The following is a 72089-nucleotide window of genomic DNA, read 5'->3' as shown; positions in this document are numbered from 1 at the left end:
AGAAGTTTTAGCGAGGCCCATAATTAGGAGGAAAAGAATAGGCGCTGATGTGTGCTGACATGCCCTCCCCCCCTCCCCTCCATTTGCCACAAGTTTTCTATGCATATATTTGATTACATTTAGCCTGAATACATGATGAACCGGCTCAGTGATGAAGTGTCTCACTAATGCACATGGGTGAAGTTTTGGCACAGCATAAGTGGTGCACACAAGAACACAGTTGGATTTTAGAATGCTACTAGTAAAAAAGGCCCGTTTCTGACACAAATGAAACACAAGGTTTTCCTTGGAGTGTGTATGTTTGGGAGAGTGTATGTGAGAGTGACTGTTTGAGAGTCAGAGTGAAAGTGTGAGTGTGTGAGAGAGAGAGTGAGTCTGGGTGTGAGTGTGTTTGTGAGAGAGTGTGTGTGTGAGAATGAGAGTGTGTGCAAGTGTGTATGTGAGACACAGTGTGAGAGAGAGTGTGTGTATGAGACCAAGCGAGTGTGTGAGTGACTGTGTGGCACATAGAGAGTGAATGTGATACAGTGTGAGACAGAGTGTGTGAGAGTGAGAGTCAGAAAGACATTGTATATGAGAGAGAGAGTGTGAGCCGTGCCCTCCCAATCCATGGCCATCTGTCCCCTGCCCCCTCCATTCATCCTTTTCCAGCAATTCCCCTCTCTCCCTGAGCTTTGCCCTCCCAATCCATGGCCATCCATGTTTCTCTGTCACCTGCCCCCTCCATTCATTCCTATCCAGCATTTCCCCTCTCTGCCTGAGGCCTGTCCTGCAATCCATATCCATCCATGCCCATCTGTCCCCTCCATTCATCCCTATTCAGCAATTCCCCTCTCCCTGAGTCCTGCTCTTCCAATCCATGCCCATCCATGCTCCTCTGTCACCTGGCCCCTCCATTTTTCCCTATCCAGCATTTCCCCTCTCTGCCTGAGGCCTGCCCTGCAATCCATATCCATCCATGCCCATCTGTCCCCTCCATTCATCCCTATCCAGCAATTCCCCTCTCCCTGAGTCCTGCTCTTCCAATCCATGCCCATCCATGCTCCTCTGTCACCTGGCCCCTCCATTTTTCCCTATCCAGCATTTCCCCTCTCTGCCTGAGGCCTGCCCTGCAATCCATATCCATCCATGCCCATCTGTCCCCTCCATTCATCCCTATCCAGCAATTCCCCTCTCCCTGAGTCCTGCCCTTCCAATCCATGCCCATCCATGCTCCTCTGTCACCTGGCCCCTCCATTTTTTCCCTATCCAGCATTTCCCCTCTCTGCCTGAGGCCTGCCCTGCAATCCATATCCATCCATGCCCATCTGTCCCTTCCATTCATCCCTATCCAGCAATTCCCCTCTCCCTGAGTCCTGCCCTTCCAATCCATGCCCATCCATGCTCCTGTCACCTGGCCCCTCCATTTTTCCCTATCCAGCATTTCCCCTCTCTGCCTGAGGCCTGTCCTGCAATCCATATCCATCCATGCCCATCTGTCCCCTCCATTCATCCCTATCCAGCAATTTCCCTCTCCCTGAGTCCTGCCCTTCCAATCCATGCTCATCTGTCACCTGGCCCCTCCATTTTTCCCTATCCAGCAATTGCCCTCTCTACCTGAGGCCTGCCCTGCAATCCATATCCATCCATGCCCATCTGTCCCCTCTATTCATCCCTATCCAGCAAATTCCCTCTCTCCCTTAGTCCTGCCCTCCCAATCCATGCCCATCCATGCTCCTCTGTCCCCTGCCCCCTCCATTCATCCATTTCCAGTAATTCCCCTCTCTCCCTGAGCCCTGCCCTCCCAATCCATGCCCATCCATGCTCCTCTGTCCCCTGCCGCCTCCATTCATCCTTTTCCAGCAAGTCCCCTCTCTCCCTTCCATGCCCCCCCCTCGCATCCATGCTCCTCTCTCTCCCATGTCCCAGCCTGGCCCGCCCTCTTCTCCCCCCCCCTTCGCATCCATGCCCCTCCCCCTTCGCATCCATGCATCCCCCCCCCGTTCGCATCCATGCCCCCCCCCCCCCCCGTTCGCATCCATGCATCCCTTTTTTTTTTTCTTCTTCGTTTTAACTTTACCTCCGTGGCGGTTCGTGCAGCGAAGCGTCAGGGAAGGAGGCGGCGCTCCCGACGTCTAGCTTTCAAAACAAGGCGGAACACAGCGAAGGGAAAGCTAGACGTCGGGAGCGCCGCCTCCTTCCCTGACGCTTCGCTTCCGGATTTGTTTGGTTTCAGGCGAGGGCGGGGCAGAGACGGCTGGCTGGCTTGAAGGCTTCACACCACGAATCCACGAACCCTTCAGCCTGGGAGTGACGTCAGATGGCTTCAAGGCTTCAAGGCTTCAGGGCTTCAGGCTTCATAGAACGTTGTCCTCAGAACGTTGAGGGTGCGTTTTATTATATTAGATGATTTACGTATATTCTTACAAAATGTAGGCATGTTCGTTTACACCAGCTATAGGGCTGGAATGGAAGAGTAGCATAGTGGTTAGAGCACTGGGTTAAGAACCACAGAAGCTCAGTTCAAATCCCTCTACTTCTTTTTGTGACCTTGGGCAAGTCATTTAACTCTCCATTGCATTAGGCACAAAGTGATTGTGAGCCCTCTGTTGGCAGGGAAATAACTAGCATATCAGAATGTTCATCCTTTTCAATCTGGATTTCACCAGGGCGACCAACTGAAACGGGCCCGGGGCAGGGCTGCCGCCCCCCTTCATGATCACCGATGAGCGCTGTCCCTCCCACAATAATCGTCTGCTGGCACCCCCCCCCCCCCAATCGCTGCCAATACCACAATTCAAACACCTTAGCTGGCGGGGATCACGAGGCCCCGCCAGCAGAAGAGGTCTTCCTCAAGCGCTGACTCTTCACTCTGCTGGTTGCCTGCCCCTGCGGCTGCTTTTTCTCTCAGGGCATGGTCAGTTTCAAAACCAAGCATGCGTGCCTGAAAGGAAAATCAGCTGCTTAGCAAGCAATGGGCAGAGTGAAGAGCAGCGCCAGAGAAAGACCTGCAGTGTCTGCTCCTCCGGCCCGGTGCTGGAGTTTTCTCTCTCCTCTCTCCTTGATTCTCTGGACTTGAGTGCAGCCTTTGATAAAATTAGTCTTTCACTTCTGTTTAGACTGTCGTCTGTTGGTATCTCGGGTTCAGTATTTAAGTGGTTTTCTTCATTTCTTTCTAATCATTCTTTTTCTGTTTCTCTTCCCAATTCTAGATCAGATTCTTTTCCTCTTTGCTGTGGGGTTTCTCAAGGCTCTCTGCTCTCTCCTATTCTCTTTAACTTTTTTAAGTCCTTTGGCTTTTCTGATCCAATCCTTTTCCATTAAATTCTGTATCTATGCAGATGACATTCTTCTGATCATTCACCATGATCCTTGAAATCTTAATATTTCCCCTCTTAAATCCTGTCTAGATGCTGTCAATTCTTGGCACCTTTTGAACCACCTTATTTTAAACCCTTCTAAGTCTGTAGCCCTTTGGGTTACAGGTAGATGTTCTATCCCTTTTGTTACTCCCACTATTCAGAATACACCTTTAGAACTGATTAGTTCTCTCAAGTATCTCAGCGTAACTCTTGATTCTCAACTTCTCTTTCATTCTCACATTTCTGCAGTAGTTAAGACCTGTTTCTATTCTCTTTGGATGAAACCACCTGTGCCACACTTTTGTTTCTTCTCATTTAGACTACTGTAACATTGTTTTTGAGGGACTCCCTAAGGTACTCCTCAGTCGTCTTCAGACTGTCCAAAACATAGCTATTTGTTTGCTCACACATGCTCATAGATCTGATGTTTCTCTTCTCCTAGCTCAACATCATTGTTTCCCTGTCCCAGACCAAGACAGAATTTGTGTTCTGAACTAAACATGATTTAAAACTTGGATCCTTCAGGCAAACGTATTCTTCAGTAACTATATACAAGTGGAGACAACTATTTTCTGACATTATCAATTCTTTATGGCCTCTCTGAGCCTTTAGTTACAGAGTCCTTAGTTGGTGATTCCTCCCCAGATGGAAATTCTGCTCCTGGGGTTATCCTTGACGGTGTTTAAGGACTGTCCTCTGGACCTCGCCTGTTCCTCAAGGCTTGATCTTTCAGCACTTCTCTCTCTCCTTGAAAGGATGTGGTGGTGGGTTGGTCCTCCGTTCTTGATACCACTCTGTTAATGCTCCTCACTTTTTCCCTGTTCAAGTACACTGGTTGGGCTAGACAGAGACTGCATTCCCTTAGTTGTAAGGTGCAATGATCATGGAAGCAAGCGCCAAAGACAAAGAAATTGAAACTGGGTTGGGTATTTATACCATCAGTTTCTCTTCAAGAGGTGTCTCCTCCTTTTCATTGTCGAACACTGGTCAGGAAAGACAGCCCCTTGTTTCAGAACCTATAGGGGTATTTAAATGTCAACGTCCAATACTAGATGTCTCTTCAGTCTTTAAGGGAACAGAACCTTACGGCTCTCTATATTTCCTTTACAGAATACTAGCGTAACAGATAAAATGCACATCTATAATTTATTCAGGAGCATTTATGCCAGCCACAGAGCTGGTGTATGTGATCATGCCTAAATGCTTGAGATGTGTATAACTTATCATACACAATAAGTTACATACTAAGTGTGAATTATGCCCAAACTCTATGTGCATGCCTACCTGTAAAATACATGCTATATAAGATATGTGTACACTTACCACATAGCAATTAGGTGAAATTTTGGTATTTACACAGGCCATTATTCCAAACATTTACATACATAATTTACGTGTGTAAATGTTGGTGCCAGCTTTACATAATTATTCCCTATCTGAGTATTACCAGCAGCAATACCAGTATTAATCTGTTACTGCTGCTGGTATTGACATCTAATAATTTAATACTACTTATCATTTCTATGGTGCTACTGGACATGCATAGTACTGTACATCAGTGATACGTATATATCTGTGTTACCACCTATGATAACACTAATCCCCGCGTCCTGACTCCAATATCACTTACCCACCTGATGCAAGCTATTCTAATGAACGGTTGGGGGCCTAAGCTGACTTTGCTAAAGTACAGTCTTCTAAAATTACATATTTCCTGCTCTGGCTAACAGAGCTTTCCCAAACTGGTACACAAGCATGTTTTTCTTGTACACTTTCTTATCAGCAGGGCTTAGAGCTAGCAGACTCATGAAAAGGCATTTTCTAAAAAATGTCAGTCAGAATTGGGATGCCCCACTTATAATGTCCAAAAATATCCAGCCATCTCAAAGCCATTCTTGAACAGGAAAAAGTCAGAATTTCCTATTCAAAAATAAGTGAGAATGTCCAAAATGAACACTGATTTTCCAAAATAAAATGTCCAAATTATGAATGCCAAAAACCCAGACACAAGGACATCTGTCTGGCAGCATTTGTATGAAAACAACCACATAGATGTCCTCTGCAGAACAGAGGGGCAACCCAGTGGTCAGTACAGTGGACTTTAATCCAGGACACTCAGGTTCATATTCCACTGCAACTGTTCTGCCCCGTGTTCATGGAGGCAGGGTGCATTGTTATGTATATTTCGTATGAGTATTATTTGTATTTAACTGCATTGTCTGTGTACTAGGGTTGCTATCCCTATAGTTTTCAGTATTCTGTGATCGACTCTTTGTGAGTGTTCTCTATTGGCTCTTGATTCTGAGCTAGGGCCAGCCCTCCCTCTCTGACCCTGGGGGCTCTGTGAGAGAGTACCAGTCTTCCTAGCATACCTTTGTGATCAGCAGCTGCTCTAGGGGCTGATACCTCCTTAATCTACTATAATTCCATCAAAATTCTTCACCATTTGCCCAAGGAATTTATTCCCAGTTGATTCCCACACTTCCCCTTTTGCGTACTACAGCTTGTCCTCTCAGCTGGGCTGAGGTTGTGGTCATCTCCTTGCCTCTGAGGTGGCTGGACACAGACTATTTGCAGAAGGCAACAATTCTTCCAAGCAACTGAACTGTTAAGTTGATTTTCTTTGTTTGCTATGATTGCTACATTAAAGAAAAGTTGGATTAAGAAATGAGACTGCTAGTAAAGTTTTTGCTCTCTCCCCCTTCCCTTCCATCCATGTGCATCTCCTTCCTGTCTTCCCTCCCCTCCATCCAGTCCAGAATTTCTCCAGCCCTCCCCTCCATCCATGTCCTGAAACTCTCCTCTCTCCCCTGCCCTCCCCTCCATCCACCCATATCCAGCAACTCTCTTCTCCCCTCCCTTCCATTCACCTATGTCCAGCAACTTTCCTCTCCCCTGCCCTCCCCTCCATCCACCCATGTCCAGCAACTGTTCTCTCCCCTGCCCTCCATCCCCAGCAACCCTCCTCTCTCCTGCCCTCCCCTCCATCCATCCATCCATACCCAGCAACCCTCCTCTCCCCTGCCCCCCTCTATCCATCCATACCCAGCAAGTCTCTTCTCTCCCCTCCAGCCATCCATACCCAGCGATTCTCTTCTCTCCCCTGCCCCCCTCCAGCCATCCATACCCAGCAATTCTCTTCTCTCCCCTGCCCCCCTCCAGCCATCCATACCCAGCGATTCTCTTCTCTCCCCTGCCACCCCTCCAGCCATCCATACCCAGTGATTCTCTTCTCTCCCCTGACCCCCGTCATCCATACCCAGCGATTCTCTTCTCTCCCCTGCCCCCCCTCCAGCCATCCATACCCAGCGATTCTCTTCTCTCCCCTGCCCCCCCTCCAGCCATCCATACCTAGCGATTCTCTTCTCTCCCCTGCCCTCTCCATCCATCCATATCCAGCACCTGTCCTCTCTCCCTTGCCCTCCCCTCCATGTCCAGCAATTTCTCCTCTCTCCCTGGGCCCTGCCTTCCCATCCATATCCATCGATGGCTCTGATGCTCCTCTCTCCCCTGCCCTCCCGCTCCAATGTCCATATGCCCGCCCTCTTCTCCCCCCAACATCCCTCTTTTTCCTCCTGCTGCCCTGGGGGGGGGGGGGGGGCGGTTTAAATCGTTGATTTACACCTGTCAGTGTACCGCTCTCGTGGAAAGAGGAAATGACGTCAGAAGAAGGCGGGACACTGACGGGAACGAAGGGAAGACTAGGGACGGGCTTTCACTGCGGCTGCTGCGACTGAGGTAAATCAACGATTAACCCCCCCCCCCAGAGCGGCGGGAGGTGAGGTAAAATAGGGTTACCAAATGGCTCCAGAAAAAGGAGGACGGATTGAGCCAGCCGGGTTTTACTTCCATTGCTTGGAAAGCAATGGAAGTAAAACCCGGCTGGCTCAATCCGTCCTCCTTTTTCTGGAGCCATATGGTAACCCTAGGTAAACATGGCTTGTGACGCCCTCCTGCCATGCTTACCTCACTTACCGCTGGGTTGCGCTGCCCCTGGGAGCCAGCTCTCCTGCCAGAACCGGCTCGCAAGAGCTTTAAAAAGTTAACTGGCTCTTGCGAGCCACTGCGAGCCGGCTCCAGCACACCGCTTAGACCACAGATAGCCCAAATGAGTATCACAAGGGCTTTCATTGGCTGCAAGGGCTTTTAAGCAAATCTGGGCACTTTTGATTTCTTCTCACCCTAACATTACATGGGTTAATTAGGTGAGAGTGCACAGCATCCTTTCTCTTCCTGAAACTCTGATCAGCATGGATTAGTGTGTGGGGCATACAAATTTGCTCTCCCCCATACTCTCTCACATATACACACACTGTTCAATGATGCTGACTCATTCTTCTGGCCCTTTTGGGCCAGGGAAGGGCTGCTCCTGCCTCCCTTTTACAGCCTGAGTGGGCCACTTTTTCCAGCTCTTGCGGTGGGGGAGCACTACCATGTCCTTCCTTATGACCCTGGGCAAGTTTAACCCTCCATTGCTTCAAGTACAAAACAAGATTGTGAGCCCATAAGGGACAAAGGAAGTACCTGTATATATTTAAACTGCTTTGGCTATACCACAGGAATATCAAATGCATTACCCTTGACCCTTACCCTTCCTCCAGCCTATACAGGCCAGTGCAGTTTCCTTTTTTCAGCTTGAGCAGGCTCATTCAACCAACATTAGAGCAGAAAGATTCCCTCTGGTTTTTTCCAGAGTCTCCAGTTGAACCCCAGAGTTTCCATGAGTAACTTGGGGGATGCCAAAACAGGCTCCTGTACATCTCTTAAAAACGGAAATAAATGTAGATTAGTTTTGACAATTACTGGTGTTACTAGTTGACTGCAAATCACATGACCCTGGAATAAGACTGGACATTTGGCTAGTGGCATGTAAAGTTGTGTCACCTCTCCCATCCCCTCTCCCCCCCCCCCCCCCCCCCCCCCCTCTCTCTATCCCCTTTCCTGACCCAATCAATCTCTATCCCTCACACCTGTTTAGCTGTACTTGTTTTCTCATCCTTCTGGTGCTCGGGCCAATGCCCCTTTCTTCTTCTTTTCCATATAGGCATACCCCAGCATCACCTCCTTGTTCTAGCTCATTGCAACACTATCTACTTCTGCTTCCAACCAATGGAAAGTAATACCAATCTTGTCGTCTTCTTCCAGTCTGTGCAGGCTACTGGATGGATCAAGATCACATGAGAGGTAATTCTATAACTCAATGCCTGGTAGAAGCCTAGTCTATAAAAGGAATGTAGGTGCCTATTTCCCATTATATAATAACAGAATAAATACACACCTATGCATTAGGCATGAACACTTAAGCATCCCGTTATAGCTTGTGTGCGCCTATGTTCCAGTGATATGTGACTATCTTATAGTATTCTTCAATAATGCATATAAGTGCGAGTCCCACCTTTGCTTCGCCCAGATTCCGCCTATGTGAATGCCTACCTGTAAAGTACATGCTATGTAAGATACGTGCGTATTTACAGAATAGCTCTTAAATGGAATTTTGGCATTTATACACGTGTACACACACATGTATATGCCATTGTTCTAATGATTTACATGCATAATCGATGCATAATTCATATAATTATCCTTATGATGCCAGTGCAATGCCGGAGCTTGGTTGGTAGGAGGTAAGGCAGTATCTTTTGGGGGGTTTCTTGGGGAGTGGGGGGGAGTAAGAGGGACTGTCCTAGGAAACCTTTGTTCTTCAGTGGGTCAGTAGAATAACAGAGTGGAGAGACTGTTGAGGCAGCTTTTTCTTCTTGGACAATGAGTGAGGAAATCAAAGAGGTTGTCAGGTCTGACCTTAGCTATTCAACATGGGAGGGGGGCGGAGTAGGGAGGAAGAGGAAAAGCATAGATCACATGTACCGGGTCCAATCCAAGACAGATTGACGCCTGCACCTAAATGTGGCTGGCTAACTCAGCTAGTTAGCGCTTCAAAATAGCACTAGCAGATTAACCTTCTTCTCCCAAGCTAGCTCTGAAACCAGAAGCACCCAGGATTTGAGCACTAAATATACATAGTTAAAGGGCTTTGAAAATTAATCCACAATTCTCTCAAATTATTGCTGAATGAAGCAATCTCTGTGCTCAGAACGTGAATAAATACCAGGCAACAGCATCACTTTTAACAAGCGAAACTACCCTCAGTCATTAACCTTTGAATTTTAGAAAATATGTATAAATATAAATGCATAATTTGAGGATAATTTTATTTGAGCACCCAGGATTTGATTAAAAAGAAAAAAAAAAAACAGTCAAGCACTAGCCCACTGCATCTCTGCTGACTGAAGCTAAGAAGCAAGGTCATGCATAGTTTGAATCATGCTGCTACTGGGTGGATTCAGATTCCAATACACTTAACCAAATTTAGCTTTACATTCCTTAATCCATGTGGTATGTTTTAACTGAAGTAGCTGCAGATATTACATTGTAGAAGTGAAACAGCCAAGGTCAGATTTTAATGACTGTACAGTACACAGCTGTCACTGAAGCAACAGATAACAGCAACACTATTATTAAGCTGCTCTTCACAGTGGGGAGCATTACTGTATAATTTAACCACTTGTGAAGTGGTATTATTGGAAATACCTCCCCCCTCCCCCTCTGTGGTGATGTTGCTAGGCTAAAGAGACTGCACACATGGAATGTTATAAGGTTCCTGCCAAATTATATTTACATATAATGTTTTTCAAAAGTGACTAGACAAACTTCTAAAGTGAGTAATCTGCTTTTTAAATATTTTTATAAAAATGTTTACAGATGAGGAGTCAAGATGGCATTGACAGCAGATGCGGAGGAGAGCGCTCCGTTGGTCCTCTGATTGCTGTTCATGGTACGAGCAGCGCTCTGTTGGTCCTGATTGGTGTTCATGGTACCGGACACTGATGAAGAAGTGGAAGGGCAAAGCACATACCTTTTCCCCCACAGAGGAGGGTGCTGGGGCCCTCCCAGGACAGCAGACTTGATTTGCGGTTCCCACGTTGGAAACAGGTGCTGAAGGGGAATGCTGTGTTAAAGAACTTGTGCATGCTGGGCTTCAGCCCTAAAGCGGGCAGTGGTCCCCCGATACCCAGAAGTGGGCTCGCCCCTGGGTCTGGCGAATTTGACATCTGGCCAGATTGCATTTCTACGCTGAAGTTAGTTAGCGGGATGGACCCAGAGAGATGTGTGGCACCCCAACGATGATCCAGAGCTTGCTAGAGCTTCAGCCCTCCCAGGGGGAGATGTTCTCTCTAGGAGTATTCCGAGCATCAGTGCCTCCTGTTCACAGCCTTTTGGAATCCAGGCAGGAGTACTGGGTAAAGGTTGGAGAGAGGTGCTGGTGGCCGTTGGAAGGCTGGAGAAGTCATTGTCAGATCGTAAGAAGGTGAATTTTCTATAATCTCAGGTGACATCGAGTTCAACGAGGGTTTGAAACATTCTGTTAATGGCAGGTGCGGTTGCACAGGGCCTCACGCTCCTAGGGGCCCCATGGTAGCCTTAGCGTCTCCCTCCTGCTCCCTGCTTCAGCCGTTATTGCCGTCTCCTGTTCTCAATCTAACCGCTTTTGTCAACTCTCTCCTACTCCCTTTTGGCACCCTGCAGCGATGCCTTCTTCAATCTAGGCCGCTGGCAGCATCAGTGAGGTAAACACACTGCCTTCAGCGACCTGGAAGCTTTCTCTCTGCTGCAATTTCCTGTCCTGCATAGGCAGGATGCTGCAACAGAGGGAGACCTTCTGAGGCTGCCAAAGGCAGGGTGCTTACCTCTCTGACACTGCCAGTGACCCAGAAAATTGAAGGAGGCAACGGTGCTGCAAACCGGAACTAAAGGAGCAGGTAGGAGAGAGCTGAATGCGATTAGATTGACTGGAGACGGCTGCTGAAGCCCATGAGGTTGGTCTCCCTTTCCCTCTCCTCCATGCACCCTTCATCCCCTTACCCAAACAAAGCAAGCAAATTTATGAGCTACTCTATCCACGCTGCCATTCTTTATTGTTGGTAGTATTTTTATTGGACCTCACTTATATCTTCAAAGATGCCGGCTTGTGTAGTATATGGATGTACACAGAGAAAGTATTGGTATCATCTAATTAGTTCTAAATCGTAATCATTGTGTCATTTGGAAGGGCTAGTTTAGAGGGACTCACTCTATTCTGATGTTTTCACCTAGTAAAGGGCCACCAAAACAGACATTATGAGTATCAGGTGCTTAACAATCAGACTTTCTATTTATAAGTACAGTTTAGAAAAATCATTAATTAGGTTGAGACCTGCGAGCATGTAACATCTTTTTTTCCTGTGCCTACATCAAAAGAAAAAGATGGAATACTATTTCACAGAGAAGGTATTGAATAATGAAGGAAGGGTTTCCTTTGTGCAGAACTGTCCAGAGTCAGTCTAACAGTCCCGTTTACTAAGCCACGCTTGAAGTGCATTAGTGCTTTTAGCGTGTGCTAAACATTAGCGTGCACTGTGTAGGCGCCCAAAATACTCCTATGGGCGCCTACACAGTTAACGCACTCTAATTTTGTGCATGCACTAAAAACGCTAGCGCACCTTAGTAAACAAAGCCCTAAATGTGCCAACATTGTCCAGTTCAGCACACTATTAGCCGCCAAGTTCATACAACATTATGTTCAGTGGAAAATAAATCTGTTGGCTCAGGCTGCTTGCTATGTGAATATTCAATCACTGTTTCATTATTGCTACTAAGTATTACATATTAAAGGCATTTGTTTTAATTCATTTATCCAGTCCTTACATGCAAATGTTTTTGCTTTTTAAACCCAAAGGTTTCCTATGATAGCATTGTGCTTATTTGAATTAATTTTTCAGTACAAGTTTTGCTTGATTTGTCCTTATTTGAAATAAAAAATGTTAAAACAGATCTTGTCAACAAGGGACGGGGCTAGGTGGGGCAGGGAGCCCCACCAAACTGGTCTGCACAGGGCCCCACAACTGCTAAGACCGGCCCTCATTAATGGCTTTGGGGAACTTGGAACGGTGGGTTGGTGAGCCACAATCCGTCCAGCAAATGCTTATTAGAGATGAACTTGTGATACACAATAAGCTGGAAGCAACTGAGAATCATTTGAGGCATCTGAACCTAAGATTTGTGGATTTTCCCCAAATCTCCTCTATTATTAACTTTAGAGATGGTTAAGACATATTTTCAGGAGATTTTACAGCTTACTCTTGAAACTTTACCTCCTATCAAGAGCTTATTACCTTGGAGGAGAAAGGCTTCCTAAATGGAGATCATCACCCTGGTGAAGTTGGAAATAATCCTGTAGTTAGGACCAGTCCAGCAGGGGATGTAATATTCTCTCATACCGAGGATGTGTCTCCAGGAGCTTCTGTTCAGGAGGGAAGGGTTCGGACGGAGGTTGTAGTTGGTGATTCGATTATTAGGCATGTAGATAGCTGGGTGGCTGGTGGACGTGAGGATCGCCTGGTCATTTGCCTGCCTAGTGCGAAGGTAGTGGATCTCATAGTATACTAGATAGTGCTGGGGAGGAGTAGGCTGCCTTGGTACATGTAGGCACCAATGACATAAGAAAATGCAGGAGGGAGGTTCTGGAAGCCAAATTTAGGCTCCTAGGTAGAAAGCTGAAATCCAGATCCTCCAGGGTAGCATTTTCAGAAATGCTCCCTGTTCCATGTGCAGGGCCCAAGAGACAGAAAGAGCTCCAGAGTCTCAATGCGTGGATGAGATGATGGTGCAGAGAGGAATGTTTTAGATTTGTTAGGAATGGGGCAACATTCTGGGGAAGGGGGAGCCTATTCCAAAAGGATGGGCACCAGGGTGGGGCCAGGCTGCTGGCATCAGCATTTAAAAATGAGATAGAGCAGCTTTTAAACTAGAAACTGGGGAAGGCCGACAGTCACTTAAAAGCGCATGGTTCAGAATAAGGTATCTTTCAAAAACAGGGAAGATAGGGCATTCCGATAGCAAGGTTGCAATAGTAGACTAGCAGCCTTATTTTCGAAAGTGATGGGTGACCAGATTTCGACCCAAATCGGGAGATAGGCGCCCATCTCGGTATAATCGAAAGCCGATTTTGGGCGTCTTCAACTGCACTCCATCGCGGGAACGATCAAAGTTGACGGGGGCGTGTCGGAGGCATGGTGAAGGTGGGACTGGGGTGTGTTTATCGGCTGAGGAGAGATGGGTGCCTTCCGCCGATAATCGAAAAAACAAAGGCGTTTTTAGCGCGAATTTAGGTCACTTGTTTTGGAGCCTTTTTTTTTCACGAACAAGTCCCAAAAAAGTGCCCTAAATGACCAGATGACCACCAGAGGGAATCGGGGATGACCACCCCTGACTCCCCCAGTGGTCACTAACCCCCTCCCACCAAAAAAAAACAACTTTAACAACTTTTTTTTCCAGCCTGTATGCCACCGTCAAATGCCATACCCAGCTCCATCACAGCAGTATGCAGGTTCCTGGAGCAGTTGTTAGTGGGTGCAGTGGACTTCAGGCAGGTGGACCCAGGCCTAGCCCCCCCCTACCTATTACAACTGTGGTGGTAAATGGGAGCCCTCCAAACCGCCCCCAAAACCCACTGTACCCACATGTAGGTGCCCCCCTTCAGCCATAAGGGCTATAGTAATGTTGTAGAGTTGTGGGCAGTGGGTTTTGGGGGGGATTTGAGGGGCTCAGCACCCAAAATAAGGGAGCTATGGACTTGGGAGGTATTTGACTTTTTTTTAAATTGTTACAAGTGCCCCCTAGGGTGCCCGGTTGGTGTCCTGGCATGTGAGGGGGACCAGTGCACTACGAATCCTGGCCCCTCCCACAACCAAATGCCTTGGATTTGTTTGTTTTTGAGCTGGGCACCTTCGGTTTCCATTATCGCTGAAAAATGAAACCGCCCAGCTCAAATCCGCACAAATCCAATGCATTTGCCGGGCATAAACCGTAATATCGAAAAAAAAGATGGGCGGACATTTTTTTCAAAAATACGGTCTGTCCCGCCCCTTCATGTACCCGTTCTCGGACGTAGACGCCCATGGAGATGGGCGTTCACGTTCAATTATGCCCCTCCACGTGTCTTTCAATAAAAATCAGATTTTCAAGATTGCATGTGACTGCATCCTCATGTACGTTCTTGTAATTTTCCTTCGCTCTGAACATGAGTTCTAAGCCTTATAAAAAGGGGAACTTGTTGCGGCAGAGTTTTGAGGCGCATCTGTGGGTGGACGCACCATGCAGAAAAGACTTGTTCCTGGTCATAAGGAGACTTCGGGCTTTCGCTGCAATGGGCCTCCCGGCTGATGAGATAAGGGCCTGAAATTCCTGACCAGTGATGTTGTATGTATAATATGTATATATCTGTCTTATAGCTTTCTTTTAGTTAGATGATTTAATCATTGTATATATCTTAATCATTGTAGATTTTAGCATCTCTAATAAAGGTCTCATTTACCTAATACGAATCCAAAAGAATCCACAGTAATTATTGAGTAGTCTGTGTCAGTGAGACAGGCTGTAAATCCATAGCAGTACAGCAGGGCGGGATGCACCCGGCAGAGGGAAGGTCCTGGAGCACGATGTCACACTGTGTCTGTCAGCTATCAGGCAGTGCCAATAGCAAATTGCAAGCGCTGCTGTGGGGGTGGGAGAGACTGTGAGGTGCAGGAGGAGATAGCGCCGACAGCGTTAAATGCAAGCGCTGCAGTGGGGGTGGGAGAGGAAGACAGTGGGGTGCTGGCCCTGCAAGGGGAGGGGGCTGGATGAAAGGGAGAGAGGTGCTGGACATGTAGGGTGCTGGATATGAAGGGAATGACTGAAGGAAAAGGAGAGAGATGTGAACGTGCAAGGAGGGCTGGAGCAAAGAGAGAAAGGTACTGGACATATGGGCGGGGTTAGAGGGAATGGAGAGAGATGCTGGACAAGGGGATAAAGGAAGAGGGGGTCAAATGCTGAACCCACAGTGGGAGAAAGAGCCAGATGCATAAGGGGAAGGAGAGAGGAAGAGAAGCATCAGAGAGGAGTGAGACACATTGGTGTGGAGGAGAGAGAAAGGGGACATAGGGAGGTGTACAGATACAGAAGGGAGATGATGGGCATTAGGTGGGAGCATGGGGAAAGGCACACAAATGTGAGATCCTGTATGGGGATGGCATATGGGCACAGAGGGGCAATACCTGACAAGGGGGAGGGAAGGGGGAAATGGAATAGAGATACAATGCTGGACACTGGAGAGGGGGTATATGGACACGGGGGGGGGGGGGGGGGGGAGAGATACCAGACAAGAGGGAGAATAGGAACACAGAAGGGATATGCTGGGCATGGGGTGCATAGGTGCACACAGAGGAATGATGATGGGTGAGGGGATATGAACACAGGGGAGATACTGGACAAGGAAATATAGGAAAACAGGGATGGGAGATGGATGATGGTCCTTGTATTTAGTTGGCTTAAGTTATATTCGGTACAGCTTAATTTCATGCTCTACCTACAACCTATGCTGATCCCCAGTCTACCCTTAACTACGTCTCCAAACGTAGGCATACGTTTTATACATAAAATTATTTGTAGAACCGGCGCGAAAAAAAAAAGAAACAAAGTAACTCTCGGTACGTTATTTTAACTTACTGCTTTGGTGGCAATACATACTACTGACTGTACAAGCGTCACGCGTTCCCGCTTCAATAATTCAACATAGCCACACTTGCTTTCTGCCCGGGCTGATACATGTGCACGAGCCCTGCGTGCATGTGGTGGAAGTCGCCACACGCATGCGCCCATAGCTCAGGTGACCTGACGCTGCTGATCCGTATATGGTGTAAGTGTGAGGCGAGCCTCGCGGTCATAGCTCGGCGGGCAAAGAGTTAAGTGTAGCTGTACTGAATTATTGAAGGGCGGAGGAAGCGGTACTTATTTAGACGTCTTGGAGAACGCTAAGTGGGTGGTTACTAGGAGGTTCGTACGCGCCCACGGGGGCAAACCCCCTTCTTCGGCGTCCCGCCTTCTGATCCAACTTCCTGTTTCCGGCAAGGCGGGCCCGCCTCAGAGAGGGGGAGAGAGAGAGAGAGAAGTTGTGTCCTAGGGGACGGGGCACCGGTGGAGGAAAGCTGCGGGATTGTTGGTGGTGGGAACCTCTGGTATGAGTTTGACAGTGGTGGGTGTTTGAAGGGGCGGTGACGGATCGTGGATAGGAGGAGATATGCTAGAGACTGAGGAGAGCGGGAGAGAGAGAGAGATGGTAGACTGTGGGGAGGGCAGCCTGGACCCCGAATATGTGTGAGGGCAATTGAATGCGTGTGGTTTGGTATCTTTGTACCTGAGTTAAGGTGCGGATTGTTTCTTGACCTTTCTTCCTCTTAGCTGTGTTTTTTTTTTAATGTATGTATTCATTTTTGTGGCCAGGGAAGCAGGATTACTGGTGTACACCTGAACAGTTAGACGTAGGTAGCGTTTCCCAGCTAAACGTAATATAGTAGATAAAGGGGCGTAATAGGAAACAATTTGTTCTTTAAAGGGTCATAGATTTGATATACTGCCTTTCTAACTGTTGGGCAACTCCCTCTGGCCACAAAGTGGGCGAGTAACAGGGAAGTTCCTGGGAGGTGGTAGAGATGAAAATGGTAACTGAATTTAAAGATAAACACTAAGGAATCCTTTATGAATGGAACCAAACAAACTTAGCTGTGCTTAGATAGCAACGCCAGCAATTGGAAAGCAAAACCATTGCCCTGCGGACTTTTACAGTCTGTGCCCTGATCATGGCTGGACAAATTTGGTTGGGCTGGTGTGGGGCTTCAATGAATAGCTTCAGTAGTTTAGTCTACAGCCTGAAAATGGCAAGGACATATCAAGATGTAGTATCACATCATTCCTTATGCTATGAGTTTTATTTTGTTGGACAGACTGGATGGACCGTACAGGTCTTTATCTACCATAATCTACTATGCTAAGACTCGCCAAGGCAAGTCCATGATTACTGTAGAGTTCTGGCAGTTGGTCCTGGTGTTTTGTTTTGTTTATTTTAATTCTTTACTTCTTTACATTTCTTGAATTTGACTTTTGAGTGGCCATTCAGTTTATGGCTTAACTCACCCAGAGACATTGATTATTTATCAGCTGTTCAGATATTTATTTTTATTAGGATTTATGTACCTCCTTTTTGAATGAATTCACTCAAGGTGGTGTACAATAAGAATAAATCAAGCATGAGCAATAGACAATTGCAGCAGAAAAAATATTCAAGTAACAATACAAAGTATGGCATAGTATACTACTTACAAATTTAGTAACATAGTAAGTGACGGCAGAAAAATAACTGTACGGTCCATCCAGTCTGCCCAACAAGATAAACTCATATGTGTTACTTTATATGTATCTAAACTACTACCAAATCGGGAAATTATTGTATTTAAAACAAAGTACGTTTTTTTAACATTCCATAACACCCTGTACTCACTGTTATTAAATAATTTTACATTTTATTCATCTTACTCTATAACACTTTATACAAAACACTTAAATCCCCCATATCACATACATATATTATAATCCAATATTACTAACGTTGTTGAGACTTCTTATGAGTGACAAATCCTGCTCATATAGACCACCTAGAACCTTAATAATGTCTTGCTCAGCATTTGTTCAATATTGGCTTTTTCTGTATCAAAAGTCCTTCCATTAAATAAATAAATTCTTGTCCTTGAATGTTATAGCAGGTCTGCATAATCCCAGTAAGTCAATTGTTCAGCACAATAACGACAAAAGCACTGATAGCGTCTTCAAAAAACCTTTAGACGTAATCTTCCTCCAATAAGAAGTCCCAGCAATCTCAGGCTAAAATGGCTCCTTCCAAGCCCACTTATTCTCCCCGTCAGTTCTTTAAATATCACGGTTCTCTATGCGAGACCGCATTTCGCACGTAGCTTCTTCAGGAGAACCGCACCCTTCATCCTACATAAAATACATATAACTTTCTATGTCACTCCTACATATTATACCTTCAATTATTGTATATATAGAATTACACACCTTTAATCCTCTTTTAAATTGTTTTTTATCATATGAATTTCTTCGGCAACTTACCCCTCGGGTTAATTTCCGCATCTGGGCTGACAGGATATGACGACATTTTAACTAGCTAACCCGGATATATATACTGTTGTCTAGCCACTCCTCTTTATTACGTATAATTCAAATCCATTCCACCTCCAGGTTTAACCCTAGAGGTGTAACTGTACTCCACTGAAAAATAAAACGTTGTTCAATATTAAACAGAATTTCACTTACATTGCCACCACGATCCAAAACAGGGATCTGTACTAGTGCTATACATCTAATGTCCTCTATCGCATGTTTGTTCTTAATGTACTGGATTGGAAAAATTTCAGCTATATATAACCTATATAGCTGAAACTTTTTTTTTTTATTGAGGATTTTGGCGTGGTGCTACAATGGACAGATTGGAGAGCTAACCCCGGTTGGATGGTTTGCAAACCAAAGGCTATGCTGAGAGTCCAGGTGGCCAAGCTAAGTGAGTCATATTCTGTTGTGTGCACATGTATTTAAATCCCTATTTTTTTTTCAGCTTGGTGTTGACTTTGTCCTGTTTTTTTGCCTATGATGAAAAATATACCCAACATTTACATACATAAAAACTTCACCCTTGTTATTATTAACCTATAACTATTGGGTTGGAGGTTGGGCTTGAATCAGAGGCTTTTTCCCTAACCCTTTCAAACAATACGAATGCACCCCACAGAGTTATAGTTGTTGTGTTCCTTTGAGAGTTCTCTTTTGCCAATTACCTTGAGAGTTATATATATATGACTGGATTTTGTCCTGGTACTACATTTTGATATCTATTATCCTGGGGGGGGGGGGGGGGTTTGCTGCATAAGTTTTTTTTTTTTTTTTTTTTTCTCTCCAGTGTGGAGTTGTTTTCCTTTGCAGTTGGTTTTCAGAGGTTCTATTGAAACCAATGGTTAATTGGGGTGGTCCATCTATGTAGTCACCCCTGGCAGTTGAGGTTTCTTTTGTTTAAAATAAATTTGTTAGTAGTTTTCTGATACTTTTTTGCTCTTCAGCATTTTTTTTTTGAATAGTATACTACTTACAATGTCAACACAATACGTAATAAAACATTTTATTTGACAGTGTAGGGAATAAGCAAAGATGGAACATATAGGAAGAGGAGTTAGAAAGTAAGGTAACTAATTTAAAGAAAGTTGCACATGAGGTCAGAGAGATTGTTAGCATATAGATAGGTAAGAGAGGAAGAGGAGTTAGAAAATAAGGTGACTAATTTTAAAGAAAGGTGCACATGAGGTCAGAGAGATGGTTAAATATTATCTCAGCTAGGGTAGGAGTGGATAAACATATCCTGCTACAGTCTGTGCAGCCCGAGTCCTCCTTGTGTGTGTGAGTGAGACTAACAAGTTACTTCTTCCATTAAAGGCTGGTTGAAGAGCCAAGCTTTCACCTGCTTCCTGAAGTAGAGATAGTCTTGTGTTAAGTGGAGCCTTTCAGGGAGTGCATTCCAGAGGGTGGGGGCTACTGTGGAGAAGGCTCGCTTGTGGGTATCACATCGATATATTAATATTGGGGAAACTCTGTTCAAAACCTTTGAAGGCTCTGAAGATATTTTAAAACTGCAAAATTCCGCATTGATTTGTAGTGTTTTTGCACAGAATTTCCCCATTCTAAAGCCTGAAATTCCCTCTGCCTTTTCCATCCTCTGACTCCAGCCTTCCTTGTTCCATCTTTCATGCCAATTGTAACTTTCTATTCCTCGAACTCCCAGCAAGACCCCTTATTCTGTCTGCCCCCAAAGTCTTCTCCCACGAGAGATACCCTCACCTTATTCTTCATTACCCCAGGCACACACCTCTTATTCTTTCTCCTCGTTGTCCCAGCAGTCATTGTATTCCTTTCCATGGCACACCCTCAAGCTTGATTTGTCTCCACACCAGTGGCACACTCGGCTTTCTCTGCCACCCCCCCCCCCCCCAAAAAAAAAAAAAAACCCAGGGTACACTCGCCTGGAGTAATGTCTGCAGGGTATTGATAAGGATGCCCTTATAGCTCTTTGGGGTAGTGAAACAAATGTAAAAATATCTTCTGTATTTTGAAATGATATTGGAAATTACTGTAATAAGGTTCCATGTTTCCATTTCAAAGCTTGTTACAGGAATAAGTTACAAACTTTGTGAATTGGGAATCTGACAGCCCCCTCAACACTGAATTTTTAAATGTGGAATTATGAGATCACGTGACGCCATGACCAGGAGCGGTTGTTGAAACCTCCGCTTCGGCCAGCTTACCCACTTAACCCTCAAAATCCAGGGAAACGCCCCAGTAAAGAACCGATAGACACCTTAACCCGCAAGAAGAAGGGAAGGTAATTAAATCGGCGCTACTTACGGAAAAATCCATGGCGGCGAAAAGTGTCCGCCGAGACAAAGAAAAGACGCGGGCCGGCAAGGAAAAAATGGCGGCGAGCCCGGCGGCGACGGCCTTGAGCTCCGTGTGGGTAGCGGAGGTGGCGGGGGCTGCCTAATCTTTGCCGACAGGTGGGGCTAGTGGATGTCTGGAGGACTCTCAACCCGCAGGGGAGAGATTACACACACCTCTCGAGGGCGCACGGCACACAGGCTAGAATTGATTATTTGTTGATTTCAGAACAGATGTTCAATTCAGTGACGGCATCTGCAATAGGAGCAGATGTGATATTGGATCATGCTTGGGTGGAAATGAGCTGGACGCCTCGGGAAGAGAGGGGAGGGGCACAGAGATGGGTATTTCCCACAGAGCTATATCGGGATCAGGGTTTCAGGGCCTCCATACATCAGAGTTGGCGGGATTATAAAGTACACAATGCAATGCACGTTGAAGACCCGGTTCTGTACTGGGAGGCGGCTAAGGCAGTATTTCGAGGAGACATCATTAGCTATATGGCTCACAAACGTAAAGCTAGGAATAGAGAGATATTGAGGGTGAGTCAATTAGTATTCCAGGCTCGGAGAAGATATGGGCAACAGGCCTCCACTGAGAATAGACAACATTTGATGCTCTTGCAGACTAAATTAAATGAGATACTTCATTATAAAGCAGTTAAATCGCAAATTTATTATAAATATCAACTATATAAGCATGGGAATAAGTGTGGTCGTTTGATGGCGCGCCTGATTGCAACCAAACAGGGGAAAACCAGGATTTTGACTATGAAGAAGAGGCAAGGAGAGCGAGTCCACACGGACAAGGAAATTAGCGAGAGTTTCTACCAATATTACAAAAAATTATATGAGGCCCCGCCAGATGATGGTCTGACGGGAGACTCCTACTTAGATCAGATGGGTTTACCAACGCTATCCACTCAAGAGGCACAACAACTGAATACTCCTATTACACCAGACGAGGTGTTTATGGCGATTAATCAAAGTGCACTGCTTAAGGCGCCGGGAGTAGACGGCTACCGAGCGGAGTTTTACAAGATCATGGGAGAAGAGATCACTGAGCCCTTAGCTGCAATGTTTAACATATTAATAGAGCAGGAAAGGATGCCTCCAGATTTAAATACAGCCTGTATTATAGTACTCCCCAAGAAAGGGAAGGACCCGGAACTAGTTGAATCATATAGGCCCATTTCGCTGTTAAATTATGAAGTGAAATTGATGGCTAAGATCTTAGCGAACAGATTAGCGAGAATTTTGCCGAACCTTATACACGACTCCCAGGTGGGGTTTGTGAGGGGACGGAAAGTCACTAAGAATGTTTGCAAGGTGCTGGCCTCATTAGAAGCCAGATGTCGAGGGAAGGAAAATTCTTTGTTAATAAGCTTTGACGCTGAAAAATGGAATTTCCTATATGCTGTTCTTCAGAAATATGGCTTCACGGATAGATTTCTATCAGGGATCAAAGCATTGTACTCGGCGCCAAAGGCTAGAATATCGGTAAATGGGATTGAGACACAAGATTTTGAAATAGGCCGGGGAACACGCCAAGGTTGCCCTCTGTCACCGTTATTATTTGTGCTATCACTGGATCCCTTATTGAGAGAAATTGAGGAACAGAAAGCGGTGGCAGGGGTAAAGATAGGAAGCGAGGTCTTTAAGGTGTAGCGGCTTTCGCAGATGACATTTTGGTCCATTTAACAGACCCACAAGAATCCCTGAACGCTCTATTAGAGATCTTCTCCGAATACGGAGACTATGCGGGCCTCAGTTTGAATTTAGAAAAATCGGAGGCCTTGGCCTCCTCAGAGGACGTGTGGAGGCGGTGGAGAGGCGAGTTCCCTTTGAGAAAGGCACAAACCTCTTTTAGGTATCTCGGAATCTTGATGCCTATGGATCTCTCGCGGTTGTATGATCTGAATATTACTTGGTTGTTAGAGGAGACCCAGCAGGTACTACAAGGATGGATGGATTTGCTGTTATCAGTGTTAGGGAGAGTAAACATGATTAAAATGGTGTTGTTCCCCAAATGGCTTTATGTGATGCAGACCATCCCAGTTTGGCTCCGACGGAAAGACCTAAAGAGTTTTTACAAGCTTGCATCAAAGTTCTGCTGGAGAGGCAAGAAGCCGCGGGTTCGCTTCTCACGATTAGTGGGGAGCTGGAGTCGAGGAGGAATGGGCATGCCAAATTTAGAATTATACAATAAAGCATGTCATTTGAGATATCTGGGAGATTGGTGTTTAGACACGGAGCAATACACTCCTACGGCGCTGGAGGCAGCGCTTTGGGAACCGCATCATCTTTTTTCGCTTTTACACCACAAAACACGAGACCTACCGGAGGGATTCAGTAAAAGTGTGTTGTTGCGCTCTCTCCGAGAGGTGTGGGGAGTGCTTATTCGTCAACTGGGGGGGGACCCAACAACAACAGATTTGATAACCATACGTGGGAACAGTGCATTTTTACCAGGATTGTCAAGCCGATATTTTGTGGAATGGGCTAGACGGGGAATTTCTAAATTGGAACATCTGGTGGGTGAAGATGGGCAGCCTCTTACCGACGAGGAGTTATTGGGAAAGGTAGGCGACTCCGAGGGGAATAGATTTGCTATACGTCAGGTGCGACATTACCTCACTTCTTTACCGACAGATCCTTTGAGAACTCAGTTGGGGGAAAGGATACGGGAATTTTTTCATTCTTTTGGTGAGGGAGAAATCAGAATATCCTCGCTTTATAAAACAATATCAGGATGGCTGCCCCCCAGGGATTATAGACAGCTGAGGAGTGCTTGGGAAAAGGAATTGGGAGTTGCAGTGACCTCCTGGGACATCACTAAATCAATAGCACGAATACCCCTGTTAGTATCAGATGCTCGTTTGAGAGAATGTGCCTATCGTTGCATCCATAGGGGATATGTAACTACAGCTCAATTAGCACATATGGGAGGAAATCGAAGCCCGGACTGTCTTAAATGTGGAAGACATCCTGGCACAATGCTGCACATGTTTTGGAGCTGCCCAATTTTAAAAAGGTTCTGGGCTCGAGTTCGAGGATTTTGGGAGGAGTGGTTAAAGCTGCGGATTTTGGGGACAGTTGAGCAACTGATTTTAGACATTCCGGGGTCCTTTAGAGGGCAGAATCGTTTTGAAACGTTAATGCTCCGTAAGATGAGCCTCTTGGCCAGGAAATGTATTTTACAGTACTGGACGGTCAAAGATCCTCCGGCATACTGGCACTGGAGAAATCAGCTACATCAGCTGGTATCGTGGGAGGCGGGGGAATCTAGGTTCTCGCAGAAAAAGAGAGTTACATTTCTGGCTATCTGGGGCCCTTATTTACAAAGTCTAAGCCAGAGAGGCCGTAGTTTGCTTTTAAATACAAGGTGAACTCTACGGGCTGAACTGAATGGTTATCCAGGTCTGGGGTAAAAGGGGGGGGAAGGGAGGGAAGGGAGAGGGCGGGGGAGGATTGGTATATTTGATGGGATAATAATGTTGGCAAAAATTTATAAATGCTGTATGCTAGTTAGCAATTGTTGTATATTTAGACTGAAACAGAGCTTGCATGACAATGTTGGTGTTGATACAATGTCAATAAAAAACGTTTGAACTAAATGTGGAATTATATAAGGGTTCTAATAATATTACTACAAGGAGGCTGATGCAGAAAGATATATACGAACATTAGTGGGAAAACAATGCAGAAACAGGTTTGAGGCGAGAATTAGCTCATGTGGTAAAAATCAATGCACAGCATATGGTAAGTAGGCTATTAGCTATTCCACCCCAGTGCAAAGAAGGGAGTACAATGTGAGAAAAATACCACAAGTCCAAACTGAGGTGGTGAAGAAGGGCTAGCTTGCTCTCTGCATTAGGGCAGAAAAGCTAATATGCTCCCCATCAGGATGACTCCCAATCCTCTGCCCAGGATTCTGGACCAGCCTTAGTAATCAAATTTCCTTATTGGCAAATTGACCATCCAAGGATATACTGCTTAGGGTTGGGCACTGCCACTTTTCAAGGTAGTGACATGGAATCATGAGGGAGTGGGCATCGCTCCTGCCTCTTAAAGGTATTCTGGGGAGGGGGGGTCAAGGGTGCCGCTAGAAGCCAGGGATTTATTCTTTTAAAGGTGGGGGGATTAGGGGCCACTAGATTACCATGGTTTTTCATTTTCACGTTGGGAGGGCAGCTAGACTATCGGGGATTACAGAGGCCGCTGCAGATCCATTGAGTTAAAAAAAAAAAAACAAATGTCTCCCTTACTGTTGGTGCATGAGCCAGTCACTGCTCATGCTGACAGGAAAGGGGACATTTGGCAGCATTAATGTGTATGCTCATTGCTTACTACATAGCTGTGGAATTTTTCTCATTAACTTCACAGTAGAAGCTCCATGCTGAGCCATGGGTGCACAGCTCTACCACGTGGTTTTCTGCAGCATCCCCAAGGTAAACCTTCTGTTCAATATGCTGCGGCAGCTAAGAAAGCAAATAGAATGTTAGGTATTAGGAAAGGATTGGAAAACAAAAATGAGCACATTATAATGCCTTTGTATAACTCCATGGTGCAACTACACCTTAAATATTGTGTTCAATTCTGGTCGCTGCATCTCAAAAAAGATATCGTGGAATTAGAAAAGGTACAGAGAAGGGTGATGAAAATGATAAAGGGGATGGGACAACTTCCCTATGAGGAAAGGCTGAAGCGGCAAGGGTTATTCAGCTTGGAGAAAAGACTCCTGAGGGGCGATATGATAGAGGTCTATAAAATAATGAGTGGAGTGGAACAAAGACGTGAATCGCTTGTTTACTAAAGGAAAAGTCCATAGACCATTATTAAAATGGACAGGGAAAATCCACTGCTTATTTCTAGAATAAGCAGCATAAAATGTGTTGTACTTTTTTGGGGTCTTGCCAGGTACTTGTGACCTGGATTGGCCACTGTTCGAAAAGGGTGCTAGGCTTGATGGATCTTCGGTCTGTCCCAGTATGGCAATACTTATGTAAACTAAATCCCTTCACAAAGTTGGTTAATAAATTTAGTTTCATAGTTGTAGGTATGCCTGAGAAGGGGTCCAAGACTTTAAATACTTCCCTATGGTGACCTACCCATAAAAATTAGAATGAGTGCTGCTAATCGTGCCAACAGCATGCCCCCCCCCCCCCCCCCCCCCCCCCCCGGCCGGGTATCTTTTTTTTTTTCCCTCAGGGCTTCCAAATGAACCATGATTCTTCCTTCAAAAGTGCTCATTATATCACCTTTGAAGGGAAAACCTGCTGGGGGAAGGAGTCAAGATGGCGCCGATACGTTGAGAGTAGCGAGACCATTGGAGAATATTCGTTTTTTCTTTTTTTCTTCTAATCCTGAAATGCTGCATTCTAAAAGAAAGGGGACTGTTAAAGCCTTACCCTTTCAGGCTCGCACGTCTTCCCCGGGACAACGAACACTCGATGGCTTCGCAACCCGGTGCCCACCCAAAGAGACCGGAGGAGGAGTTCCGCTAGACATGGGGGCAGGGAACCTAGCGTCGCTGGAGAATGAGATCTCTGTGTCTCCTCCGGAGACTGGTAATCCACCCTGTCCTGCCGGACTTCGAGAGGGGAGTGCTATGCCATGCGCTCCGGAAGTCGGAGAAGCTACGGTAAGTGGAGGGGCCCTCCCTCGGAGTTGAAGACGGCAGGTGAAGTGAGCTTAATCCGAGAAAGTTTGACCCACCCAGAGTGGTAACGCTTGACACACTTTGGCAGGCTATGGAGAAAATGCAAGCCCTGATAATAAATTCAACACAAGAAACAAAAAATTTTGTTGTTACTGTAAACCAACTTTCTAAATCTATGGAAAAGTTGAAGCAGGATTTTAAAGATCAGGAAAAGAGCTCTCGAGGAAATTGTTAAAATTAAAGAAAATGTTTCAGCGGTAATGAAGGACAATATAAATATGCGTCAAAGGATTGAACAAATTGAAAATTATAACAGAAGATTGAATATGCAAATTCTCAATTTTCCAAAGCCGATAGGAATCTCACCATTTAATATGTTTAAAAAATTCCTTGTTGAAAATTAAAAATTTTCTTCCCAAAATATTCCTCCAATAAATAAGATATTTTTCCTTCCTGCTAAGAAAAATCAAGATGGGATTCCTGGAACCCTTGATCAAGAAAAATCTGAAAGCTATTTTGGTGATCCTGGAGGACTCATTGACTGAGGTAATAAATAGAGCAACTCTTCTAATTTCTTTTGTATTTGAGCAAGACTTTAACGCAGTTTTAAAGTTATACTTTAAAAATACTCAGCAAAAGTTTTGTGGACAGAAACTATGGATTTTTCCAGATGTAACAAAGATAACACAGGAAAGAAGGAAACAATTTCTGGAAATGAGAGAAGAAACGAGGTCATTGGGTGCAACCTTTTTACTTGCATACCCATGCAAGTGTATTGTTAAATACTTGGGCATTAAATATGTGTGTGTTGTACCAAATCAATTAAGAGAGTTCATAAACCTGAAAAAGATTGACGTGATACCAGTATAATAAATGAAGATGGTGGAAGCCTTCCCCCTTTATTATATTTCCTAAATTGGATTCCCTGAATGTATGTAATTTCTCCTTCTCCCCCCCTCCCCCCCCCCCAAGTTTTATATTTTGGTCTAAGGTGGACACAGTGAGGCATATTTTCAAAGCACTTTGGGAGGCTAAGTTCCATAGGTTTCTATGGAACTTTGGGAGGCTAAGTGCTTTGAAAATGAGCCTCAGTGTGAGTTAATATTCCTTGATTTTTCTTTATAGAAAGTACATTTGTACTGTATGACTCACATATGTATCTAATGTTGCTTGTAACAAGATTAATGCTTGTGAAGTTTAAAAATTGCATAAATAAATATTTAAAAAGTGCTCGTTATTAAATATTGCTCCATCCCCAACATGCATACTGTACAGCTATTGTAGCAATAAATTTGTGGTGGGAAGGGATCTGGCACAGGCTGGATCTTGGATGTGTATAGCCCAGGTTTGACCAGTATGTGTCAAAGCTGAGTAGTTACATTACTTGTTGATGCATGACCCCAGTTGGGCCTAGGAGAGAGTTCAGGTTTTAGGAATTGTTTTAGGAGCTGGCCTTGGCACACAGGAGAGCCAAGCTTATCAGGCATGCTCCAACTGTTTCCTGAATGATGGTGGTAGTGGAGGGTGGGGTGGGGAGGGAAAGGGGATTGGATTTGATATACTGCCTTTCTGTGGTTATAATCAAAGCAGTTTTGTATATTATAGGTACTTTATTTATTTTGTACCTGGAGTACTGGAGGGTTACCTTTGGAAACCTTGGCTGCCACCCCCAACTCCATCCTATGCCCTAATATTTGAACTTGCTTAATACTAATAAACCTGGAAGCTTTTCCAGGGCAGCTTGATTAGCTGTGGTTTTCTTTTTTTAAACTTATAAATTTTATTGAAACATCATCTCAAGTGCAGCATAGAGCCTCTGGCTCTGAACAAATTACAACTTCCATATCATCATGCTGATCAATCCATAGACTGGTGGGTTGTGTCCATCTACCAGCAGGTGGAGATAGAGAGCAATCCTTTTGCCTCCCTATATGTGGTCACGTGCTGCCGGAAACTCCTCAGTATGTTCTCTATCTCAGCAGGTGGTGGTCACACACAGCAGCAGCTCTGGCTAGGTCTCCAAGCCTAACCCTTAGGTTTTGTTGAGTACCTGGGGTTGAGGGCTCTTCTTGAGCAAGTGCAAACCTGGTGGTGCTAGGTCCCTCCTTTTCTCCCCCCTCCCGCTGGCTCCGTTGAAAAAAAAATTTGAACATCCTTTAAGGGCGTTTATTTCAGCGTTTATTGCAGCTGCTCACTGGGACACCAGTTCGTTACAGCTCGGAGCGAGAAGCAGGTAATTTTTACCTTTTGTAGCGGGCAGGGGGTTCCCCGATTGGTCTCCACGTGGCCTATGGCGTTGGAGGGCACGAAGAATCGCTCCCCGGACCGCGTGTGCGCGTCTAGCGGGAATGCAGGGGTTTCAAAGCCTGCATCACCTTTGTTGGGTGTCAGTTTGGAGGCCGGTCAGTGTCCCGGTTCTTCCTCCGGTGCGGCGGTTTTTCCCGCCATAAACGCCCATCCCCCGCTGCTCGCCTCCCCCATTTTGGCCGGCCACTCTGCTCGGACGGCTTCTTCTTGGGCCGCCCTCAAGGTGGGAGACGTTAATGCTATGGTCGCCCTTGATTCGGGCGATGGCAAGAAAGCAGCCAAAGTTAAGCGCCGTTTTTCCCGCACGGCTCCTTCTCGGAGTTTCGCGCCGGACGCCATTTTGGATGAGCAGCATGTTTCTCCCCCGCTCTTGCGAGCGCCGGTTGAGGGTGCGTCTAGGGCCGTGGCCCAGGCTGCAGAAGTGGGGGGTTTCTCCCCTGAGTTCATTTTGCTGCTGCATCAGGCTTTCCTTATGCAAAACGTTGCCCCTGTTCCCCTGTCCGATAAAGGGGTTGAGGCCTCCGGAAACAAACGCCCTCGGGTGGATTTCCAGGCCCTAGAGGACTCTGTATCCTCTGATGTAGATGAGGGCAGCGTATCTGAGTTCTCCCAACGGTCCTTTGGGGATTCCTTGGAGGAGACGGATTCCCGCTCGGATGGAGCGGATGACCCCTCTGCAGCACGGATCTTTCGCTCAGAGGATTTGCCCAACCTGTTAGTGCAGGCCATGAGCATTTTGAAGATTTCCTCTCCAGAGGACGTCTCTCCCTCAGCCTCTGCTGGCTCTGCCATTATGCTGGGGACGAAGCACCCGCCTAGAACCTTCCACGTGCATGAGGCCATGCACACCTTGATTTCGGCTCAATGGGATGTCCCAGAAGCAAGCCTGAAAGTGGCTAGGGCTATGTCCCGCCTCTGTCCTCTGCCTGAAGGTGAACGGGAGGCCTTTCTTTGGCCTACCGTGGATTCTTTAATCACTGCGGTTACTAAGAAAACGGCGTTGCCGGTAGAAGGTGGCACGGCCCTAAAGGACGCCCAAGACAGAAGATTGGAGGCGGCTTTAAGGTCGTCCTTCGAGGCAGCTGCTTTAAGTTTGCAGGCCTCAGTTTGTGGCTCCTATGTGGCAAGGGCGTGCCTGAAGATTGTGCAGCGGGCTTCCCCCTCGGATCCTTCCTTGAGGGCTGATTGGCCGGCCCTGGAATCGGGCTTCGCCTACTTGGCAGACTTGCTGTATGATGTCTTCAGAGCCTCGGCTAAAGGTATGGCTCAGACAGTCTCTGCACGGCTTTGGCTGAAGCATTGGTCTGCTGACCACACCGATCTCGGCACGTCTAAGTGCAAGAGGTTACCAGAGGTCAGGGCTCGGGCCAGTGGTGCCCGCCCCGGTTCCTCCAAAGGACGGTTTCAGGAAGCCCGTCGGTATCGCCCGGGCAAGTCGGGCTCCTCTGCCCCCTCTTCCTTCAAGAGGAACTTCTCCCCCAAGCAGCATTCCTTTCGCAGAGACCGCCGTCCCAGAGGTGCGTCCTCCGGTCCTCCCCCAGGGTCTCGTACCCAATGACGGGGCCCTGGTCCATGGCTCAGAGCAGATTGTCCTTTCCCTTTTTAGTTTTTCCGTAGCCTTTTTGGCCAGTTTTTTAAATTTTTTATTTTTCTTTTTCGGGTCCTAAGGCTGTCTTAGGCCCAGGCGTCCACCGGGTTACATCACCTTTTTTTTTTTTTTTTTTTTGAGTGCAGGTGAGCTCCTTCACCCTCACCATCGAGCTGTTTGATTTTTGTATCGGCAGTTTCCTCCCTTCATGTCCAAAACAGTTCCCAGTGGCTTCAAGCACAGACCCCATAGTTGATACCTGCCCTGCCTGTGCCTAAATCACAAGGCCTTTAACCATGTTTTGTGTGCAAATGCAGAAAAGGACCTCGAAAGCTACAGATCCCCAGGGTGAGAAACCTTTTTACTCTGAGTTCAGTCCATCGACATCTGCATTGGAAGCATTTGTTCCGATGCCTGCTAGAGCTGTGTTGGACACTGGGAGTGCAATGGCATCGAGGAGGTCTCTGCTTACCTTGACATTGGCGACTGAGGCAGTGCCCTGGGACCAGTCAGCATCAGACCTGGCCCGAGGAGGCACGAGAATTCAACATCCTTTGCACCAAGGGATCCCAGTGCCAAGCATTGAGCGAAGCATCAGTCCCCCTAGAAGCTTGGTGCTGGGAGCTCCAGGGTATTGGTGTTGACAGGACCACTCCTTCTCTGTAGTTCCATTGCCAAGTCAGCAGTCTCTATGTGGCCTGAACATGCGATCCCAATTTGGTGCCGAGAAGTTTGTCTCCAGTCTGATGGCCCAACCTTTACTGATGTGTGCTCTCAAATGCTCGGAGAGGAGCTGGCAGGCTTACTGCTACAGCAGCAAAGTGCACAGGCAATGAGGGTGCTTGCGCCAGCCGTAGCACCAGCCCATGACCTGTCAGTGCAGTCATCGATGCCGCTAGCTTGCCAGACATAGGAGCAGTTGTTGAATGATGGCAGTGATACTTTTAGCGTCAGGAGGAAGCTGCTTCGGAGTCACACAGCAGGACTCGGACCTCGGTGCCCAATGTTGAGGCCTGTACATCACACCAGTAGACCGAGGTAGGCACAGACTAAATACCTCCCATGAAAAGTATTTTCCAACTCCACCCTCCTAGCACATTGTTCTTCTGTTCCAGGCTGTACCCTCACAAGACTGTATATAGTGGTTAATTGGTTCTGGTTGGCCTTGCCATTGTAAGTCCCTATTGTCCTAGCATTGTTTTTGGTGAGCCTAGTAGCTAGGGATTCCTACATGTGAGAAACAATGTTCTGCTTGTCCTCCGAGAAAGCAAGTTATTCACCTGTTCTCTAAGGACAGCAGGACACACATTCTTACTTACCCTTCCACCTCCCCTGGGAGTTTTATTCTTTTAGCTATGTTATATTACTGATGGTCCCACGCTCATACGTGGGCAAGAAGACACGCAAGAGTAGTGGGAAACAGCAGAAATTCTCTTAAATAGATTATGCTGGGCAGTGTCCACACCAGGGCTCCATTGGATGACATCACCTACATGACCTTGAGTCCTTGAACATCTGCCGCAGGTGAGTAACTTCGCTTTTGTATGCTGAAATTTTCAGTTTCCCCATAAGAAACAACTTCAGTGCTTCTCTGATTTAACAAGAGTCAGAGAACTTTATACAGGTTTGTTTTAGTGGCAGTTGAAGGGGATGGGATCTATGGCGCAACTTTCAAAGCATAATTGAGACAATTTGTGTCAGTGGCGTAGCGACAGGTGGGCCAGGGCCCACCCACTTAGGGCTCAGGCCCACCCAACAGTAGTACACATTTAGTGGTAGCTGGTGGGGATCCCAAACTCCGCCAGCTGAAGAATTCCCCCTGATGGTAATGAAAATGCTACTCTCCATGATACCGGCACCTGTGCATGCTCAGTTTTCAGTGCATGCCTGCTTCAGACTTCCAAATTGGAAAGAAGCATTTTCCTGCCAGCTGACATATTTTTTTTTTTGGTGGGGAGAGGGGGGAGAACACTTGGTGCCCACCCACTTCTTGCTCAGGCCCACCCAAAATCTATTGTCTGGCTATGCCCCTGGTTTGTGTATCTATGAACGTGCTGCCCGTTGTTTGCCTTAAATGGTATCTTAACATATTTTATAAATGTTCTGCTTCATATAACTTTAGAATGATTTTGTTTTGGTCATAGTATCTACATTCTTGGTGATTGACCCATATTTTTAAATTGGGTTTTTGTGGAGCAGGCTTTATAATTAACTATTTTAGAAGACTTAATGACATAAGTGAGTTACCAGAATTGGAAGTGCCTTTAGTTCTAGACTGGGGGTTCTGAGTTTAGCTCGTTGCAAAGCTGAGTGTTGTAGGTCATACCAGTGGTTTAATCTATGTACAGTACTTGGGAAAGAAAACTGTAACTAGATTGATTTTGCTGATTTTGGAGCTATGCACCAACTTTACCCAGAAGATGATCCCTTATGGCTCTTGAATATTATACCTGAAATTATTTTAAAGTTTGTAATGAACATAATGTTTGATAGTCCTGATAAATATTCATTGTCTCTCTCCATTGTGTGTGACAGTCGCACTTCTCTTTGTAAATTTAATGTCACTCTGTGGTGGTATTACCAGTACATATTGCTTTCAAACTGGAGACTAGATAGCAATTGAAAACCAATAAAACCAATACTGGTTATATTGAACTACTACTACTACTACTACTACTATTTAGCATTTCTATAGCGCTACAAGGCGTACGCAGCGCTGCACAAACATAGAAGAAAGACAGTCCCTGCTCAAAGAGCTTACAATCTAATAGACAAAAAATAAATAAAGTAAGCAAATCAAATCAATTAATGTGAACGGGAAGGAAGAGAGGAGGGTAGGTGGAGGCGAGTGGTTACGAGTCAAAAGCAATGTTAAAGAGGTGGGCTTTCAGTCTAGATTTAAAGTTGGCCAAGGATGGGGCAAGACGTAGGGGCTCAGGAAGTTTATTCCAGGCATAGGGTGCAGCGAGACAGAAGGCGCGAAGTCTGGAGTTGGCAGTAGTGGAGAAGGGAACAGATAAGAAGGATTTATCCATGGAGCGGAGTGCACGGGAAAGGGTGTAGGGAAGGACGAGTGTGGAGAGATACTGGGGAGCACATTTATAGGTTAGTAGAAGAAGTTTGAACAGGATGCGAAAACGGATAGGGAGCCAGTGAAGGGTCTTGAGGAGAGGGGTAGTATGAGTAAAGCAACCCTGGCGGAAGATGAGACGGGCAGCAGAGTTTTGAACCGACTGGAGAGGGGAGAGGTGACTAAGTGGGAGGCCAGCAAGAAGCAGATTGCAGTAGTCTAAACGAGAGGTGACAAGGGTGTGGATGAGGGTTTTGGTAGAGTGCTCGGAAAGAAAGCTACTCATCTCTAATTGTACAAAATTGTATTGGAATTCTTTACCATCAGAAATTCATATTCTTAACTATGATATTTCGCAAATCTTTGAAAACCACCTTTTTTTTTCTAAGCACTTTGTTGAGGATAATTAGGTTGTTGATTTTATGATCTTTTTTTATAGGATTTTATACTTTTGGGTTGTTTATTGCCATTTGATTTTTTTTTTTTTTTTTTGCTTCCTGGCTTATTTTCGCCAGTTTCTTCTCTTTGTAGTCTGCAGTGAACCAATACATGGTATTTGTGGAAAATAAGACCTGTATAACAGTAACATTATTTTTTGATCTGTTTTGTTTCTTGATCATTGCCTAGATAGGTGCTAATTTGTTTTGCATTAGTGGTTTTTTTAAAACGTTTTTTTAAATACTTTTGTATTGTATCTAAATAGTTGATATGCATTCACTGAATCAAAGATGGGAAATAATTTAGGACATAGAAATTGAGTATTCCATAGCGTCCCACAAATCAGTGCAGAGCTTTGTGGGATATATCCCTCTGCCAGCAGGTGGAGATAGAGAGAACTTCAGAAGTTTACTATATGTGGTCATATGCAGTCACCTCTTTAGTGTCCAATGTTCCCGTAATAAGCCATATGGGAACAGATTGATGGGAACATTGGACACTAAAGGGTTAACATCAGTATTCTGTCTGTGTAGCAGGTGGATGGTCATAACTGTGCAGCTCTGGATTGCTTAGCTCCTGACCTGTTTCCCCAGGTCCAGTAGAGCTTTTGGGGTTGAGGCGGCCCAGGCTTAGGGTTTAGGTGTACATCTGGTGCTGCCAGGTCCCTCCCTTCCTCCCCCCATCGGTACTATGAGACTGGTCTGTGGCTTCCCCAAGCTTAATGACTGCAGTTTAGCAGGTAATGATTATACTGTGAGTGTATTATTGAGGACAATGACTGTGCACTCTCTTGCAGTTGAGCACTAAGAATATTTCTGTCTTGATTTACCTTTGCATGGTACTCTCATCAAGGTGGTTTGTGGTGTTGTGCAACATAAAGGGAGAAAGGGATCAGGATTAGGAAAGGGCCTACTCTAGGTTTTTCACTTTTAATCCTTCCTCAGAGCATGGCAAAACAGATGGTGTTTAGTTTGGAGTCAAGCTTAGTGCTGTTGACTGCATGTTTCTGGTAGAAATGTTACATTTTGAGTTAATTTCTGAGGCTAGTGCACTCCTCCCAGGTTTCTCTTGGTGTCCAGGGTAATCCTGTACCCTCTGCTGACACGGTAGCGTTTTTTCCAGGTGCAGTGTTTACATTAAAATAGTTTTATTCTGGAAGGTGGCTGGCTTTCAACCTGAAGGTCACAGGTTCAAGGCTGGCAAGTCCTTCATTTTAGAAGCTGTGGACTCAACTCTGTTGCCATTGGGGCATATTTTATTTCATTCATTCTTATGCTTGCTTTGCCAAGCAGTTCATCGCATGACTGGAACAGTTATCACTACACTACTGTACTAAAGGTTATCTCCCCTCTCTCATTTTGAACACTGATACTAGCCAAACTGTTGCATACTAGCTACAGCCACCACGGTATCCGCAGCGTCACCAGTGGCTCTAATTGCATTTTTGCACCTTTTTATTGTATGGGACTAGCATTTATTATGGAGCTACTTCAGTATAGAGGTACATTTTTAGTTTAAGGTACCAGCTGAGAGTGAGCACAGAGATCTAGAGGTTGCTGAGACACATCCCGGTGCAGCGTGCTATCTGTAGTGCATAATGGTGCAAACAGCCATATTCAGCTACACCATCTAGCTCTGGTTCTCAGCCACACTTGTTAGATCCAATGCACAGCCAGTTCTATGTACAAGAAGTTACCTCTGGCTTAGGCATCGGACAGCCAATGTGGCTTCCAAGTTAATTTTAGCAAGCTACCTTTTAGAAGTATTCTTTTGCTTGGAGAAGATCTAGGGAAGTTGGGTAAATACCTCAGGGACTCTCTAGTCTCACAGCTTGCCAGAGGATGACTCTAAAGATTCCTTTAAATTCTATCAGTTTAATCATAGATTTCATGGGGCCATATGCTCCAGGCCAGGAAAACCACTTTCAGGGTTTCCACTTCCACTACGACAAGCTGCTTTGCATGCTGGCTGAATGTATATCTATGCATGTTGTATGTCCCAATAATGGCGTCTCTGTTCACTCCTCGGGTTTAATAATAGCAGGGTTCCTTTACGGGTTTCATGAGGAGTGGACCAAGATTGCCTCAGACCAATGTGTCTTGGATTTTCTAATGCAGGGTTGCAAACTGGAGTTTCCTATTCTACGAAGGTCCAAGAAAGCACAAAGGCAGACGGTCTGCAAGCTCCAAGATGGAAAATGCACAAAGCAGATCGTTAAGAACGTAATTTATTAACACAATTCAAATAAAAATATATACACACAAACATATATATAAAAGAAAAGCCCGACACAGGCCGTGTTTCGCCCAGCAAGGGCTGCTTCAGGGGCTACAAGGCATAATAACACAGATATAGTTATACAGTTGTTCTTCTAAAATCATATTAAAATAACGTGTATACACAGTTAAAAAGAAACTTACTAACCACTCATAAAGTAAAATGCATGCAAAAAATTGCGAGGAATTATATATATATACACATCTATACATATATATATATATATATATATATATATATAGCACCAAGATCCCACATAGAAAAGGACATGTATATAAATATATATGTATACAGTCACACGGATAAACTTTAAAAACCTATTAAAATATAATAAAATATATTTCAGAAATACATGTATATATTTAAATAAATCAATATTCGACAACCCGAAATAGTTCACCAATACATAAATATCATATTTAAAACTTATATATGTATATATTTAAATCAATCCATAAAAATCGAATTAATAATAAAAAGAGCAATAAAATAATAGCACAGATATCGACAGGTACACAAAGGAAACTTTTGTAATTTTAAGATTTTAAAAACACCCACCTACACAAAAATCCTCTATAATTCAAATTGGAAAAATTGTATTGGATAATTCCAAAAATATACTGTAGGGGAAAGAACAGGACAACATGAGAAACAACAAAGAATCAATCAGAAATCAAAAAAATCAAAATTAAATTGAATAAGAGCACATCCTAAACAGGGACTCACATGTGCAAGTGATCTCAGTTTGAAAAAAACAGCTCTCCGAGAGGGGCCAAAAAGACATAACCTAAATATAATTGTATAAATAATTATAATTGCTCCTACCAACAATGTACATACATAAATAATGAATTGTATCTGCATAGCGTCTAATATCTTCTTGTGGCCATAATACATAGAATTAGGAGCTATAATTCTATCAACATCCATCATAAAGAGGCTCAAGCATAGTCTCAGAAGGTGCTCACTACCACACGACTTTGAATTACGTGTCTAGTCATAAAGAAAGTGAATTAATCATTAACCGTCGATGAAAATACACCTAATAAGCCCTACTTACTTTTGCGCGTTTTTCAGCTTTCTGCAGAGACAAGAGACGCCAGATAGACGGAATGTAAGTAGTGGCTTATTAGGTGTATTTTCATCGACGGTAGTAGGTGTGCGACACTATTGGCAGCAAAACTACTTTTATAATACATTGTTTGGTGAGCCCAGGTCTGTTTAGCATTGCTTAATGATTAATTCACTTTCTTTATGACTAGACACGTAATTCAAAGTCGTGTGGTAGTGAGCACCTTCTGAGACTATGCTTGAGCCTCTTTATGATGGATGTTGATAGAATTATAGCTCCTAATTCTATGTATTATGGCCACAAGAAGATATTAGACGCTATGCAGATACAATTCATTATTTATGTATGTACATTGTTGGTAGGAGCAATTATAATTATTTATACAATTATATTTAGGTTATGTCTTTTTGGCCCCTCTCGGAGAGCTGTTTTTTTCAAACTGAGATCACTTGCACATGTGAGTCCCTGTTTAGGATGTGCTCTTATTCAATTTAATTTTGATTTTTTTGATTTCTGATTGATTCTTTGTTGTTTCTCATGTTGTCCTGTTCTTTCCCCTACAGTATATTTTTGGAATTATCCAATACAATTTTTCCAATTTGAATTATAGAGGATTTTTGTGTAGGTGGGTGTTTTTAAAATCTTAAAATTACAAAAGTTTCCTTTGTGTACCTGTCGATATCTGTGCTATTATTTTATTGCTCTTTTTATTATTAATTCGATTTTTATGGATTGATTTAAATATATACATAAGTTTTAAATATGATATTTATGTATTGGTGAACTATTTCGGGTTGTCGAATGTTGATTTATTTAAATATATACATGTATTTCTGAAATATATTTTATTATATTTTAATAGGTTTTTAAAGCTTATCCGTGTGACTGTATACATATATATTTATATACATGTCCTTTTCTATGTGGGATCTTGGTGCTATATATATATATATATATATATATATATATATATAGATGTGTATATATATAATTCCTCGCAATTTTTTGCATGCATTTTACTTTGAGTGGTTAGTAAGTTTCTTTTTAACTGTGTATACACGTTATTTTAATATGATTTTAGAAGAACAACTGTATAACTATATCTGTGTTATTATGTCTTGCAGCCCCTGCTGGGCAAAACACGGCCTGTGTCGGGCTTTTCTTTTATATATATGTTTGTGTATATATTTTTATTTGAATTGTGTTAATAAATTACGTTCTTAACGATCTGCTTTGTGCAGTTTCCTATTCTACTACAGATTTTTCTTGGATTCTCCAAGCAAGCTTAAGCCCAAATATCAGGCAGTTCATGCCACCTTGCAAACTTTTCATTTAGGCATAGTTGAGTTTGTCCCCAGTTGCAATTAGGGGAATGGAACATTGTTCCCTTTGCTTTGTATTTCCAGCCAGGGAATTTCCTTCCATCTGAGTTTGGATGTCATAAGAGTCTAGTGTGTTTAAGGTTCAACTTTTCACAGTGGGAACTTTGTAGTGTGTAATTTCATTCTAGCGGAGAGAGTTTCTAACCTCCCTGCATCTCAAGGAAGTGTACTTTCATATTCCCAGTGCACCTTCCCGTAGAAGAACATTATCCATTTATGACCATGTCTTTCAGCCTTTCCACATCACCAAGAACATTTTTTTCAAGATCATGGTGGTAATGGTAGCTTTCCTTTGTGAGGATGGATTGCAGGTTCATCCATACCTTGTGATTGGCTGATTTGTGACTCTCTATCAAGAGACTCTGAAAATTTCATCCAAGATAGCTACTCTTTCTTGAGTCCTTAGGATTGGTAATCAGTTTCACCAAGAGTCCGTTTCCAGTAGAAATCTTGGCGTATCTGGGAGTGGTATTCCAAATAGACTTGGGACGTCCTTTCTTCCTTTTGCTTCTCAACAACAGATGCCAACCCAAGTCAGGTTCTACTTTCCCTACCAGGTCCAGGGGTCTGGGAATAGGTTCAAGTGCTGGGCACAATGGTCTCTTCTTGGACATTCTCCCATGGGCCAGATTCTGCATCAGCCCACTTCAGGGGTTCCTTCTCAGCTGTGGTCTCCATTCTCTTGTTCCTTTCAAGCCAACTTAGCCTCAGTGGGTGAATTCAACACAGCCTTCCTCTGACAATTCAGAAGTTCTCTCCAGAGGTGGCTATCTGCAGCTCCTAGGCTGCTAGGGCATGACTTACCTGGCTGCAACAGATTTTTGGTTCCCTTCTAGAAGACGGACAAACTACCTACTGCCTTAGTTGCCAGATGTGGAGTCGAGGCTGACTTATTTGGCAGATTTCTTGTATGATTTGTTTTGGGTAAGCAGATGTCTTTGGCGGTCACAGCCTGTTGTTTTGATGTGGTTGCACCACTGGGCAGCAGATGCAGCTTCAAACAGCAGCTCGATAAGCTCTCCTTTAAGGGCGCAAGCGGTTTGAGGACTCAGTGAAGTTGGTGAAAGATCTGGGTAACTCATAGATTTGGCATCTTCCTGAGGATATGTCTACATGTTCTTTTTCGATCGGTTCAGGCTCGCCCTCATTTTATGATTCAACATTTTTTATTGATGACAAGTCAAAGGAAACACTTTCCACAGTCTGAATATACAGAAACTCAAATATGAAAATGTACTCGGGAGAGTCAAATTGTTACAATCCATCATCAAACTTTTAACATTTTATCCCCCCACCCCTCTATTTTATATTTCAATAGTTTTATTGGTGACAGTTCAAATACATATCTTCCAAGCTATTTACATAGTCTTTCTGTCATCCATTTTCAGATATATCCCCCCCTTCCCCCCCCCCCCCAGTTCCTCCTTTTTCTGAATATAATTCCATCAGATATAACCCCAAACTGATCCATGTATTCCCTCTCAATGTGCTTATAAACAATCGTGTTCCAAACTCTGTATCAACAAAGGTAACCTTGTCCTAAACCTCCCCATGTCCTATTCCCCCTTTAAGCCTCCCCTTTTCCTCTTCCCCCCCCCCTTTTTTTCACACCTCCCGGACCTTGTGTTCTTATAGTGCTCGCCCTCATTTTAATGAGACCAAGTACTGTTGTCTGTGGCAACTTAGTTTTCTTCAGCAATCCAGGTTCAGTCCTAGCAGGGTTTCAGTACTCCTGACTTCGTCCTTTCAGGATCCTCTGGAGTTCTCCTGAAGGGGTGATGGGGCGCACAGTCCGGTCTTTTTTTTTTTTTTTTTTTTTTTCCTTCATAAGATGGTTTCTGCCTTTGTCTCTTCCTGCTTCTTTGACGTTCGCCATGTACTCCTGCAGAAGTGACCAGCAAGTTCCATTGATCAGATCTTTGCTTCATGCTGTGCTCAGGACCTCATGAAGGTAATGCAGCTTCCAAAGCCACGCTGGCTCGCTATTTTTAGATTGGCAGGTGTAGTGGGGCAATGTCTGGGGTTACCCACTGAGCAGAAATGACTTCCTGCATAGCCTCATGCACTGGAAAACACTGAATTGGTCTTCTAGTGCTCGCCATTTTAAGATTAGCAGATGCAGTGTGTCAGAATCAGAAAAAGACATTCAGAACCTGGAGAGCCTTAGGTATACAGGAAGGCAGCAACTCCTTATGAAACATCCACACTGCATGGGATCATCAGATTCCTGACACGCTCAGCAGAAATGACTCTGGCATAGCCTTATGCTCTCCTCTTGCTGGTCGCAAGGAAAGGGATCTGGTTTCAAGAGCTGCGGTGACCATTAGCTGAGGGAGGCAATTTCTTCGGCTGGCCTCTCTATGGGACAGTCTCCACTGTTGTGCGTGGCAGCGCTTTCTTCCAGAGTGCAGGAGGCCTGTTTAGCTTCCGTGGTTGCCTTTTGCAGTTCAGCCACTTGGTTCTCTGTCCTGCCGAGGATGTCCTTTGAAGATCACCCACTTGGTCTTCTGTCCTTCCCTTACTAGGCATTCCAGGCTTGAAGTGGCAGTGTGTGTAGCCGTTTTCTGTGGAGCATCACTCTGGTCTGCTGAAGTTGTAGTGCCCCGCCCAACTTGAGGACTGCTTTGGTACATCCCACAAGTCTCTGGATTGATCTGTGGGACTCTGTGGAAGATAAAATTAGGCCTTACCTGATGATGATTTTCTTTCCATTAGTCCCAACAGATCAATCCAGATGCCCGCCCTTTGTTCTTCTAGTTGCTTCAGTTTCATCAGGTTCCTTCATTTGATTTTTGGCTACAACCAACAAACAAAAAGGAAACCTTCTGTTACCCTCCCACAGGAGCAGTTGAGGAGTCTACACGGGCTTTATGCAGGCAAGAGAGGGCTTACTGTTGGATCGCCTCTTTCTTCTTCCACTGCTTTGGTATCGACAATACTGATGTTAAGGTGGCTACACATGACCACATGTAGTAAACCTCTAAAGTTCTATCTCCACCTGCTGGCAGACAGATATAACCCACAAGTCTCTGGATTGATCTGTTGGGACTAATTAAAAGAAAATTATCAGGTAAGGAATAATTTTACTTTGGCATTCTAAAGAGTATTTGAAATAATAGTTAATATCCTGTACGTAAAATAAGGGGGTTGCTTTCCCTTCATAATGTCTTTTCTTTGTTTGTAGATATGGCTCGTGGACAGCAGAAGATTCAATCTCAGCAAAAAAATGCTAAAAAGCAAGCAGAAAACAAAAAGAAACAAGGACATGATCAGAAGGCAGCTGCCAAAGCAGCTTTAGTATATACCTGCGCTGTCTGTAGGGTAAGAGGAACTGAAGACCAAGCATTCTTCTAAGAGTAGGATCTATATAGGATGAAGTTATGGCATCCATCATGAAGTAAATATCTAAACAGTTTCATGGCTGGGATTTAGACTTGCATGCAGTGAAATTAGCTTTATACTGTATAATAGAAAATTAATCACTTTGCATGCTCTTGTTAATCTTCCCATACTTACAATGAAGGCTATAGAATGGTGAGCAAACAGTCATATGCTTCAAATAGACTAGTTTATCCTTATTGGAGTGCTGCCTATATAAATTTCTATGAAAGACTCACTAGCAAGCTTATAAACACAAGTTGCACAGTTTGTTGAATAGGCAAAATAACTGCTAAAAGATGCCAGTTTTGTTCAGCGGTCACAGAACAAAACCTATAGTAGCTTTACAGATCATTAGAGAATTGGTGATAGAAACATTGCAAATCTAGTATGATTTTATAAACCGTGAACAGACGGGGCAATAGATATGCCTTATTAGTTCAAAATTGAACTTAGTATTTCTGCTCCCAGTATCTGACTGGGTAATACGCACCAGAAATTTTAGTGCACCTTGAGTTCTTCCAGTAATAGAAAGATCTTAGCTTCACTACAATTAATACAAACCTCAGAGCAAGGAAATGGGAAAACGTACACAGTAGATGATGGCAGAAAAGACCAATATGCCTATCCAGTCTGCCAGGCTATCCTGTTGACTTGGCTAAGGTTATAGTGTAACTGCATGGATGCTTGTATGGTCATCAAAATCCTGTGTTGGAGGATAACGAGCGGTACCTTACAAGATCCCCTGTTGAATTCAGTCAGCTTCTCTTCAGTTTTCCGACTATGGTGTTTATAGATAGAATACAGCCATCACCAAAATGGTGACTTGGTTCTCTCTGAGTTGTTGTAATTTATTGGTACTAACTCCATTACCCACATACATCACTGTTCATTCTCTCCTCTTTCAATTCCATTACAGAACTTGATATCTGCAAAAAGACATTCTCCGAGGACAAGCAGGCCTATTATTCTCACATGTGGGCAACGTGACCTGCATTGCCCAGTTCGGACCTCATATCAAGCTGAAAAGAGCTTTGTGGAGCGAGAGAGTGGCTCCACTGCGCATGTGCAAGTGCCTTCCCGCCCTCCATGAGAGCGCAGGTCAACCAGTTCTTTTTTTTTTACCATGGTAGGGAGTGGATGCCATTTTTTTCTGCTCCTCACAGGTCTGATTTGGAAAGAGCTTGAATGCTTTTCGGTGGCATTTTTCACTGTTTTTTTTTTTTTGTTTGTTTTTGTTTCCCGTGTTTGGGTTCTTATTTATTTCCATTATTTTTTCCCTGCTTTAAGTTTTCTTTCCTTTTCCATGTCTCGAGGCCGCATTTAGGCAATGACCAGTCGAGGTCTCCCTTTATTTTTTTTCTCTGGTTCTTTGCCCCTTTTTCGACACCATCGAGTCATTTGATTTGGCCACAGAAGTTTTTCCTTCCATATCCACGAAGGTTCCCAGTGGCTTTAAGTGCTGTTCCCGGTGCAGTAGGACCACCTCTGATAAAGCCATCCATTCTTGGTGTCTTCAGTGTTTGGGGCCTGATCATAGCCCTTATAATTGTGTCCTGTGTCTTCGCATGAATAAAAGGACTCAGCCAGAGAGGTTCAACGAGAGAAGATTTTTGGAGCTCAGTTTGAATCCTCAATGTCCGCATCGACGGCATCGGTGTCAGGTGTTGGGACCATCGGTCCATATGGCTACTACACCTGCAGATACTGGGAGCACTCGTGCATCGAATGGGCCTCAGTGCTGACTGCTGTGCAGAGACCCCCCCAGGACCGACTTGCATCGGACCTGATCCCAAGGCGACAGGAGGATTCAGTGTCGTTCTCATCTGCACCGAGGAGCCTCGATGACCAGCTTCTGATGAAGGCCAAGAAGCATCAGCATCAATCCCCCTTGAGGCACAGTGCCGGGAGTTCCGGGCCGCCAAGGGATTCAACACTCAAGAATTGTTGTTGTCAAGGGGTGCCAGTGCAGCAGTCTCCACACAGCCAGGACTAGCCTCCCGTCTTGACCCTAAGACTGTCTCTAAGCCGACGCCCCAACCTTTCCCAGTGTTGGCCTTTGAGAAGCGCATCAGGGCCTTGATCCCTGAACTGCTGGCTGGCTTCATTCAATAGAGTGCATCTCCCATTGGGGTCGCTGGAGAAAGCTTTGCCAGCGCTATAGAAATGATAAATAGTAGTAGAGTCAATGTGGGTGCAGACTCCTAGGCGCCCCTCTCAGGGACGTGGCTCCTCTAGTTTGAGGCAGGCTCTGTCTTGGCCTTCTCCAGAGGAAGTTTTGGCTGATACTGATGAGGTGCACTCTTGGGTGTCAGATGATGACCCTTGATACTTCTTGGAGGAGGTGTCTTAATGGGATACCATCTGACCCCTCTCCTCCAGAGAGCCTTTCATTTCCCTCTTTTGTTAAGGAAATGGCAGCTGCTATTCCATTTCCTTTGGCGGTGGAGGATGAGCCCAGAGCCAAAATGCTTGAGGTCCTAGACTGAGTCTCCTCCTAGAGAAGTTGTGACGGTCCTGCTTCACAAGATCTTACATGTTCTTGTGTGGAATTGGGAGTCCCCTCTGTCTACACCTTTCAGAGTCTGTAAGGGTTCACCTTGGTGCAATTGGTGCTCATCAACGTGTAGAGGGTATTCCTATCTCTGGACAGCCTCTAGTTCGCTTCATGAGAGGTTTGCTTTTTTCAAAGCTCCCTGTCAGACCTTCACCTGTGGCATGGGACCTCTGTTGATCTCATCCAACTGATGAGCTCCTTTTGAGCCACTGAATTCATGCCATCAGAAGTACTTGACCTGAAAGATCATTTTCTTGGTGGCTGTTACTTCAGCTCAGCTTCAGGCCTTAGTAGTGGATGTACCTTATACTAGATTTGCAAGCACTGCCTCCATGGTATGCAAATCTATCTCATGCGTATTCATTGTGGATATCCTGAAAACCTGACCTGCCTGCGGCTCTCAAGGACCGGAGTTCCCTACCCCTTCCATAGTAGGACAGACTGAAGGTCAATCAAGTCCATTATCTGTTTCTAACAATGGCCAATCCAGATTATAAGTAAAAGAGGTCATAGATTTGATATACCACCTTTCTGTGGATATAACCAAAGCAGTTTACATATATGCATGTACTTTTTCTGTCCCTAGTGGGCTCACAATCTGTACCTGTACATGGCAAGGTCCCAAAACAGTAAAATAGATTTTATACAACTTATCCTAGAAATAAGCAGTGGATTTTTCCCAAGTAAAACTTAATATTGGCTTATGGACTTTTCAGCTAACTGCTTTTACCACATTGTCTGGCAGCCAATTCCAGTTTAATTACACATTGATTGGAGAAATATTTTCTCCAGTTTGTTTTAAATTTACTACTTAATAGCTTCATTGTGTGCCCCCTAGTCCTAGTATTTTTGGAAAGAGTAAACAAGCAATTCATGTCCACCTGTTCCATTCCACTCATTATTTTATCATATCTCCCCTCAGCTGTCTCTTCTCCAAGCTGAAGAGCCCTTGCTGCTTTAGCCTTTCTTCATAGTGAGGAAGTCCTATCACAGGTTCACAGATGAGGCATGCAGCACACAGTCTGGGGAGGGGGCTTGAGGGCAGGAGGAAAGAGAGGTGCAGTCACAGTGCCCTGGAGGGGGGGGGGGGGTGGGAGTTGAGGGCAGGAGGGAAGAGAGATGCAGTCACTGTGACAGCACTTCTTTTTTCCTCTTGCCCTCACACCCGCCCCCTTCCCAGACTGTGTGTTGCATGCCTCATCTGTGAATCACAGATGGCATGCAGGCAGGCAGCACACATGCTGGTGAAGGGGTGAGGACTGAGGGGAGGGCAGGAAGGAAGAGATGTGCATTCACTGTGACTGCATCTCTGCCCCCCTTCCCCCGGCCACTGTTATCGCCGCTTCCTGCTTTTTTTAACCACGCGATTAATCAAGATTACAATTTTTTATCGACCTGCAGCCCTAATATATGTGTTCATCCATTTAATATACAGTAAACATAAACCTTCAGGCAGAAGTAACAGGGATGTGGCCTAGTTACCACCATCTTTAATATGTCCACCAGAGGGATCAGTTCCAGGACTGAAACATTTTGGACCCCACACAAATCCACAAATTGTTAAGAGAACATTCACTGCCATATTCTGTACAATTAACGCTGTAAATTTAGCCATAGTTATTGAAGAATATTCTAGTTTGTCTTCGATCCAGCAAGGCTAAGGCATACTGCAAAAAGCATGCACCTATAGCAGAAAGATACAGAAATTTTCCCATTGTTTTGGGTGCCACAGGCTTGATCAAAAATCTTCCAAGCGCATCTGGATAAGTTGCCTATACATGTTACATCTAAGAACTCCAGAAAGGAGCTCTTTGGCACGATGCAATACTACAGCGAGTGTTCAGTAAATTTGAGAGACTGAGATTATACTCCACATACCTGGCTTAGAAGTGAGGTTTGTTCCTGTCATGGTATTCGCAAAACCAACCCATTTGGTGAAATTGCCCCTAACATTGCTTTAAGCTATGATAATTTTTTACAAATAAAGTGGTATCTTTGACCAAACTTAGTATTGCTCTTTGACAGCCTGTCGCAGTAGTATTGTGAACTACCGCTAGGTGGTCAAGAGTGCCATAGCACCTAATAAGGCAGGAGTGACTAGGCATCGCTTCTGCCCTTCCCCTGCTAGACACCTGGGAGAGCACCCAGTATCAGGGGGAGGAAGTTTGGGGCACTACCACTGTTCTTCCTGCCCCTTGTGACCCCAGATTTAGCTGGAAGCTGACACTTGCACATACCTCAGCAAATACAAAACCTGATGTGGATTTTTTAAAATCTAGGTGTGTGCTCATTGTAAAATGGGACATACACATCTGTTTGTGCATGTTTAGGCCATTCCCCTTTTCAATCTCTGCCTCCTAACTTTTATAAAGCTATATAGAATTGTATGCAATATAAATGTATAAATGCCACCATTTTGAACTTGTGGATACTTCTGATATGGCCTTCCTTGAGTATGGATAGTTCTAGTTCGCCGCTGAGGCCCAGATACGTGTGTTTTTTACCAGTTTTAGCCGGTTTAGTGAGCAAGGAGTAAAACGAGACATTCACAAAAGGGCTCTCCAATCTATTTTCCTATCACGGAAGCAGCTAACAAAAGTGGAATGCAAAGCTATTATAATGAGCTAATTACTATACCAATGTGCATGCAAAGCCGTTTTCTGACCCGATGCATAGAAGCAGCCCTTACCGTCAGTACTGAAATTTTAACAGGAGGTCTGGAGCCGTTAGTCCTGATAGTTCATATTGGAAGTACTCCACAGCTACCTTTGCCATTCCTGCTGGGGGAGAGAGGAGACGTGATGGAGCAGGGAAGGCAGTGAAGTGTGTGAGCCCAGAGGGATAAAAATGCCTGGTAGATAGTGATTTCCTGCCTTCTGTCTGTCTAAAGGACAGCATTTCTGTTTAATCACCCGCTGCTCTGTGTCCCCCTAATAGAACAGTTCTTCATGCATTGCTGCTTCAGCCTTGGTGGAAGCACAGCAGTTTTCAACGGGGGGAAAAAAAGTTTTACACAGCTCTCATACACATAGCTACAAATCCCTCACACCATCCCCAGCAGCCAATCACAACGCGTTTAGCTGCTCTGATGTCAGCTAAACGTGCTGTGATTAGCAGGCAGGCACTTCTGATAGCAACTGGAGCCTGTGTTCAGAGAAGGAAGATTAGAGTGATTTCCTGCCTTGTCTGTTTTCAGCACAACAGTTGTCATACCCGATGCTGTACGCTGCTTTGGCCTTCAGTTTTGAAAGAAAAAAAAAGGTTTTATATGGCTTTCATACACGCAGCTTCTTTGTATGTATGAAAGCCACTCTGAGCATGTGCAGAGCAGCCATGCTAAGTGATTGGCTGATCTGCACATGCTCAGCTGACAGACTGGCTATCCCCAAATGAGGAAATCGCATGCAAATGAGCTATCAGCAAGCAGCTCATTTGCATGCAATTTCCTTCGTGCATGCCCAGCTTTCTGCAAATCGGTTTGCAGCAACGGGGATCGCTAAGTTAAGGGCTTTTTGCAGGGGGGGGAGTGTTAGTGCATCTGGGCCTGAGTCACATGTATGTCTCTAAGGTGGGAACTTAATATATATTGTGGTTTATGAAACTAGAAACTTGAGGTGACAAACTAAAGGTTTTGATTTGGGGAGATACAAAAATCAGATACTATCACATGTAAACTCTAAGCACATGTACAACTAGAATGGAGAGCAGGGGTCTGTCACATGTACTGCTCAGTAGCATTAAAGAATAATTGCCTGATGGGGTGGCCGCAAGGCTGCACGCACTCCACCCAAATTTGAAGGAAAGCAATTAGCTGTAGTTTTTTGAAACCTGATTACAAGAAGCAAATGGTCATATTTTTGTGCTGAGCACCCCATTAACATAATATTGAACTTTTTTGATGTCTGGGACAAGTCTGCTTACCGTTCAGTCTAAAAAACATAACCTTCATTGGTTCCAGTTAGCTGCTGTAACTTGTTGGATATGCATGCCATTTATTATTGAATGCATGTGTACTACTATGGAAAGTTGTAAAGTCTAAGTCTTATGTACTAGTCAATGCTTTAGTTAATATAACATGTAAACCGGTTTAGGAAAGCTTGTGTGTTTTAAGCAGTGTTTTTTAATTTTTTTTTCCTCTCAGACACAAATGCCAGATCCTAAGACTTTCAAACAGCACTTTGAAAGTAAGCATCCAAAGTCTCCACTTCCTCCTGAATTGGTTGATGTAGAGGCATAAAATGGTTTTACAGGTCAGTTTCCCTTGTTGCATATTACATTTTACTTAACTGCTACAATGACAATGAGCAGTGCATTTTAAAATTGTGTATTTGTATACAAAATTGCAGGGGAAAGGCTTATGGCTGCTTTAATCTAAAAGTAAAAATTTGTTTTCTCATGCTGGTACTTGAGATATTTATCTACCTGCACTTCTGTGTTAGCCAGATTATGTTGAAGGGAAGGACTAGATTAGAGAGCAGACAGTATCTGTTCTGCCTGCTCCTGTCTAGTTCCTTTTTTCCTGATCTCTGCAAACTACCTCCTGGATCGAAAAGCTGAAAGGAGTAGGAAGCATAAGAATAGAACATAAGAATAACCATACATAGTAACATAGTAGATGACGGCAGAAAAAGACCTGCACGGTCCATCCAGTCTGCCCAACAAGATAAATTCATATGTGCTACTTTTTATTTGTACCTGTCCTCTTCAGGGCACAGACCGTATAAGTCTGCCCAGCACTATCTCCGCCTCCCAACCACCGGCTCTGCCACCTAAACTCGGCTAAGCTCCCAAGGATACTTGGTCAGACCAGTGATCCACCTAGCAGAGGGCTATTGTGGTACAGATCTTTTTGTGACCAGAGCTCTTAAATAAACTAGACGGGCTGAAGATAGGACCCGAAGTGGTAAACAGGATTAGGAACTGGTTGATGGGCAGACGCCAGAGGGTGATGGTGAATGGAGTTCGCTAGGAGGAGGGAAAGGTGAGTAGTGGAGTGCCTCAGGGATCGGTGCTGGGGCCGATTCTGTTCAATATATTTGTGAGTGACATTGCCGAAGGGTTACAAGGTAAAGTTTGCCTTTTTGCGGATGACACCAAGATTTCCAACAGAGTGGACACCCCGGAGGGAGTGGAAAACATGAAAAAAGATCTGAAGAAGCTAGAAGAATGGTCTAACGTATGGCAATTAAAATTCAATGCAAAGAAATGCAAAGTGATGCACTTGGGGAGTAGAAATCCAAGGGAGACGTATGTGTTAGGCGGGGAGAGTCTGATAGGCACGGACGGGGAGAGGGATCTTGGGGTGATAGTATCTGAGGACCTGAAGGCGACGAAACAGTGCGACAAGGCGGTGGCCGTAGCTAGAAGATTGCTAGGCTGTATAGAGAGAGGAGTGACCAGCAGAAGAAAGGAGGTTTTAATGCCCCTGTATAAGACGTTGGTGAGGCCCCACCTGGAGTATTGTGTTCAGTTTTGGAGGCCGTATCTTGCGAAGGATGTTAAAAAAAATGGAAGCGGTGCAAAGAAAAGCTACGAGGATGGTATGGGATTTGCGGTCCAAGACGTATGAAGAGAGACTTACTGACCTGAACATGTATACCCTGGAGGAAAGGAGGAACAGGGGTGATATGATAGAGACGTTCAAATATTTGAAAGGTATTAATCCGCAAACGAATCTTTTCCGGAGATGGGAAGGCGGTAGAACGAGAGGACATGAAATGAGATTGAAGGGGGGCAGACTCAGGAAAGATGTCAGGAAGTATTTTTTCACGGAGAGGGTGGTGGATGCTTGTAATGCCCTCCCGCGGGAGGTGGTTGAGATGAAAACGGTAACGGAGTTAAAACATGCGTGGGATATGCATAAAGGAATCCTGTGCATAAGGAATGGATCCTCAGAAGTTTAGCTGAAATTGGGTGGCGGAGCAGGTGAGGGGAAGAGGGGTTGGTGGTTGGGAGGCTAGGATAGGGGAGGGCAGACTTATACGGTCTGTACCAGAGCCGATGATGGGAGGCGGGACTGGTGGTTGGGAGGCGGGAAATACTGCTGGGCAGACTTATACGGTCTGTGCCCTGAAAAGGACAGGTACAAATTCAAGGTAAGGTATATACATATGAGTTTGTCTTGGGCAGACTGGATGGACCATGCAGGTCTTTTTCTGCCGTCATCTACTATGTTACTATGATAGTATAGGTTACCACTGTTCTGTATTATTAACCTTTTGTACCTTGTTATTAGAATTCTCTGCAGACAAGCAGGATAGCTGAATCCTCACATGTAGGTTAGTGTCATCCAGAAGAGTAGCCTAATGGTTAGTGCAGTGAGCTGAGATCCTGAAGAATTGGGTTCGGTTCCCACTGCAGTTTCTTGTGACCCTGGGCAAGTCACTTAACTCTTCATTCCATATCATCATGCTGATCAATCCATAGACTGGTGGGTTGTGTCCATCTACCAGCAGGTGGAGATAGAGAGCAATCCTTTTGCCTCCCTATATGTGGTCATGTGCTGCCGGAAACTCCTCAGTATGTTCTCTATCTCAGCAGGTGGTGGTCACACACAGCAGCAGCTCTGGCTAGGCCTCCAAGCCTAATTTTTAGGTTTTGTTGAGTGCCTGGGGTTGAGGGCTCTTCTTGAGCAAGTGCAAACCTGGTGGCGCCAGGTCCCTCCTTTTCTCCCCCCTCCCGCTGGCTCCGTTAAAAAAAAAAAAAAAAAATTTTGAACGTCCTTAAGGGCGTTTATTTCGACGTTTATTTAAACGTTTATTGCAGCTACTCACTGGGACACCAGGTCGTTACAGCTCGGAGCGAGAAGCAGGTAATTTTTACCTTTTTATAGCGGGCAGGGGGTTCCCCGATTGATCTCCACGTGGCCTATGGCGTCGGAGGGCGAGGGCGCGAAGAATCGCTCCCCGGACCACGTGTGCGCTTCTAGCGGGGATGCGGGGGTTTTAAAGTCTGATTCGCCCTTGTTTGGTGTCAGTTTGGAGGCCGGTCAGTGTCCCGGGTCTTCCTCCGGCGCGGCGGTTTTTCCCGCCATAAACGCCCATCCCCCGCTGCTCGCCTCCACCATCTTGGCCGGCCACTCTGCTCGGACGGCTTCTTCTTGGGCCGCCCTTGAGCTGGGAGACGTTCATGCCATGGCCGCCCTTGATTTGGGCGACGGCAAAAAAGTGGCTAAAGTTAAGCGCCGTTCTTCCCGCGCGGCTCCTTCACGGAGTGTCGTGCCGGACGCCATCTTGGATGCGCAGCATGGTTCTCCCCCGCTCTTGCGAGCGCCGGTTGAGGGTGCGTCTAGGGCTGTGGCCCAGGCTGCTGAATTGCACAGTTTGGGGGGTTTCTCCTCCGAGTTTATTTTGCTGCTGCATCAGGCCTTCCTTATGCAGAACGCTGCCCCTTCTCCCTTGTCAGATAAAGGGGTTGAGGCCCCCGGAAGTAAACGCCCTCGGGTGGATGCCCAGGCCTTAGAGGACGCTGTTTCCTCTGATGTAGATGAGGGCAGCGTATCTGAGTTCTCCCAACGGTCCTTTGGGGATTCCTTGGAGGAGACGGATTCCCGCTCGGATGGAGCGGATGACCCCTCTGCAGCACGGATCTTTCGCTCGGAGGATTTGCCCAACCTGTTAATGCAGGCCATGAGCATTTTGAAGATTTCCTCTCCGGAGGACGTCTCTCCCTCAGCCCCTGTTGGCTCCGCCATTATGCTGGGGACGAAGCGCCCGCCTAGAACCTTCCACGTGCATGATGCCATGCACACCTTAATTTCGGCTCAATGGGATGTGACGGAAGCGAGCCTCAAAGTGGCTAGGGCTATGTCCCGCCTCTATCCTTTGCCTGAAAGTGAGCGTGAGGCCTTTGTTTGGCCTACCGTGGATTCTTTAATCACTGCGGTGACTAAGAAAACGGCGTTGCCGGTGGAAGGTGGCGGCACTAAAGGACGCCCAAGACAGAAGATTGGAAGCGGCTTTAAGGTCGTCCTTCGAGGCGGCTGCCTTAAGTTTGCAGGCCTCAGTTTGCGGCTCCTATGTGGCCAGGGCGTGCCTGACGTTGGTGCAGCGGGCTTCCCCCTCGGATCCTTCCTTGAGGGCTGACTGGCCGGCCCTGGAATCGGGCTTGGCGTATTTGGCAGACTTACTGTATGATGTCTTGAGAGCCTCGGCTAAAGGCATGGCTCAGACAGTCTCTGCGCGGCGCTGGCTTTGGCTGAAACATTGGTCTGCTGACCACGCCTCTAAGTCCCGCCTGGCTAAGTTGCCTTTTAAAGGCAAGCTGCTCTTTGGGGTCGAGCTGGACAAAATCGTGACCGATCTCGGCACGTCTAAGGGCAAGAGGTTACCAGAGGTCAGGGCTGGGCCAGTGCTCGCCCCGGTATCTCCAGAGGACGGTTTCAGGAAGCCCGTCGGTACCGCCCGGGCAAGTCGGGCTCCTCTGCCCCCTCTTCCTTCAAAAGGAACTTCTCCCCCAAGCAGCATTCCTTTCGCAGAGACCGCCGTCCCGGAGGTACGCCCTCCGGTCCTCCCCCAGGGTCTCGTACCCAATGACGGGGTCCTGATCCATGGCCCAGTGCAGATTGGAGGACGCCTGTCCTCGTTTCTGGGCGAGTGGACCAGAGTAACTTCAGACGCTTGGGTGCTGGAAGTCATCAGAGACGGCTACAAGTTAGAGTTCTGCCGACCCTTAAGAGACGGGTTTGTACTCTCTCCCTGCAAGTCTCCGTTCAAAGCTGTGGCAGTGCAGCAGACCTTGGACAACCTGATACGCCTGGGTGCGGTCGTTCCGGTGCCAGAAAATCAGATTGGCAAGGGACGTTACTCCATTTACTTTGTGGTACCAAAGAAAGGAGGTTCTGTCCGGCCTATCCTCGACCTCAAAGGGGTCAATCGGGCCTTGAAAGTGTGGCACTTTCGCATGGAGACTCTCCGCTCTGTTATAGCGGCAGTGAAGGCAGGAGAGTTCTTGGCTTCCTTGGACATCAAGGAAGCGTACCTGCATGTTCCCATCTGGCCTCCTCATCAACGCTTTCTGCGTTTTGCAGTCCTGGGCCGACACTTCCAGTTCAGAGCCCTCCCTTTCGGGTTGGCTACTGCTCCGCGGACCTTCTCCAAAGTAATGGTGGTCATCGCGGCCTTCCTGCGAAAGGAAGGAGTACAAGTCCATCCTTATCTGGACGACTGGTTGATCCGAGCCCCCTCTTATGCAGAGTGCGGCAAAGCTGTGGACCGGGTAGTTGCTCTTTTGAGCTCCCTGGGGTGGATCATCAACTGGGAGAAGAGCCAGCTGCGCCCGACTCAGTCCCTGGAGTATCTGGGAGTTCGATTCGACACCCAAGTGGGCAGAGTGTTCCTGCCAGACAATCGGATTGTCAAACTTCAGGCTCAGGTGGACCAGTTCCTAGTAGCCTCTCCTCTTCGGGCTTGGGACTATGTGCAGCTGTTGGGCTCTATGACGGCCACGATGGAAGTAGTGCCCTGGGCCAGGGCTCATATGAGACCACTACAACACTCTCTGCTGCAGCGCTGGACTCCGATGTCGGAGGATTATGCTGTGCGCCTTCCCTTGGACCCAGCAGTGCGCAAGGCGCTGAGCTGGTGGATGCAGACAGACAAGTTGTCTGCAGGAATGCCTCTGGTGACCCCGGAGTGGATTGTCGTCACGACGGATGCCTCTTTGTCGGGCTGGGGAGCCCACTGCTTGGGAAGGACAGCGCAGGGGCTCTGGTCTCCTGCAGAGGCAAAGTGGTCTATCAACCTCCTGGAACTCAGAGCCATTCGGTTGGCGCTTTTGGAGTTCATCCCGGTACTGGCGTTGAAGCCAGTACGGGTCCTGTCGGACAATGCCACGGCTGTGGCCTATGTCAACCGCCAGGGAGGTACCAAGAGCGCCCCTCTAGCCAAGGAGGCCATGAATCTATGCCAGTGGGCGGAAGCGAACCTGGAACAGCTGTCAGCGGCCCACATTGCCGGAGTCATGAATGTCAAGGCGGACTTTCTCAGTCGCCATACCTTGGAGCCCGGAGAGTGGCAGCTATCTGCTCAGGCGTTCTTGGACATCTCGAAGCGCTGGGGCCAGCCGAGCCTAGATCTGATGGCGTCATCGGCCAATTGCCAAGTGCCGCGCTTTTTCAGCAGAGGACGGGACCCTCGATCCCTGGGAGTAGATGCTCTTCTCCAACAGTGGCCGACACAAGAGCTTCTCTATGTGTTCCCGCCCTGGCCCATGTTGGGCAGGGTGCTAGACCGGGTGGCAAAGCATCCGGGCCGGATAATCCTGGTGGGTCCGGACTGGCCCAGACGTCCCTGGTATGCGGACTTGATCAGGCTCTCAGTCGAAGATCCTCTCCGGCTACCAGTGGAGCAGGGCCTGTTACATCAGGGTCCCGTGGTGATGGAGGATCCCTCCCCCTTTGGTCTTACGGCCTGGCTATTGAGCGGCAGCGTCTGAGAAAGAAGGGCTTCTCAGACAAGGTCATCGCCACTATGCTGAGAGCGAGGAAGCGCTCTACTTCTACTGCTTACGCCAGGGTTTGGCGTATCTTTGCAGCGTGGTGTGAAGCAGGATCACTTTCTCCCTTCACTGCTCCAATTTCTTCAGTGTTGGCGTTCCTGCAAGAAGGAATGGAGAAAGGCCTGTCGCTCAGTTCCCTTAAAGTCCAGGTAGCGGCTCTGGCTTGCTTCAGGGGCCGCCTGAAGGGTGCTTCCCTGGCTTCGCAGCCAGATGTGGTGCGCTTTCTCAAGGGAGTTAATCACCTGCGCCCTCCTCTGCACTCAGTGGTGCCTGCGTGGAATCTCAACCTGGTGCTAAGAGCCTTGCAGAAGCCGCCTTTTGAACCCTTGTCGAGGGCATCTCTGAAAGACCTGACGTTGAAAGCAGTCTTTTTGGTGGCTATCACTTCAGCCAGAAGAGTTTCCGAGCTCCAGGCGCTCTCATGTAGAGAACCTTTTCTGCAGCTCACTGAGGCAGGAGTGACTATTCGCACAGTGCTTTCCTTCCTGCCCAAGATTGTTTCTCGCTTCCATGTGAATCAGCAGCTCTGTCTCCCTTCCTTTCGTAGGGAGGACTACCCAGAGGAATACTCTGCTCTCAAATATCTGGATGTGAGACGTGTCATCATCAGATACTTGGAAGTGACCAATGATTTCCGGAAATCGGATCATCTGTTTGTCCTGTTTGCAGGTCCTCGTAAGGGTCTGCAGGCTGCTAAGCCTACAGTGGCAAGATGGGTCAAGGAAGCCATTGCAGCGGCTTATGTGGCCGCGGGGAAGGTGCCGCCTATCCAGCTGAAGGCTCACTCCACTAGAGCTCAGGCGGCCTCGATGGCAGAGGCCGGGTCCGTCTCCTTGGAAGAGATTTGCAAGGCGGCAACTTGGGCATCGGCCCATACCTTCTCCAGGCATTACCGCTTGACTGTGGCTGCTCGGGCAGAGGCCCGGTTTGGAGCTTCAGTGTTGCGGTCAGGGATTTCTATGTCCCGCCCTGGGTGAGTACTGCTTCGGTACATCCCACCAGTCTATGGATTGATCAGCATGATGATATGGAAGGTAAAATTATGTATCATACCTGATAATTTTCTTTCCATTAATCATAGCTGATCAATTCATAGTCCCTCCCAGATATCTGTATTGGTTATATTCTGGTTGCATTTCAGGTTCAAGTTTAGTCTTCAGTTCCTGTTCAGGAGGACTTCGTGTTCAAGTTTTTTCAATGGATTCTTCAAGAGTTGAGACGAATTTGTGTTACAGTGAGCTGCTGCATTCCTCTCCCCTCCGTTTTACGGGGCTGGATTGAGACTTAAATTCTGCCGGCGCTCCCTCCCGCTTCGTGCGGCAGTAGGGCAGCTTTGTACCCCTCCCGCTTCGGCGGTGTTAGGGTCAGTCAGCTCCTGTTGCGGTTGCAGGATAAGCCAGATCCCCCCGCATCGGCGGGTGTGGTGTCCCTCCCCCGCTCCGCGGGGATGAGCTGGACGGATTCCCCTCCCCCACTTGTGTGGGGATGAGCTGGGTTTATTCCCCTCCCCCGTTTCGGCGGTGGTGAGCTGGGCAGAGTGTCCCTTTGTGGGTGTAATTCTCTAGGTGCTGAGTCCTGCGGATGGAGCTTGGATATCGACATACTGAGGAGTTTCCGGCAGCACATGACCACATATAGGGAGGCAAAAGGATTGTTCTCTATCTCCACCTGCTGGTAGATGGACACAACCCACCAGTCTATGGATTGATCAGCTATGATTAATGGAAAGAAAATTATCAGGTATGATAATTTTACCTTTCCCCAGTACAAAAAACAACAACCCCACCTTAGATTGTGAGCCCACTAGGGACAGTACCTGCATATAATGTGTGTACTGTGCTGTAACACTATAGAAATGATTATTAGTATTCTGATGGAGCCTGCACAGGAAGCTTTCTCCAGCACTTTCTACAGCTTTTGAGAGCCTCTCTGCATGTGTGCCTTTCTCACCTGCTGCCATGTGCAAACCCCCATCTTTGTTTTCCACAGGGCTGAACAGATGTGCTTGGTATTTACTCCCCTCATCATTTTCTGAAGGCAAAGGTTTTTTGCTGTCATGTGGTTCTCCCCCTTCCCACCCAAAAAAAAAAAATTAGATGTCCCTTGGTAAGTTTTTTTGCCAGCATATTTCACGTTTCCTTTTTTCGTCTTTAGCTCGGAGTGAGGCGGTTTTTAGGCCACACCACCACAGGCCCCTGTCCGTGTAATGTTTTCATAAAATCATTTAATTTGGTGTGGCTATTTTTCCAGGCAACATGTCATAAGAAGACACCTCACCCCCAGTGGCTTCAAAAGGTGTTCTGTCCAAATAGAACAATATTGATAACAGATAATCACAATTGATGCCTGGGAACCGACCTGTTCCCAGATGTCAGAGGGATCCTTGGGAGAGAGAGAGAGAGAAGCAGAAGATAAGACTTTTCTGTCAACATCCGTATCAGAAGCATCAATCTCAGTGGGTTCATGTGCCTACTGATACTATAGTAACTATAAAATAGCCCCCTTAAATGCTAGCTATGGAACTGTAACAGAGACTTTATATGCTAAGAAAAATTATTCCTTAAACTTCTTTGCTAAGTGAGCAGAGTAACTTAAAATAGTCCCTGAGGTTACCTATTTAATTCTAAGTCTAGCTTTCCCCAAGTTTAAAAACAATCTCCAATCAAATTCTTGCCAATGAAGACCTTTTCAGGACAAGGAGGGGGTCCAGTCAATCCTCAAGGACCATATACTGCTCGCAGGAGATGCTTTGAGATGGAGGCTTCAAAGGCGCTTACTCTGTTGGTAACATCGGGGGAGTAGGCTTCCCTGAGACATTTTGGAATCCTAGTGTCTCAGTGCCCCCTAGCTAAGACCTGACACTGGTGTCAGTTTGAGACAGGCAGAGACTCAAACATCTCCTGTGGAGTATCTTTTCATACTTTGGATTGAAGAAGAACCAGAGGTCATCTTGGAGAAGGGATCTCCAAGCCTGCCTTCAGATCCCTTCCCACCTCATAGGAGGTATAAATCTCATCCAAGCAGCTCTTGGTTATCATTTTTAACAAGGGAGATGGCTCAGGACATCCTATTTGTTAGAGACAGGAGGAGGCCAGGACAAACATTGGATAGCTTCCAAATTCATCTAGCTACCCTAGGATGCTGTGACTGCCTGTTCAGGATTCTATAAGGAGGTTCAGGTGAGAATGTGGGATACGCCCTCTGTTCCTTAACAAGATTGACTCAGAGTCCAGAAGGCTCCCGGATTCAAGAAGCAGCAACTTCCTTACCATTCCATGCTAGTCTAATCTGTCTTCAAAAGAGCCAAGAACTCGAAAGTCTCCTTGGGAACCCCTGTGAGGGAAGCTAAGACATGGGAGAAAAAAATTTCAAAATGCTATGCTCACATTGTGCATAGCATTTCCCCAGTTCTTCACGGACATTCAGTGTAGCAGAGTTTACTGACACTTCCTAGGGAGAAGGCTATAGAATTCTGCAGGCTGGTATCCAAAAGTAAAGAAGGTGGAAATACAATCCATACAATGTATATTTTCAGTACAATGTCAGAAGCTTCTGCTGTGAGTATTGGTACCTACAGACTCACTTGGCTGAGTGCCTCAGACTTAAAATTGTTGGTGTTCAGGACAAGCTTGCTGATGTGCTATGCTTTGGAGAGAATCTCTTTGGAGATAAAGTGCAGGCTAGTGATGCCTTTCATATCCTCTCTAGGCTCACTTCTGATCTGGCCGCCTCCTAAGAGGTTTCAGAGCAGTGGGCAGTGGAGGTCCTAATACCTTCATGGGCAGGTGGAGGGATATCTATGCTCCTCCCATTTGAGACTGGGATATTTCTTCTCGTACTGTATAACGAAGAGGCAAGGAATCCCTGGCTGCCCTGCATCCAAAACGGGGGAAAGGGTTTTGACTACCTCCAGGAAATCATAGCCTCAATTTCCATATTTGTTTCAGATGATCTTCCAGTAAGGAGGCGGGGAGGGGGGCTAAAACTTCCTACAAACAGAAATGTCAGTGAGTTTTCAAAATGGTCTGGATTGGTTACCATCTAGTGTTACTGGATTGTCTCCCAAATGTCTATTGAGGATATTTGGTAAATACTTAGATGTTTTTTGTTCAGGCTAGTGCAGGGATTTTATTCCATGTTTTTCATGATCAGGAAATACTGGGAAGATTCCAACCCGTCATAGACCTAAGGGCCCTGAACAAATATTTCACAAAGTGAAAGTTCAGTATGGTTTCCCTAGGCTCCTTAATTCTTTCTTTCAGAAGGGGAACTGGCTATGTTCTCTGGACTTAAAGATGCATATACTTTCATAGTTATATCCAGGTCACAGAAAGATCTGCTATTCATCTTTGGCAGAATGTACTACTGGTAGTGGTCCCATTTGGCTTCTTATCGGCATTTTGCATATTTTCCAAATACCTAGGAGTTATGCTACTATTATCTGTTTACACTAGTTGTGCATGTGTTTCCCTGTTTTGAACAATGGGCTGGTAAGGCACACATTTCAAGAAAAGATTAGAAAGATCAGTGTGCTTAACTGCTTGAGTATTTGAGTTACGAGGCTACATTTAACCCAGCACAGCATTAGAGTTCATAGGAGCCTTACTAGACATGACCTAAGTAACTTACACAACAGATGTGGTATCCCTTGTAAGAGAAATTCAGGACAGTCAGCAAGTATCTATTGAATAAATGTTATAAATACTGGGACCCATGGCATCGACAGTACATGTAACTCCTTAGTACACCTTAATTTGAGGCAGGTCCAATGGTCCTTGTGGACTCGATGATCTCTATTCATGAGGAGCCTTTGAAGTGTAACACTTGCCAATCTGCTAGAAGATTTGCTGCCCTGGAGTACAAAATCATGCCAGCCTGGTGAAAGGAGTGCCCTTCCAGTTTCCTCAAATTCAAGAAACTCTTATTACAACAGATTTTTTTTTTGTTTTTTTTGTTACATTTGTACCCCGCGCTTTCCCACTCATGGCAGGCTCAATGCGGCAGGCAATGGAGGGTTAAGTGACTTGCCCAGAGTCACAAGGAGCTGCCTGTGCCGGGAATCAAACTCAGTTCCTCAGTTCCCCAGGACCAAAGTCCACCACCCTAACCACTAGGCCACTCCTCCACATCTACACTGTGGTTTGGAGAGCTCATGTAGATGGGTTTCACACCAGGGTAGATGGTCTGCTCAGGGTAACGTTATCGGATATTAATTTCCTAGAGCTAAGGGAAATAATGGAACACTCTAAAGTTGAGACACAACAGAACAAAAACCTTCCACAGGGAAACGTAGACAGAACGCTGGAGTGGAAGATGCCAGACACAATCTCCAAAATGATCAAAAAACAGTTTATTATCCAACAATTATGCTGCTGTCAATCAGAACCCATCACAAGCTGTGTTTCGTCACCCAAAACCTTTGTCAGGGTTTTTTTTTTACGCCAGCAATAAAACCATTTAAGAATGTCACAATTCTAAATATAACAAATGAACGCCACGAACTGCGGTCTCAGGAACGAAGACACACGTCTCCAATGCACATGGCAACTTGTTCAGATATCAGTTGCCCAAGGTTATTTCAGTTCAGACAGTCAGGTGTCCATGTACTATGTGAACAAGCAGGGGGAAACTGTCAGAATGTGGAAGTGGATCATTTCTCACAAAATGATTCTCAGGGCCCCATATCTGGCAGGCAAAGACATCTTGGCAGACAGCCAAGTCCTCCCTCATAAGTGGCCCTGGATAGCAGTTGCCCACATGATCTCTCAAGAGTGAGGCACCCCATCGATAGATTTATTTACTACTCTGTTCTGCTCCAGGATGGGGACATGGGGCAGACTAGGTTCATATGCCTTCCTTCTTCAGTGGGAGAGGATATTCTGTATGCATGAAGAAATGTTTACAGAGATTAGGAAAGCTGACAAATTGGGCAATACTATAATAGTGGGTGACTTCAATTACCCCAATATTGACTGGATAAATGTTACATCAGGGAGTGCCAGGGAGATAACATTTCTAGATGTAATAAATGACTGCTTCTTGGAGCAACTGGTCCAGGAACTGAATACTTGGAAGCTCAGTTTAGATACATTCCACATATTTTCAGGTGGAAAGAAGAGAAAACAGCCAGTGTGGTTAAAAGGTGAAGTAAAAGAGGGTATTGTAGCCAAAAGATTGTCCTTTCAAGAATGGAAAAAGGATCCAAATGAAGAAAATAAGAAGCGACATAAGTACTGGCAAGTCAGATGCAAAGCATTAGTAAAGAAGGCTAAAAGAATATGAAGAGAAACTTGCCACAGAGGCTAAAACTCACAGTAACAAATTTTTCAGGTACATCAGAAGCAGAAAGCCTGTGAGAGAATCCGTGGGACTATTAGATCACGAAGGCGCAAAAGGGGCGCACAGGGAGCACAAGGTCATAGCGGAGAAACTGAATGAATTCTTTGCTTCTGTCTTTACAGAAGAAGATGTAAGAGATCTGCCTGTATCAGAAATGGTTTTCAAGGGTGATGATGCGTAGGAACTGAAGGCAATCTCGATGAACCTGGATGATGTACTGAGCCAAATTGACAAATTAAAGAGTATTAAATCACCTGGACCCGATGGCATATATCCAAGGTTACTCAACTCAAGCTTGAAATTGCTGATCTGCTTTTAGTAATGTGTAACCTGTCGTTTAAAATCATCCATAGTACCTGAAGAGTGGAGGGTGGCCAATGTGACGCTGATTTTTAAAAAGGGTCCTAGGGGTGATCTGGAAAATTACAGACCGGTAAGCCTGACATCAGTGCCGGGCAAAATAGTGGAAACTATTATAAAGAATAAAATTACAGAACATGTAGACAAATATATGGTTTAATGGGACAAGAGTCAGCATGGGTTCAGATGAGGGAAGTCTTGCCTCACCAATTTGCTTCATTTTTTTGAAGGCATGAATTAAACGTGGATAAAGGTGAGCCGGTTAATGTAGTGTATCTAGATTTTTAGAAAACCTTTTGATAAAGTTCCTCATGAAAGACTCCTAAGAAAATTAAAAAGTCATAGGATAGGAGGCAAGATTCTGGTGTGGATTAGGAATTGGTTATTGGACAGAAAACAGAGGGTAGGTTTAAATGGTCATTTCTCTCAATGGGGGAGGGTCAACAGTGGAGTGCCACAGAGATCTGTATTGAGACCAGTGCTATTTAACATATTTATAAATGATATGGAAATCAGAACAAGTGGGGTGATTAAATTTGCAGACAAAACTATTCAAGGTTGTTAAAACATGTGCGAACTGTGAACTATTGCAGGAAGACTGGGCTCCAAATGGCAGATGAAATGTAATGTGGCCAAATACAAGGTGCTGCACATTGGAAAGAATAATCCAAATCATAGTTACCTGATGCTAGGGTCCACCTTGGGGGTCAGTGCTCAAGAAAATGATCTAGGTGTCATTGTAGGTAATACACTGAAGTCTTCTGCTCAGTGTGTGGCGGCGGCCAAAAAAGCATACAGGATTCTAGGAATTATTAGGAAAGGGATGGTGAATAAGACCAAAAATACTATAATGCCTTTGTATCGCTCCATGGTGCACCTTGAGTATTGTGTTCAGTTCTGGTCGCCGTATCTCAAAAGAGATACAGCGGAATTAGAAAAGGTTCAAAGAAGAGTGACCAAAATGATAAAGGGGATGGCGCTCCTCTTGTATGAGGAAAAGCTAAAGAGGTTAGGGCTTTTCAGCTTGGAAAAGTGACGGATGAGGGGAGATATGACTGAGGTCTACAAAATCCTGAATGGTGTAGAATGAGTAGAAGTAATTGATTTTTTTTTTTTTTTTTAACTCGGTCCAAAAGTACAAAGACTAGGGGACACTCAAAGTAACATGGAAATATTTTTTTTCATTCAACGAATAGTTAAGCTCTGAAACTCTTTGCTGGAGGTGGTAACAGCGGTTAGTGTATCTGGGTTTTAAAAAGTTTTGGACAAATTCGTGGAGGAAAAGTTCATAGTCTGCTATTGAGACAGACATGGGGAAGCAGCTACTTGCCCCAGGATTGGTAGCATGGAATGTTGCTGCTAGTTGGGTTTCTACCAGGTACTTGTGACCTGGATTGGCCACTGTTTGGAAAACAGGATACTGGGCTAGATGGACCATTGGTCTGACCCAGTATGGCTACTCTTATGCTCTAAGTGAAGACTCTTCTGAAAGACAAAATCAAGGAGCCATTATTCCTATAGTCCCCTACTGGCTGAGGCAAGTCTGGTTCCTTTTTCTGTTTGGATCTTTTCATCAAAAGTCCAGTGAGACTGGAATTTTTTTTTCCAGTGCTAATCACATAGGAGTGGGGAACACTGGTACATCCCAACATCATAAGCACATAAGCACCGCCATACTGGGAAAAGACGAAGGGTCCATCAAGCCAAGCGGCCAATCCAGGTTTCAAGAACCTGTCAACCCCCACCCCCCCCCCCCCCCCAAAAAAAAAAATTAATAATGTTCAATGAACTTTTCCTTCAGAAATCTGTCCAAACCCCCCGTAAACTCCGTAAGGCCAGCCGCTGCCACCACATTCTCCAGCAACGAGTTCCAGAGTCCAACTACACTGAGTAAAGAAAAACTTTCTCCTATTTGTTTTAAATCTACCATATTCTAGCTTCATCTTGTGTCCCCTGGTTCTATTATTGTTTGAAAGTGTAAAGAAACGCTTCACATCTGTCCGCGCTACTCCGCTCATTATTTTGTAGACTTCTCTCATATCACCCCTCAGCCGCCTTTTCTCCAAGCTGAAGAGCCCTAACCTCAGCCTTTCCTCATAGGGAAGTCGTTTAATCCCCTTTTTCATTTTCATCGCCCTTCTCTAGCTCTCGCAGCTTGGATGTTTTGAGAGGTTCATTGGCTTTACTGGATTTGATAGTGTTTCTCAGGTTTTGTTGGCTTCCAGGAGATCTTTTTGATGTAAGGGTATGGCCCTAGATCCCTTCTTGCCTTCCAAAAACTGCTTGGAATCCTTCTGCCGTTTCAGCGTAAGGCCTTAAAACCAATTCTGTTAGAGCTTACTTTAGGTAAACATATTTCTACACAGCCTGAGTTATTCAATTCCTATAAGACTTGCTTCTCCAAGTTTCCTAATGAAGTCATCCAGAGTGTCATGGGACCTCAATTTCTTAGCCAGCTGATGAAAGCTCCTTTTGAGCCAGTTGAATAACTTGCACATCTAAAGTACCTGACCAGAAAGGTCTTATTTTTTATGATGATGGTACTTCAGTTCCAGAGTCTAGTAACAGATCTGTATTGTTGAAAAAACCTAGGCAGTAGTTCTGCACATCCATCCAAGTTCTTCCTAAGGTAGTTTCAGATTTCCATTTTAACCAGTCAGTCCTGCCAACCTTATAGTTCTTAAACCTAATGCCTGTAAAGGCAAAATGCATTGCACACTTTGAACTGTAAGAGAGCCTTTGGTGCCTATCGTGAGCAGCCAAAAGCCCATAGAAAGTTCACCCAGCTTTCTGTTCTATTTGACCCAGACCAGATGGGGCTGCTGTTGGTAAGTGCAGTTTGCTAGCCAACTGGAGAGTGTGCATTTCCTTTACTTTAGAGTTGGACTTGCCCGGGTATAAAGATCATGTCACAGCTCACAATGTCAGAGCTATGGTGGTTAGACCAGTCCATATGTTTACTTTTCAGGACTCATGATGCAGTAGTGCTCTTGGCAAGACAATCTTGAATGTATTTGGGCTTTAGAATCCAACTTCAGCCCTCCTAGGCCATTCTTCATTTCCAGGGTGCCTAAAACAATTTAGGGTGTTGCTTGTTGCAGCACTTCTGGGTTCATTTGTTCCTTTGTGGAAGGAAGACTTTAGTTGGGGAATCCTATATGTGAGGATTCAGCTATCTAGCAGCTTCTCAAAAAAGTTACTTAACTGTAGCAAGTGTTCAAATTATATTCTAAAAGCTTGCAATAGACTGAGGGGTCTTGAGCAACAGTAGCATGTGGGAGCAAGCGCACATGCTCTGAGGCATTCTTAACATTTCTAGAAAGTGTTGGAGAGCTTCCCATGTGGATTTCCTCAGTTATCACCCCAAATGTAAGGATTCCCATTCTGTTCTCCTCAGAGGACATTTGATACAGGTAAGTAGTTCTTTTACTGTTGAGCAAAGACATAATTTGTTTCATCTCGGTATTCTGTGTTTAGAGAAAAGAATACTTGCAGACATCTAATTCATAATGCCACAAAGTGGGAAAGCATGCAGAGCATGCTCTGGGAATACTATCCAGTCTCTCTGCACCTGTGTCTTTAATTAGAAGGGGTGGTTTGATTAGTTGTTGCCGAATATTCTATTTGTTTAGAGAGAACAGTAAAATGAAAGTGTTCTAATTAGATGTCATTATGGAGATCTTCAAAGGAAGATTTTGCAGTTCAAACACAGGGTGTCAGCCATTGAGGGAACAGGTAATGATGGGCTTCTCCACCACAAGGAGGCCCCCACCAATCAATAATACTGTTAGATGACCAAGTATCACCTTACATGGCAACCATTGAGAGAGTCATAGCTCACATTCACAAGTTTTCACAATACAGTTTACAACAGAAAATGAAATGCATCTGAATGGATAAGAGCCAGCCTAGCAAGGATACTATACTAAGATACATTAGAAACAGAAGAAACCAAAAATACACAGCGCACATATGAAACAAGAGAGATGCAGGGGCTAGTGGATCCACAAACAGGTGGATTTAAGCTGGAAGTGCTATTCAGAAGTAGTAGATTTTTTAATGCTGCTTTAAATTTTAAATGAATGGAAGTGAATTCCAGAGAGTGGGTGCTATAGCACTGAAAACTGTTGGGCTACATGAGAACACATCTGGAGATGTGATGGAACAACGAGCAGGTGGGGGAAGAGGGGTTAGTGGTTGGGAGGCGAGGATAGTGGAGGGCAGACTTTTATAAGGTCTGTGCCAGAGCCGGTGATGGGAGGCGGGACTGGTGGTTGAGAGGCGGGAAATACTGCTGGGCAGACTTGTACTGTCTGTGCCCTGAAAAAGGCAGGTACAAATCAAGGTAAGGTATACACATATGAGTATATCTTGTTGGGCAGACTGGATGGACCATGCAGGTCTTTTTCTGCCGTCATCTACTATGTTACTACTACTTATCATTTCAATAGCGCTACAAGGCATACGCAGCGCTGTACACCATACACAAAAGACAGTCCCTGCTCAAAGAGCTTACAATCTAGATAAGACAGGTAAACAGAACAATTAAGGGTAACCAAAAGGTTTCGGATAGCAGACCTTTTTATTTGTCACATTTATATCCCGCTTTCAACCAAAGCGGAATATTATATAATGGATGGGAAATTTTGTAGGGAATTAAGCTGAAAATAAATGGAGGACAGCTAGAGCAAAAGATATGGTGAGCTAAGAATCTTATAAGGAAGGCAATACATAATAGGGAGCCACTATTCCAGAGTAAGTCAGCATTATTTTTTGCACCATAAAGGCATTTAACAGAAGTATTTTAAAGTACTTGAAGTTGGGTGTGGGGTAGGCCTTGATAGAGTTGCAATAGTCAAAGTGTTTACTGCATTGGAATTAAATCTCTTTTTTTTTTTTTTGTTCAACTTGGCTGATTTTGGGGAAGATGCACTAAAAAATTGTTAAAGCCCCTTCCCTTACCGATTCCCTTAGCGAATCGGTAAGGAACGGGCATGCATCAAGGAAAAGGAATGCAAACGAACTGCTCGTTGTAGCTCACTTGCATTCTCTACTCCATCAGTAAACAGTCGAGCATGCGTAGAGCAGCCAAGCATTATGCCGGCTGCTCTGCGCATGCCAAGGACATCCTTTATGGATGTCCACTCAAAAAAAACAAACAAAAAAGGACGTCCCTGACGAGCACTTGGACGTTTGCAGCTTAAGTGAGTGAAGGACGTCTGTTAGGCACTTTAGAAGGACGTCCCTGACAAGCACTTTTTTTTATTCCTTCCGATTCCCTCACAGCAGCCCCAACGAGAGGTGCAGACCTCCCGTTAGGGTTTCCACGGTAAGGGAATCGGAAAATGGTAGTGCATCTTATTACAATACGATTTATACACATTGGGGTACTAATTTGCTCATCTGCATTTTGTTTTCGTTAGCTGCTACCGTGATCGGGAAATGGCTCGGAGAAGCATTTAGTGCATGCCACGGTTTACTACTTGCTCGTTAATGGCTCGTTAAGTTTAGTGCATCTGGCCCTTTGTAAATGCTGTATCTGGGTGCTCTAGTAAACTGTAAGAGGACTGCAGTAGTAGTTGACTAGTGTGGGAGGCTATAGTTTTAACCTGGCTCCCAAAAGGGCCTATGCTGAATGGGCAAGAGGACAGTCCTTTTATCAGTCCAGTATCCTTTTTAAGTGGCCACATCTAGAGGTTGCTGTAAACTTTGAACTGTGTGTATGCGAGGCATTGCTAAATCAGCATTGAATGGTGGGACCTCAAGAGATAAGGGAGTTCTGCCTGTTTGCCATGAGCCCTTCTGGTAGGGGGTTTACAGAATGTGGGGAGTAGGGTAACTGAGCACCCCCCCCCCCCAGGCCAACTAGCCATTTAGTTAGGCACCAGTTTCCCTTTGTGCTATTGTACCAAACTTCTACTGTGCATGCACTATTTGAACTTTCCATTTGCACGTGCTGTGCATGTCATTACTTCACATATGTACTAAAGCAATGTGTTCTAAATGCATAATCTTTATTCCTAGTATTTAGGCCTGGGGTGGACAACCTTGGTCCTCAAGGGCTGCAACCCAGTAAGGTTTTCAGGATTTCCCCAACAAATATGCACATCAGTATATGACTATCCTGATTTCAATCTAGTTATATTATACTACTACTACTACTTAGCATTTCTATAGCGCTGCCAGGGTTACGCAGCGCTGTACAAGTTTATTGCAAACAAGTAACTACTACATTTTCAACTATCATACAAATCTTTTATTGTAAACAAAATCAGATATGATATTAAAAAAAAAACTTCACCACCATATTCCAACCATTCCTCACTATCTCATACACTTCATCCATACCACATTCAACCCAATAGGGACTGCTTGCCTTACATCTTAATTGTGTGCTGTAACTTATACAGTATAGTTGTACTTAAGTATTAACGTATTCTTCAAGGCAACCTCAATCACTTTCTTATAAACACTTCCACTTGATATTATTCTGTTATGTCCATAATAATAATTGTGAGTAGCCCACTACTTATCTAGAATGTTCAATAATAGTCTCCACAGTCTTGCAAATATCCTTGCTGTTCAAGGTCTGCAGTTCCGCTTAGTCCACTGATTTCATGATCAATGTCCACTACGACTTATCCAACAACATTGTTCTTATTTTCAACCATCTTCCATCCAGTTTCTTCCATCGTAATGTATTACTGTCCTGTACCTAGCTCTGTCAAACCCTACACAAATTTGTGTTTTGCTAACTGCCTCATCAGGAGTTTTGACTAAAAAAGATACAAGATAGCGAAGCTGTCAGATAACTGAATTTCCAATACACATTAAACTTTATACATTTGCTTTAGTTTCCCATTAAAATCTATCTACCTTGTGAGTGGAGGAGTGGCCTAGTGGTTAGAGTGGTGGACTTTGGTCCTGGGGAACTGGGTTTGATTCCCACTGCAGGCACAGGCAGCTCCTTGTGACTCTGGGCAAGTCACTTAACCCTCCATTGCCCCATGTAAGCCGCATTGAGCCTGCCATGAGTGGGAAAGCGCGGGGTACAAATGTAACAAAAAAATATATATATATCTACACCTCCTACATTTGAAATGACCACCTTCCGTATTCTGAGAGGTCCTGCTGCTCACTAATTTTCCCCCCAAGATTTTGTCCATGACGGTAAGCAAAACGGAGTAACATCTGAAGTCCTGGGTGAATTCTCAAAACTGGTCAATGTTTGTTAATAATCTGCCTGACAGTGTCTGTGTGGCACAAAAGGCAACACACATGTTCTAGAGTCATTAAATTTAGTACCTTGTTGAAATAACCATTGTCGTTGCGCATTATAAACCCTTTTAAATGCTCTATGAATAACTTGGATACCCACGCTGCCTAAAGCGTAATTTCATCTCCTGCGCTTGTTCAACATAGTCCTTTTTCTCTGAACAAATTCAACGAATCTGTAAAAACTGACCCACCGGTATGCCATTTTTTAATATAGTAGTATAATGGCTGCTATAGTGAAGTATATGAGATGGTGAGGAATGGTTGGAATAAGTTGGTGATATGTTTTTTTTAAATATACCTGATTTTGTTTACAATAACAGATTTATATGATAGTTGAAAATTATAGTAGTTACTTGAGTCTGCAACAAATATGCACGAGATCTATGCATACAATGGAGGCAGTGCATGTAAATAGATCTCATACATATTCATTGTTTCCATATTTAAATATCATAAATCTAACAGTTATTGTCTAAAATTCCCAATAGATATTGGGAATTTTAGACAATTGTTAGATTTATGATATTTAAATATGTAATAAAGATGGATATAATTGTAACAGTTGTTGAGTATATTATATAAATTTACTGCAACTATTTATTGAAATTAACCTAAGATAGCATTGTGGTATACATATTCATTGGGGACCTCCTGAAAATCTGACTGGGTTGTGGCCCTCAGACCGAGGTTGCCAACCCCTGATATAAGCCCTATGGCATGTTAATACAGGTCCTCAATATTTGTCCTTTAAGGTAGGGGGTGCTGTTTTATTTTCTGGATATCTACATAAACTGGTCTTCAGGAAGAGCATCAGATCTATTTTTTTTTTTTTTTTTTTATAAAGGTCAACAAACATATCCTAAGACTTTTTTTTGTCAAATGCATTTGTTTGATAATATACATGCATCCTTGTGATCTTTGCATAGATTTACTGTTCCTACCGTAAGCGTGTTTGTAGGTCTGGAGGAGTAGAATTGAGAACTTCTATAATAAAAATACTTAAATTACTTGCATTGAGAGCACAAGCAGGGAACAATTATGCAGCAGCTTATCACTGATAGTTTAATTTTTTTTATAGATGAATCATGCCTCCTGTTGACTGTTCTACTGTTCCAGAAGCCTTTAATATGTACAGCTGCTACAGACTGCTGATAATCGTAAGGAAAGAACTATGGAAATATTCATAATTATGATGGACCTTGTTGGGCTTCATGCAAAGACATACTTTATGTAAATGTACAGTTGTCCTGAATGGGAATGCTGAAAATCGGTCTGTATCTGTTCTAATGTTCTGGTTTTTGTTTTTTAAATAGTTGTAATTAATGTTCATTGTGTAATATAATTCTTTTAATAAAAGTAGTACTTTGATTTTACATCAAGCAATATGTGGAGCAGTTTTCTGGCTGTGCATTTTCTAAGAAGGATCCTTTCTCTTTAAGGAGTTCTGGTTAATGATTTGTAGATCTGAGAGTGCACTATAGTTGCAGTGTTTTGATAGTTTTGTTTCAAAGTTTTTCAAGTCTATGTATGTATTGCTTTTCTGTAAAAGTAAGCTTTGAAATGCATACATTAACTACACACATGAGGGGATGGATGAACATCTGAAAAAGAGGAAGCACCAGATTTTCATGTGCAGAAAAACTGCTGGCAAAAATGCCACCTATTACTACGAATCCTAGCTGCAGGGCCGCCAAGAGAAATAACCAGGCCCGGGGCAGAACTGGACCACCACAAGCCAACCTTCCCCTTTACCCTTCTGTGTTTGCCTCTAAGGGGGGGGGGGGGGGCACCAGCAAGCCACTTAGTGCTCCCACAGTCTGTCCTCTCCTGTCCGTGCTGGGAGTCAGGACCTGGATGATTGTGTTAACGTGATATCGCACTAATTGCAGTCATCTGGGTACTGGGCTACATGCAGGAGCAGGGGAGGACAGACTCTGAAGCAGACAGCAAGAAGAAGCTTGCCGGGCCCGGAGAATTGTGCCCCTTCTCTCGGCAGCCCTACCTAGCTGTACATTTTCAGTGACCCTTTCTAACTCATCAGGCTGATATGGGATGAAAGAAGGGGAAGCTGATACTAAGGAGAAAGAGGGAAGGTGGAATTATTTACCATGCTACAGATGGCAGGACCTGACCACAAGAACGGTAAAAATGGTAAGGTGGCAAGGAAACTTCCACTCCTTTTCCCTTTCCATCAGGTTTCTTGTCTAATTCTTTGTATGTTGAAATTACTCAAAAGCAATTGCAGCTGATTTCAGAATACCAGCGGCTAGGCTTATTTTCTGTAAATTTGATCATGTGTCTCTATTGTTGGGGTAGAGGAATAGTCTAATGGTTAGTGTAGTGTGCTTTGAGCCTGGTGACCTGGGTTCAAGTCCCAGTGCAGCTCCCTGTGACCTCAGGCAAGTCTGTTATCCCTCTATTGCCCCACGAAAACTTAGGGCCCTGTTTACTAAGCTGCCCTTCATAAACAGCTGAAACTGTATCTGTTTCCAAAATTTTTGTTATGAAATTGTAGTCATTTTTGTTTTATCGTAGTTTTGGACTGATGTCCTTTTTTATGGTAATAGTTAACCGGTCTGAACCTAAATTTAGGGAGAGAAGCGGGCTATAAGTATCCACCATCAACTGATGTGTAAGAAGGGACCCGTCGGTAAACATTCAGATCTATGTAATGGTGTTTTTAAATGGTTGTATGAAGTCATGTACAGATTATGTGGTACAAATATTGAAAACAAGCGAGGTTAAAATACAACCAACATGTTATGCACTTTAAGCATGCAACTGCATAGTGCCCTACATACAAGTAAGATATGCTTAATCAATGCAACTGGTAGGATCTGCTAGTATTGGATTGTGAGGACACCGTCCTCCTGAAGGAAAGACTCGAAGAATACTGATGGTCTATTGTCTTCTGCTATAGTATGCAGTGGGTGGCCACTGCACTCCATCCCTTTTCCCTTGCCCCTCCATAGAATGAACATGCAGCTCCAGACCCTTGTCACTGGTCTATTTTCTCATGTGCAGCTGCTCATATAGTTCGTGAAAATGGTAAACAGTTCTATCAGAGACTGAGGTCAGATAGCTTGCAGGCTTATTTTTGAAAGAGGATGCCCATCTTTCGACACAAATCGGAAGATT

The 72089-nt window shown here is 45.0% G+C and overlaps 1 protein-coding gene across 2 annotated transcripts; it reads left to right on the top strand.

The window, feature by feature from the left end:
- Nucleotides 1–16232: 16232 nt before the first annotated feature.
- ZNF706 (zinc finger protein 706) lies at nucleotides 16233–70324 on the top strand. Of its 2 annotated transcripts, XR_003943705.1 has the most exons (6): nucleotides 16233–16432; nucleotides 18729–18828; nucleotides 41727–41863; nucleotides 48619–48727; nucleotides 61436–61592; nucleotides 70030–70324. XR_003943705.1 is itself a non-coding variant. In XM_030217425.1 (5 exons), the coding sequence occupies exons 2-4, from the start codon at nucleotides 18780–18782 to the stop codon at nucleotides 48712–48714; spliced, it is 282 nt and encodes a 93-aa protein (XP_030073285.1). In that variant the 5' UTR covers nucleotides 16235–16432; nucleotides 18729–18779; the 3' UTR covers nucleotides 48715–48727; nucleotides 70030–70324. The 2 variants fall into 2 exon arrangements, 1 of the variants encoding a protein (XP_030073285.1); XM_030217425.1 differs by lacking the exon at nucleotides 61436–61592 and having other exon boundaries at nucleotides 16235–16432.
- Nucleotides 70325–72089: the final 1765 nt, after the last annotated feature.

Source organism: Microcaecilia unicolor, chromosome 1 (assembly GCF_901765095.1).
Source record: "Microcaecilia unicolor chromosome 1, aMicUni1.1, whole genome shotgun sequence".
NCBI lineage: Eukaryota > Metazoa > Chordata > Amphibia > Gymnophiona > Siphonopidae > Microcaecilia > Microcaecilia unicolor.
Note: the sequence above shows the minus strand (reverse complement) of the source record. Positions and strands in the feature narration are given on the sequence as shown.

Excerpts from the sequence above, each read along its gene's own strand:
- ZNF706 (XM_030217425.1), top strand. The coding sequence starts at position 18,780 with ATGGTTTGCAAACCAAAGGCTATGCTGAGAGTCCAGGTGGCCAAGCTA. Across the intron at positions 18,829-41,726 it reads AGTCCAGGTGGCCAAGCTAA|ATATGGCTCGTGGACAGCAG; the intron begins GTGAGTCATATT and ends CTTTGTTTGTAG. Across the intron at positions 41,864-48,618 it reads ATACCTGCGCTGTCTGTAGG|ACACAAATGCCAGATCCTAA; the intron begins GTAAGAGGAACT and ends TTTTCCTCTCAG.